The sequence below is a fragment of the Ochotona curzoniae genome, unplaced genomic scaffold, assembly GCF_017591425.1.
Source record: "Ochotona curzoniae isolate NIBS_2020 unplaced genomic scaffold, NIBS_Ocur_1.0 contig_3520, whole genome shotgun sequence".
NCBI classification, from domain to species: Eukaryota; Metazoa; Chordata; class Mammalia; order Lagomorpha; family Ochotonidae; genus Ochotona; species Ochotona curzoniae.
The window spans coordinates 19,438,694-19,510,525 of NW_024465894.1; the positions used below are offsets into that span (position 1 = coordinate 19,438,694).

The 71,832-nt window shown below is 47.8% G+C and overlaps 1 protein-coding gene across 1 annotated transcript; it reads right to left on the bottom strand.

Annotated features, from left to right (window-relative positions):
- Positions 1-13,773: 13,773 nt before the first annotated feature.
- PAX1 (paired box 1) lies at positions 13,774-22,066 on the bottom strand. The gene is made up of 5 exons (XM_040981176.1): positions 21,826-22,066; positions 20,786-21,415; positions 19,167-19,309; positions 18,425-18,668; positions 13,774-13,865 (listed from the first exon to the last, which is right to left on the bottom strand). Exons 1-5 carry the CDS (start codon positions 22,064-22,066, stop codon positions 13,774-13,776), a joined length of 1,350 nt encoding a protein of 449 aa, XP_040837110.1.
- Between the last annotated feature and the right edge of the window lie 49,766 nt (positions 22,067-71,832).

Sequence of the window (71,832 nt, forward strand, 5' to 3'; positions counted from 1 at the left end):
TTTTCCCATGAACTTTTTAAGTGCTTTGTCTGAAAAACTTCCCCTGTGTTCAGTATGCCTCCTACATATAGGTACCAAAATAAAACATCTGTATCTTTTCATATTTCCCCTAGTCCCTCTTGGATACAGACAAGTGGAATGGAAGTTTTCAAAGCTGTTTATTTATTCTTTTTTGATATAATATTAACCCAATGATAGCCAAAGCTCTTTGTAAGAACTCTGAAAGAAGATGCAGAGGTGACCTCCAAACCATTAGAATTGGTGAAGGTGATTTCTGTTCTATTTAGAAATCATTCAATCCTTTTCATAACCAATGATTTCTCTTTACATTAACATCTACTGTGACAACTTGTAAAACTTGACCACCTACACTCCCATCAGGTGTACCGGCCCTTTACAATGTGAATTTGCAGTCTTGCTGCAAAGAGTAGAGCCTATTTCATCATAAAGAGGTAGAATCCACTTTGTCATCTCTTTGGGTTGATCTTGTGACTTGCTTTGGCCCATCGAACGCTGTGGAAGTGACATTATCCAACTTCCAAGCTAGACCTTGAGAGGTCTTGAATTTCCACTTTTGCCCCTCTTCTATGGTTGCCCCAAGGCCCATAGATAGGGAATTTGGTCTGCTTACTGAATGAAGACAAGCCTGCAGAACAGAACTGAGATGCCCTGTCAAGAGTGAGCACCCCAGCTGAAGTAAGCTGTGTGAGTCCAGTCAGCTCACAGAACCATGAGAAATTACAGTTGTTGTTATTTGCAGCCACTAAGTTTTGAGATGGTTTGTTACTCAGCTGTGAGCAGCTGATATATCTACAGTAATTATCAGTACAGATCTATGTACATTGATAACAGCTTTCCCTAGAGCCAAGTGCATGGTTGTGTATTCTCCAAATGTAACACTGTATGCATATCACAAACAGACAGATATCCAAGGTGTCAGACTCTCTCCTTGATAACAAAATAACAGCCGCCCGATATCAACCTCTTTTAACCTTAATATGTATGTTGAATACCTCACACGTATGATGGTATGAGAATTTTACTTTTATCCAAGAGACTCATCCAATTAAAGAATCCATATTCACAGAAACAGTTGAAAGTGAACTGGTTTCAGGCCTGGTACAGTAGCCTAGTGGCTAAAGTCCTCACCTTACATGGCCGGGATCCCATATGGGTGCCAGTTTAGATCCCAGCTGCCCCACTTCCCATCCAGCTCCCTGCTGGTAGGCTGGTATGGCAGTCAAGGATGGCCCAAGGCCTTGGAACCCTGCACCTACGTGGGAGACCCGGAACAAACTCCTGGCTCTTGGCTTCAGATAGGCTCAGCTCCAGACATTGTGGCCACTTGGGGAGTGAATCAGCAGATGAAAGATCTTCCTCTCTGTCTCTCCTCTTCTCTGCATATCTGACTTTCCAATAAATAAAATAAATAAAATCTTATTTAAAAGGTAAACTGGTTTCAGTTAAACTTAACAAAATCATTCTGCAGAATCAGCGTAACTTCCCATAGTGATCAAGAACATTGCAGCTAAGCTAGAATTCACCACAAAAGCACAACACACTCATTCATTTTTATGTAACTACAAAATGAAATTCAATGACCAGAATATCTTCTGATCCCAAGCCCCAGGTAGCCTGAATTCTGTCAGGCTATGTTATCATGACGATTAGAAATAAAAACATTGGCTACAACACTGAGTTGACATGGTAGATGTTTCATTGACTACCAAGACCACTCACCTTTCTTGATGAATGCATTCTATGTGAGCACAAAGATGCTTCCCCTGCACTTTCTTCCTCTCTCAGTCATCTTCTGCCTCAGTGTACCTACTATGAAGTTTCAGCTGTTGAGCTGGATGCTGGTGTTTTCCAAACTTAAAAGACAGGACTGGGCATTTGGCTCAACAGTCAAAACACCTGCATCTCAACTGGGAGTGTCTGGATTCAAGTCCCAGCTCCACTTGTGATTCCAGTTTCCTGCCAATGTGCTTAAGAACCTGAAGTCCTGTTACCCATGTAGAAGATGCAGGTGGAGCCCCAGATACAGAGCTTCAGCCTGAACCAGCCCCAGTGGATGAAAGCTACCTCTCTGTGTTTATTCCACCCCCATCAAAGAAGACTGCAAAGGGGAAATCTGGCTTTAAACAGACAGGATGAAATCATGCCGAGTGAGCATAGCAAGCTGGAAATTTACATAGGAAGAGAAGAGTCTGGCTGCAAACCATGAAATGTACTTAAAAATAGAAAGTCACATTCTGAGTGCCCATCCTGGAGCTTCTGTGAGGAAACATCCTTTTGGGTGATACTAATTATCTTCTGGTGGTGCACAAGACATCACAGACTGGAGCAGGCGGCTCACTTTTGGATGTGTTAGGCACCTTTGATTATTTTCAAAGCCTCAAGGAGAACTAAAAACACATTGTAGCTGGCACATTTTTCTTTTAATTTTTGACTTCATGCATATTGCCAGAGAAATGGAATCCATATGCTTAAAACAATTCATTGACACTTTGCACTTTAGAATGTGCAACTCTCTTTTTATAATAAACCTTTCAATGTCTCTGTTTACTTTGGGAAGGATCTGGTTCGTGAGAATGAACTCCAAATAATTTGGAATCAGAACTAAACTATCATATTCAGTTAATACGCACCCTTCATAAATGACTAATAAGGTTCCATCACTTGAAATTCACTCATGACATCCAGTGGAGCAAAGAAGCTTTGTTCAATGAGAACTAAAGCCCGTAAATAGTACTACAATGCTACATTGACTGCTATCTTCAACACTGTATCACAAATTTGCTGTGTTTTTTAAAGACTTATTTTATTTTTCATTTTAAAAGCAGAGTTACAAAGAAAAGGACAGAACAAAAGATATTCCATCAGCTGGTTCACTCTCCAAATTGCTGCAAAGAACAGAGCTAAGCCAGTCTGAAGCCAGGAGTCGGGAATCTACTCCAGGTCTCCTATGTGCTGTTGAAACCCAAGGACTTGAGCCATGCTTGATTGCTTGTTCAGGCCAAACACTGGGAGCTAGATCATCCAGGGCACAAAGCAGTGCTCATGTGAAATGCTGATGCCACGGGTGGAGCCTTAGCCTAGTATGCTGGCCTCTACTGTGTGTTTTCAAAGCTTCAAGCAGTTGTGGGTTTTCCCTAATGAAACTTCAGTGATGTATGAAGCTCTCATCCAAAACTTTGAACTTTGGAATAGACACCTAAAGGACGTGGAGCATTTCCTCCCCTGAAAATGCTCAAAACATTTTTCAAAATAAGAAAATTTAAACATAACTCTTCTTGTGAACACTGAACTTCAACTTTCATGCTTTCTCAGTGTCCTCTGTGGCAGCCAGCCACAGCAATGGAATCTGGAATACACTGACTTAGTCCTAGCACATCATGTAGCAAGACAAGCTAAAGACCAGGGTGCCTATCAATGATGGTATGCAGAAGTCAGCAGCAGGTGCAGCAGGTTTTCCACCCCCCCCCCCCCGAGGACAAGATCTCTGTTTTCCAGACTCTGGGTCTATTAACCTGACACAAAGCATGGATTCATAAAATTGAGCTAAGTGAGTGCTGTGACAAATCATGTAAAGCTGCCTCTACAGCACCAACATCCCATATGAAAGCTGGTTCAAATCCCAGCTGTCCACTTCTGATCCAGCTCCCTGTTAATGCAGCTGGTTGGAAAGGCAGCAGGAGATGAGTCAAATGTTTGGATACCTGCACCCACATAGAAGACCTGGATGGACCTCCTGGCTCCTGGCTTCAGATTGGCCTACCTCCAGCCATTGGGATCATCTGGGGAATGAACCAGCGAATGAGAGATCTCTGTCTTCCCTCTCCCTATGTGACTCTGCCTTTTAAATGAAGTAAATCCTTTAAAACAATTGCCTTAAATAAGCTTATCAGACTAAGTCTGCTTCAGTGAGGGGATGACAGCTGTTGGTTGGCTGATCAGTCTCACAGATTCCAGGGCTGACAGTGGGTGCAGTAAATGCAGAGACTCACATTAGCAACCGGAGGGTTCTGGACCTTTCACATGCCTAACGGGCAGCAACTAGGGTCTTTAGGGTTACAATATAATTTGATTCACTCTAAACCATAAGTGTGCAAAGAAAATAGTAATAATGATACCAACAAGGACTATGTTTACATAGTTAAGAGGGTTGAACACCCTTGTAGGTCTCTGATTAGAATGGGGAAGGAGGAGGCAGAGAGGGAGGCAGGTGGGACAATTTTTTTCTCCTGTGTCCACAGGGAGGCAAAGGGAGGGGGCCGCTCATTACTGTCCAGCTACATCAGCACCTAGACATAAGGACATGGTTATTTGTTGATGCCTTAGTGACCCTGATGTAACAAACAATGTTTTGAGAGTGTTACTTTAGTGATTTGGGTAGTTCTGAGACGTAAGCATTGTTGCACTAGCACTGAGAAAATCTCTCCAAGATGTCTACTGACTCACCAAGTCCTCTTCAATGAGTTCCCACAGGCCCAGGAGCATGTTGGAAAGCTTGGCCAAGAGAGTGATTCAATGTGTTCTGCTTTCTATCCTCTAATGAGGCAGCCAACATCCTCCACTGCCCCAGATGAGCCACTGTCATTGTGCTCTCTGTGCATCTGGGCATGCTGACCACTGCATGGCATCATCAAACGAGGAGGGCCTGTCCTGACACACGCATTGCAAGATTGGACTACATATTGTGATTTTCCCTGTGGCCAAGGTTTGAGTACAATGGTCTAGTTTGGGAGTCCCCCAAGAAACCTTGCCTGGACTGACCTCACCTTAACTCTTGTATTTGTCAGTCAGCGCAGGATGAGGTTTGATCCATCACGTGCAACAGCCAATGCACACGCCAGTGGATGCAGCTGCCAGACAATTCCACCCGCAGGCCCATCTCTCATGTGAACTGATGGGTGCCGAAACCTAGCCCAGCCCAGTCTACCACAGGCCTGGTCTTCAGGCACACCAGTGGGTGCCATGGCCTAGTCAAGGCAACGTCCAGAAACCCAACCAGGCCAACTCCTCACCCTGGTTTTTGCATGTGCTAACATGTGCCATGAATGCTGCAAGCTTTGCTCATCCAAGCCTGCCACCAGACCCAACCCACACAGATGCTGAGGGCTACTGCCTTCTTGCCCAGTCTAGTGTGCCACCAGTCCTGAAATTGTCATCAATGGGAGTTTCAGCCTAACAGAGTAGTGCCCACAATTTCCCTACCATGCCTGCTCCCAGCCCTGGTTCTTGAGCTTGCCAGGGAGTACTGTGGTCCTGCCTGATATGGCTTACACCTAGTCCCAGCACTTGCTAGCTGGCGCAGTAGCCTAACCTGGCCAGCCTGCAACCATTCTGGCTCTTGTGCACACCAGTAGGTGTGACAGCCTACCTCAGCTCAGCCTGTCTCCAATTCTAGTTTTCACATTCACTAACGGAAACAGCAAGGAAGTCCCCAAGTTCCCCTAGCCTGCTCCCAGTCCCAGGTCTTGTGCATGCTAGCAGGTGCTATCCCAGCTCTTGCTGATGAGTGCAGTAGCCTAGCCAAGCCTGACTCAACCCCAACTCACATGAATTGGCAGGTGTTGTGGTCCAACTCAGCCTCACCTATGCCCCTTGTTTTTGCCCTTGCCAGTATGTGCTATAGACTGATCCAGCCTGGCCTGCCCCCAGACCTGGCTCACACATATGCAAATGGGTGCTAAAACCCAGCCTGGCCTTGCCTGCCCCCAGACCTGGCTCTCATGCTCACCAAGTTCCCCTAGCAGGCCTATTCCCAGCTCCAGATCTCACATGTGCTAGCAGGTGTTGTGGCCCAGCCTGACATGGCTGGCTCACAGTCCCGGCATCCACTTGCAGATACTACTGCCCAGCCCAACTAGCCTACACCCATTCAAGTTCTTACTATAGGTGTTGTAGCCTAGCCCAACCGGGCAAAGCCCCACTCCCTGTCCTGGCTTTCATGCATGCCAGCAGATGCTGTGACCTGGCCCAGCCCAACCTGCCCCCAGACCCAGGCTTTTCAAGTGCTACCACATTGCCTGGCCTACCTCCAACTATTGCACTCCCCATTGAGATCTATGACCTAGCATGAAAGTTCTGTAAGTTCCCCTATCAGAGAACTTCTCCAAGTTCCCCTAACAGGCCCAGGAGCTCATGTATGCCCATAGGTACCATGGTCTGCTTGGCATGGTCTGGCCTTTGCCAGTGGGTACTACAGTTTCGCCCAGCTCAGTTTCCTCCCAGCCTTAACTCCTGAAAGTGTCAAGTGGGTTCCTCTTAGATGAGTTTCATGGTCCAGCCTGGTTCGGGTCATCACTACCCTCAAGTTCTCTGCACAAACTCAGTGTTACAGTCTCACAGAGGCAAACCCATAAGTCTCCTACAGAATCTGCCCCAAGATCTGGTTCTCTCACTTTCTGGTGGGTGCTACAGCCCAGCCTGACATGGCCCACCCCTTGCTATTACACTCACAGGCAAATACTGTGGCCGAGCCTAACCAAGCATGCCCTGTAGCCCCAGTTTTTGCATGTGCCAGTGTATACCAGGTAATGCTATTTAGTCCAGCCCAGGTCTCCTACATTGGCAGGTACCTTGGTCTCACCCAGACATGTTCTCTGGTTTGCCCCTCTAAACGACCCTGTCTCAGCGACCTCCCTACCTGCAAGTGTAGTGGCCCAGTCAGTGGAAGCCTCCAGAAGTCATTCCTCCTGCCAAACATGCCTTCAGCTTTTCCCACTTCAGTAAATCCCCAGACCCCCTTCCCGGGCAATCTGCAGCTCCCGTGCCTGGGGGCCAGGGTAGCATGTCCTGGCCCAGCATTCCCGACCTTCCCCACATATTTTTTTTAAATAATAATAATAAAAGTTAAAAAGAAGTATTTATGCTGGCACACTGGTATAATTGGCACAAATCCAGCATTCGCCAGGTTGAGAATGCCCAACAGCTACTGGCTGCTTTTCTCCCAGCAGTGTAACACTTGCCTAGGTACAAGCAATCTAGGCAGTTGCCTGCAGCTGGGGAACTCTCTGCTGTTACCTAGACTATCAAACTACATTCTCACTCCAACCCAAGAAAGGAAGGAGGCATTGCACCTGTTTTCTCATTTTACGTATAAAAGCCTGACCAATCTTTCCGAATAGCGCAACCCAGCTGGTAAGCTGAGATTCACACACAGGCAGCTCTGCCATCTTGCAGCCATCATATGTCCCATCTCTCCTACACTGCTTCTTGAAGATTTCCCACAGTAGATAATCTGGCTTTTGTACAAAGGGTCTTCAGAAAATATGCCCCCCAAAAAAGTGCCTTATCCATCTTTCCATGAAATGTTCTAGTCCCCTCTAACTATCCAGAGTGGTAAGAGGGGCTCCATTTGATCTAAGAGAGAAATTCTCTTTGCCCTACCTGTAAAAACTTTTCCAAATCTTATCCTAAAGCAAATAGAACAGAAATAACATAACAAACTTGCCTTGCTGCCAGCTACCTCTGTCATTTATAGGCCCTAAGAAAGAGTGGGCTATAAATTCAAACAAGTAAATCTTCCTCCCCCCCACAACAAAAAAAAAAACTTTAAATGGATAAATCGTTTAAAATAGAGAGATTCAAGGTAAATGAAAAGTACCAAAATTTTGCAAATATGTATGAAATTTATTTCATCTTCTAAAAGCACTAGTATAGATTAGATGACTTAAAATTCTTATTTGCTTGTTCTGCAGTCTAGGCTCTGAATACATAAACAGAATCAAGTCCAAGCTAGAAGTGAAAATGTTGCATTTCTAAGCTAGCTGACTTGATAGTTCCCACGTGGACAAGCTTCGATCGTCTATTTTTCACTACATTCACAAGCTTCTGGAAGTAAATGATGACAGTCACAGCGGCGGCAGCACCACCCCTCGCATGAAAGGATGGTCTCCCCTGGAAAGATAACCACTTCCCAGAACCATGAGTTTTTCTGTATTCCCTGTTATCTTTGTCTTGTATCTCCATGGAACACTGTGTGCTCCCCCTGGTGGCTAAAATGAGGCTTTAGCATTAGGGCTGAGGCTAATCCTACTACAACTTAATTGTCCATGGGGTATTCATTTCGCAAGATTCAGGTTCCAGTGCAACTTTTCAAGAAACTTGCTTTCCTTAAGTTCATTAAAACATCTTGCTTAGAGCCCAGCAGAGCGTAGCAGTTAAAGTCCTCACCTTGAACGTGCCGGGATCCCATGTGGGCACCAGTTCTAATCCCGACAGCCCCACTTCCCATCCAGCTCCCTACTTGTGGCCTTGGGATCCTGCACCCACGTGGGAGACCTGGAAGAAACTCCGGGCTCCTGGCGGCTCTTTGGGGAGTGAACCATAGGACAGAAGATCTTCCTCTCTCTGTCTCTCTTCTCCTCCTTTCTGTATATCTGCCTTTGCAATAAAAGGAAATAAATCTTTTTTAAAAAAAATCTTGCTTAGTTGGCATCCAAGAGGTATGTTGTGAAATCAAAACTATATAGTTCAGAAAGTTTTATTATTTGCTGTTTGGGGCAAAATAAGATCTTTCAAAGCTAGAATTACACCCACTATCAACTGAAGGGGCTTCCAAAAGTTAAAATTGTTTGGTTAACTCCAAGACTTTGGAGTTAGTTCATGAAGTCATTGTGCCTCACCAAAGAGAAAGGAAGTAAAAGTTTGAGGGCAGAAGCTCACACTTGGCTTAGAGGTTACGTAGAACTGAGTGAGCAGGACACAGGCCTCCCTTCTCTGCTGCCTCTAGCTGATGCAGACCTTGCGAGGCAAGGGGGGATGGCTCAAATCATTGGCTTCTGCCTGTCGTTGTAGGAGAACCTGATTGAGTCCCAGCTTAGCCCAGCTGCACCCCAACCATTGCAGATACTTGGGAGCGAATCAATGCATGAGAGAGCCCGCACTCCTGTGCTCTCTCTTTCTCCTCCACTGCAACAACTGTTTCTGTTTCTCAAACAAACAAGATAAAGGAGCCAATAAAGTGGCTTTTAAAAGCCCATAAAAAGCTGAAGGGTGGGAATGTCGTGTAATAATGGCATGAACACTTGATGGACTTGTTCATCCTCCAGTGAGAGTGGACGCAGCCCAGGTGGTTACAGGGAATGTAGTTGAAACTCCATCAGCCGTGCAAACCATTCCTGGGATTCCACATTTGGCTTCGGCCATTCCAGAAGCAGATGTGTTGCAATGGGAATCGCAGCTGAGTTCTCTGGAGAACCCTTGAGAGGGAAACCCGAGTTTCACTGGTTTCCACTCCAAAGCAGGGACCAGACTAAATTGAGGGTAATTGTTCCAAGTGTTTAGAATCCCCACGTTGGATCAGGGCTCGATGTGTGGTTCTCATTTTATGAACTTAAGAAGACAGTGTGATTGCTCTTTGCTTTGCACTCAAAAGAGAGACATATCCAAACGCAGAAACAACAACAAACAAAACAAAAACATAGATTTTAAGTTGAGATACAAAGGTTTGGTCAGAAATATTTCAGCCACAGGCCATTACTTTGGTGAGTGAGGCTATAGTTCAGATGGTGAGGTCAAGGTAAAAACCAAAGGCCATTGTATGCATAATTCCTGCCCAGTTTAAGAAAAGGAACCAAATGTTTCTCATTACGTAGCCTGTCTGGATGCATAATCCTTCCGACAGAGCTCCTTGGGCACAATCTGGTAAGATTCTAAATTCACATGATTCAGCATAGTGCACAGCAGGTAGAATTTCTGTTGAAAAAAAAAAAATCCCAGACTGACATCATTCCAGTGAGAGAAACTGATGCCAGGAAATTGACAGCGTGTGTTAACCTGAACCTCAGTTCAGTTACATAAATCCCATCCTCTTTACAGGAGACAAGAAACAAGCAGTCCCCAGTGAGCCGGGCTCACCCAGCGGAGGTTAATTCCTGACGGATTTCCGTGAACTTGGGGACTGTGAAAAGAACACGTGTGCCGGTACTGGATGCTTCAATGGTGTTTGTAGCCAATGTTCCTTCAAACAAGTCTCTTCTCCTGTTCCTTTGCCCTTTTCCACTCCCTGGCCCAGAGAGACTGACTCCCTTCGAAGGACAAGGAGAGTGCTGTCCCCAGGCACTGGGATGTCCTCCACAGACTCAAAGCTCCCAGTCCCACCCCTCTTGATTCCTTGCCTTTAGTTTGCCTTCCTGCTTCCTTGCCAAGAAAGAGCCACCTTTCTCAGGGAAGTGACTACAGCCCGTTCTAAGGACTTCCTCCAACAATGAATACCACCAAATCCTATCTTCATTCATGCAAAGCACGAAACTGGCCCTCTTAGCAAAACCCTGTTTTTATTCAGCCCTTGTTGATATTCATCCATTGAAAAGAACAAAAAACGAATCCAGGGGCACTGAAATTGCTGAATGTAAAGAGTGGACTCCAGACTGTGGGGGTGTGTGCCCACGCTCTTTGACCAAGGTGTGCTTGTGAGTCCTGCAGGGACTCTGCTCTGTGCCTAGGATCCCCACCCCACTCCCCACCCCAGAAAGATTCCTGTAAGAGCTTAAGGGCATCCACCCTAAAGGACAGAGCTGGGGCTGGAGGAAACTTTCACTTTTAATGGTTCTGAACTGCTTTGGTGCTTCAGTGACATGCATATTTACTCTGAAAAACATCAAAGGGCTCTCAGAGTGGCACTACGTCCACTTTTGTTCAATTTTCTGTTGAGTCGATACTTCTTAATTCTATTCATAGATCAAAAAGACAAAACAAGACTGGCACTAGAATAAAATATAGAAGAGGCCACTGGGAGTGGTTCTCAATTTATTCTACCCAACACAGTACTGTGTGATGATGATGATGATGATGATTTATTTGAGAGGCAGAGAAAGATGGACCTGGCTCCCCGACTCCAGTCTACCCCCTAGCCAGGAGCCAGAACTCACTCTTCTATCTCCCATGGAGGTGGCAGGAGCCCAGCCAGTTGAGCCATCCCTACAGCCATCCAGGGTATTCCTTGTTGAGAAACCAGAAGCAGGAAACAAGTATTAAACCCAGGCACTCCGCTGTAAGACATGAGAGCCTGATTCCTTGGATGGAAAACCACTCCTGCTATTGTGTTGGTGTTTGTCTGGTTGGTTGGTTTATCTAGCATATTCACAGATCTACACACACAAACAACGAAAATACCATATCCCAGTGAGACCTTTTGAAACAACCTTTAAGTTCTGGGTCCCCTGTGACCTGAGAAGTGATCCCTATGTGTTGGTCATGCCTAGAGCCAGTATTCTGACAGCAAGGGCATGGTGGGCATGCCTGGCACAGATGGGAACACAGAGAAGTCATGGAGGAGCCAACTCCACAGGGGCTTTCCACAGCCCAGCGTGTGAATAGAGAATGTCTGTCCCTCCGAATCTCACCGGAAAGACCAAAGCTGAGAGACTACCAGAACCCCCGCAGCTCTGCAGGACCCACCTCTCTCCATAGGACAGCGGGAGTAACAGGACACATCTGAAATGCAGGTGGTGCTTCTGAATGTGGGCCAATGGCAGCCGTCCATCCATAGCATCCCCCCAATCCCCTAATGAATCAGGAGAAGGGGAGAATGACAGCTCCTCTGTGGAAGCACTCCTTGTATAGATTTTTCAGAAAGGGGTGAACTGCCTTCCTCTAAGCCTCAGCAAACCAGCTTCTCTCCCAGCAGCGAAGAAGCTGCCTGTCAACCCTGGCCATGACTGTGACAGTACAACGCAGGCTGTGACCACAGCACTTTGGAGACACACTTCTTTCTCACACCTTCCTCCTGCAGGGAGGCCAAGGACCATTCAAAATCCCAGTCCAAAGCCTGGCCCCTGAAGAAGACAATCCACCCCAGCTTCTGCCCTCACGTTCTGTCATGTGGAGCTTGCTACAGTCGGGAGGAAATAAATCCAATCTGAAGCCCTCAACATGCCTGTCTATAAAATGGAAAGTTGGCGAGGGGTGGGAAGGAAGGCACTTTGAAAACCTGAGAAGAAAAAAGTCTGCCTTAAAAAAGTGAATATGTACTATCATTACATATTTTAAATTGGGTCTACTAAGTGTGTTGAATCTGTTCAAAACCAATTTTTTCATTAAAAAAATGAACAAATAAGAAAAAAAAATTAAGCAAAATGAAAGTCTTCTTGTAGAATTCACAGCTTTAGCACCCGCCACTGCAGAAAGAAGAGAGATTCCTCTCCCAGCCGGGCACCACTCAGCAGGCAGCTCTCCTTACAGCTGCAGCTCAAATGCCTCAGCCTTGAGTCTCTGAAAACCAAAAGCACAGAGGAAAAACAAAACACAGCAATCATCCAGAAATGCCTTTGTGGGTTTTCTTTAAAGATTACTTGGTAGCCAGGGATCATTTTCTTTAGCTGTGATGACAGGGATGCCCAGACAGTCCTCTGTGTTGATCACTGCCTCTCTCCTACTTTACTCCCTGCCGAAGCGATTTCATTTCAGAATGGTTTCCGTACGGGGCTCCTTTCCCTCAGTGTCCCAGGCCACACCTGGCAAATCCTGGCTAATGAAGTCCATCTCTTTGGGGGCAACAGCTGCCCATTCCTGGACAAAGGCTTCCCCTCTATCATTTCTCTTGCTTAACTAGGTTGCCAGTGCAGAAACGGAGACATACTTGAACTAAGGACATACATCAATTTTTCTACTAGGATGAGCAGGGGACAGGAAGCTGCTTTCACGCACAGACCAATTCATCCTTCTCGAGTGTGTCTCTGAGACTTTCCTTTATTTACAGGCAGCCACCCTTGCCAGGTGATGTCACAAGCCCGCCGGGACACCTTTAGGACTACAGCATTGCCACGTGTGGAGGGTCCCCCAACACCATCACACCTGCGGGGGGGAAATGGCTAGCCACTGTGTCTGCCTCTGAAAGACAGTGTCTGAGTTTTCCCCATCGCCATCCCTTGCAAACGAGAAGCCCCAAAGGATCCTTCCTGTGTGCCAGAAGCAGTTTGTGGTTTAAATTAATAGGCGCATTGACCCCTGAACTCCAAGCACGGTGCTGGTGCACCTCTGATTCCCGGGCGGGGTGGGAGGGGGAAGATCCTCAACAGGCACCCGGTTTCTCATCTTCAGAAAACAGTCTCAGGGTTCCCCTCATCCATCTCTCAGTCTTCGGGAGCAAATAGAAGCCTGACTATTGGGGCACTGAGAAAAACACACATTTCCAGACAATACACTTCAGAAGTGTAGAAGGGGAGTAGGGGCTAGGTGACAGCTTAGGTTTGGTGTTACAAAACTATAATCTATTGGCTAGGCTGGGGTCTCGCTCCCTGTAGGGCCCCGGAGAGTCAGACTCCCCAGGTGCTGGAGAAGGGGCTGGCAAGGAGCAGGATCTGGAGCCCTCCAGGGATGGACGGAGCGGGACCGGGAAAAGCGCAAAAATGCTGACGGAAAATGGAGCCCTGGACGGACTAGAGAAGGAGGAACGAGGCCTGGAAGAACTGGCGGAAAAGACAGTAGACCTAAGAGAGAGGGCTGGAGTGGAGAGCGGACCGGAGGGAGCCAGGAAAAGATGGAGAAGGGGATGGAAAGAGGAAGGAGCAAGCGAGGCGAACAAGAGGAAACAGGCGAGGGGGCACCACGTCGGAGCTCCGATCACGATGAGGTTGCAACAGTCCCCAACTAAAGTTCTGAGAAGCCCGGCAAATAAAGGGAAGGCGGCCAGTCGGGCCAGACGCAGGACGCAGCCTTGGGACAGCGGGCGGGCGCCGGCTTCCTCCGCGTTTTCTTGCGTCTTGTCCGACTCGCTGAACAATGCATCCCCGGCAATGCCGCTCCTGGCAAGCGCCGCCCCTAGGTAGTGGAAGCCGGGATGGGCAGTCCGTGTAAGCTACTGAGGGTATCCGCTGCCTTGCCGCCGGGGCTCGGGGGCTTCCGATCTGCCACTGTGGGAAGAAGCACAGGGAACCTCGGGTCAAGGCCGAGCCTGGCGCCGGGGCCCCCGCGCTCGGAGACCCCAGAGGCACCCAAGATTCGCGGGCTGACGCACGATGGGGGATGAGGAGGGGGTCCGAGGCGTATCGTGCGAGCTCGACCCTCCCCACGAGGCTTTGGAAAAAGTGAGCACAGACCTGCAACTCCCGGGTTATGCCGCTTCCCTTCCCCCAACCCCCGCCAAAGCAGTCAAAGCAACTAAGTTCCCTTTGCCCCTTGACCCTTCATCTTGCGCTCAAAAAAGTCCAACGCCAGCCTTGAAGGGCGGGGACGGGGCAGTTTTCAGACGAATGGGCAGCAGTTACCACCTCCCCCGCGCCCCTGCTCCAAACCCCCGCACCCACCCCAGAGGTGTGAGAAGCAATCAGAGCGGCGGGGCTGCTGACATCTCCGGCTCCGTCGGGGAGCTCGCCGAGGGCCTGAGACAGCCCGGATCCCCCGGCCCCGGCCCCGAATCCCCTGGAGCCCGTTTAGACGAGGATTCACATGCGCTCACCTCACCGCGCACCTTGGGGCCTCAGAGCCTCAGGATGGAGTGACAGCGGGCTTGCCACGACTGGCAGGATCCTGCCACCTAGCTCTGTGATTGCGCGTTATGAGGGTTCGACTACTGAAAGCCAGATAGTATGAAAGCCAGATAGTAACGCCACCATGGCGGAATCCTGCTTTTCCCTTTCACAACCCTGAGAGGCCAAAGAGCTCCTCCTGCCCGTGCAGGTGCAGCCTGAAGGGGCTCCTTTCCCTATCAATGAGTCCTCCATGAGTCCTCCTTACAGCGTGAGCTTCTAGCGCCTCCACTTAAACTCTGGACTCTCTCTCTCTCTCTCTCTCTCTCTCTCTCTCTCTCTCTCTCTCTCTCTCTCTTCTGATTCCTTGCAGCAACCTGCTGTGTGAAGAAGAGCTACACACACACACACACACACACCGCCGCGCGGATGTTCCCGGAGATTCTGAAGAGGTCTGTAAAGACCCCTTTGCTCGCCCCATCCTCTGCACTCTCCTCCCGCACCCAGTTTCCTCCTCCCAACCAATGAGGCATCCAGACCTATTTCTCTATGCACACTTGAAGGGTTGGCAGTCATATCAGAGAAAGTGACTTTCTTAGCCAAAGACCAGTTACCTTAGAGGCTGGGAAAAAACTGAAAATTGAACTCCTGGGAGCCCAGAGATGGATGCCACCACACCCTATACGGGCGACCCCTGCTGCGTTCTTAACTCTGCGGCGAATTCCCTTCCGCAGTACCACGGTTGTTGAGGGCGATGCGCGGGACGTTCTGGGCCAGAGCCCACTGTGTCGGAGTTCTCTGCATGCTCCTGTCCTCTCAGGAGAAGGGATATGGACGGCTGTAACAGCGATGCCACGGTCCCTGAGTCCAGATGCAGGCGTTGGCAAGGTAGGGTGCCCCGGTTGGTGGGCTGGCTGGCTGCTGGCTGGCGTTCACCCCAACCCTAGTGTATCTGGCTTTGGGCATTTTTCTAGCGCTAAGCCCAGAGCAGAGAGAAATGGAACACATGTTGGTTTTGTGCGAATATGGTGTCTTACTGATCTGATTTCCAAATCTTGAGTCTGTAAAAAAACCCACATAGCCCAGTACCTAGGGTTTCTAAAAATCCATTGTAAGCAGCAGCTGTTTACAGTGGCTCACCACGGGGCTGCCTGAGGCCAGCTCTGAACCAGTGCTCAGAGTGCGAGAATCAGCCATTGCCTGAGAAGGCACGGTGGAGCCTTCCCATTGTCTCTCAGTTCCCAAGAAAATAAGTTCCCTTCTACAGAGTGTGAAATCCAATCTTGCCTTCTTGTCTGCATAGTAAGGAACCCAAACTCGTTCTACCAAGATAAGATTTAAAATGTGACATTTGCTTAATCTTCTCTTACAGTAAACATGAAAATGATACTTTGCAAACAATTTTGAAAACACATAGATGATAGATTGTTAATAGATGGAATTTTATATAAATATATATATATAGTGTTCTGTGTAGGCACTAAATGATGTATTTTTATTGAGTGTTCAAGCTGCTAAATCGATTTCATAAAGAAATGTTTTTCTTACGAAAAAAATTTAGTACCAGCTATTCCTGTTACTCTGGTGAATTTAACAATCATGAATAGTAAACTCTCATGAAACATGCTTCATGCAAGATACTAATGTCATAAGGCATGGTTTGAAAATAAAAATCTGTATTTTAAGAGATTTATGCGGATGCGAGCAGCAAGAAGTCAGAAGTCAGCATTTTTTGCCAAGAAGTAAAAATCTGTAGCCCACGAATGCATGTAACTCCAGAGCCATGAAAATGCAGAGAGCGAGAGGTTATCTTCATGCACCTGCTGAATCAGACACCTGTGTACCAACTGAAGCTGTCCCTGTTAAAAGCAGGTCTGAGATAATTGCTAATCCTCACTGGAAACTTTTAAGAATTGAGAAGATCGGGTAATTGAATTATAAATCTGAAACTTATGTACTTTATTATTGCTGTGAATTCTGAAGGTAGTTGGGATACTTCGTAAGCAGCAGCTAGAAAAAATGGTCAAAGGGACTTCAACATCTGTGTCCTTCGCTGCCTCTGCTGTTTCTGCAAAGGGGAGTATCTTCTAAGAAAATCACTCCCCAGGGAGTCCAACTGTCAAAATCGTTCTCTTGCCAAATTAACGAGAAGTTTAGACTTTGAAACTGTGTGTGTCACCTTCTGTTTGTTGTCTACACTTTGCCTTCAGGACAAAGTGACTCTTGAGGAGAAATGAGTACATCCCTTTAGCAAGTTCTCTTTCCTAAGTCTTCCTTCACCTTAGAACCATCTCAGGAGGAAATCATTTAAATTTGTGAATATGTTTTGTGTTCCAATAGATGTACTTAGCTGTGCAAAAGGCATAATGGATGTAATGAAATAAGTGTCGCATTAATCTCGATGCTTACACATAACTGCCGTTGTGGAGATGTGAATTAAAGACCCTGGACTAAACCCAGAACCAGCGCAGTCCCAGACTCCTCAGCTGTCCAGCTAATAGCAATTCTGTCAGCTTCTAAATTTTTCTCCATTTTAATATTTGCCAGCAGGTTAGCAAAAGATATCTTCTTCCTATAGCTGAGATTTATTTTCAATTTTAAGAAAAGTTCTAAACTCTCAATTTTATAAACTCTCCTTACATGCATTTGTCTATAATTAGGCAGTCAGGTATTATTCTTATATGCCAGGATGTCTGTGCTCTAGGGAAGGTGGAAGATAAAATAACACCACCATTATCCCAATATCTTGTGCTATCTTATCTTACTGGGACTACTTGGAAATAGCACTGATTCCGTAGGTAGCACCAGGAAGGAGGTTGCCCACTTCCCCTGCCTACCTATGGTGCCACCTGCTGCCACCAAAGTCCCCTGTCCCCCCATACTATCCCTCCCCACCTGCTTTAGCAGGTGCCAGGCACTTTTAGGAGCACCCTATACCCCGTGCTGTCCCCCAAGGTGCCATTCCCTCCTCTACTGTGTCTGAGGCTTTCCCCAGGAAACTGCCCTCCATTATCATGGTAATTGGAATCACACCTCTCTGCTGCTCAAACCCCAAACACCAGCAAGTAGGACCTGAGCAAACCCAGGCACTGCTTTCACCAAAGAGGAAAATGGAGACTACAGGGTGGACCTGCGTTTTTAGAGTTCAAAGGAAAAATAGCGGAACCCTTTGCTCTGCTGACCATCAAGCAAATACTTCAAGCCTTTTGGTTGTTCTGTGGGGCAATAGAGCAGTGAAAGAAAGAGGCCGATGAGGAAGAATGCACAGCCACACTTCCCACAAACAAAAAGACCCCTAACCACATGGAGCTTCATGGGAGCTTCTCTGTTCTTCCCCAAGAGGTTCTTTTTAACAAAAAGAATCCAAAAGGGCCTGATTTTGGAGGGGATTAACCGTAAGAGAAGAAGAAAGGGAAGAGGAAGAAAAAAAGAAAAAGAAAGGAAAGAAAGAGAAAAGGAAGAGAGGGAGGGAAGGAAGGAAATAAGGTGGGTAGTGCTTCTGGATGGGACTTGATGGGGACATCAGGTGCTGTCCACCACCACCCACAGGGCTCAGGTGCTAGGATAAGTCCAAGTACAGATGACCACAGTGATGTGAACCTGGAAGGTGCCTTCTAGATCCTTCCACGGATGATCAAACTGAAAGCCAGAGGAGATCCATAGCTTGGCCCTAGAACGCCAGAGGCAAGCGTCTAACAAATGTAGGGACCGCAGCCTCCCTTCCTTGGCAGGTCCTGGCAGCTCTCCGGTCCTCGGCACACTTACTAAGAACACCTGTTAAAAAGAACTTGCTCCACGGAGTTGCAGACTGTAGGTGTAGCTCCAAGGAAAACTGTGCCCACAACCCCATTGCCAAGCCTCCCACCCTCCCTTCCCCGCAACCCCCCAACACACACACACACACACACACACACACACACACACACACACACACACACACACAATTTCCTAACCCCTTCAGTGGCTTGCATGCCGAGCTCCCTGCACCGAAACCACTCACTCACCTTCTCTGCTGGGATGCTTGAAGGTCATCGCCGCGGCCAGTTCCCCGCCACCGCTGTGCACCGCGACGCTGGCCGAGGGGGCTGCCAGCGAGGGGCCCTGCGCCGGAGGCCAAGGAGGACCCGGGGCGAGGTAGCCGCCACCACCACCACCACCACCGGGTGCACCATACACGCTGTGCTGGTTAGAGGCCGGGTAGGCGCAGGCCGGGAGGAAGCCGCTCACCGCCGAAAGCCCGGAGGCGGACTAAGGAGGCAGGCGAAGAGGGGACAAGACGAGAATGAGAGAGGAGAATGAGGGTCCCGTGGGAGGCCACCCACAGCTTTGGACAGCTCAGGCCGCTCCCCCAATCCACCCCGAGGACTCCCCCTGCGGAGCCTGCCAAACCCACCACCGCAACGCAGGGCCTGCCCCCTGATTTTTCTAGTAAGAGCCCTGGGGGACAAGGCCATTGTTAAAACTGCATGGTGCTTAGTAGGAAAAAAAAATTCGCAAGGGTCCAGAGAACCAGGTCCTCCAGCGCTTCTGTGGCAAAAGCGTCTGGATCCAAGACAAGCCGGCGCCCCGAACAGCCAGCCAGCGCTGAAACAAACGCCGCTGGCCCGCACCACACACACACACACACACACACACACACACGCACGCACGCACGGATCCGCCCGCTGGAGCCACCCTCCCCTGGTCTTCCTCCCTACCTCCTGCACCCCTCAGTGCGGTCACCTTCCCGCCCCTGCTTGCGCTTACCTGCGTGTATTTAATGTCCGCCTCTAAGGCGGGTTTCTCCAGCCCGTTCACTGCGGGCGTAGCGGGGAAAGCGGTGCGACTCACACCGGCCCAGTCTTCCATCTTGGGGGAGTAAGCGGCGCCTTCGCTCCCGACCAGGGCCCCTGCAGGGGAAGGGACAGCAGGTTGGAGTCGCCTCCTCCGTGGCGGTGCTGAGCCGACCTGCAGCACTCGAGCCCAGATTCCCACGCACGCGTGCCTATGGTCTCCGATCCCGCACCCACGGTTCAATGGGTGGGAGTAGAGGGTCCCCCACAACTCCTGCAGGTAGTCGGAAGCTAACGGAAGGCCACTAGGGTTTCACTTTCTCTCCTAGTGGAACAGGGGACAGCCAGACTCTTTCTGCTCTGCTCCCAGCCGGTGACCCGCTTCCCACGAAACGAGGACCTCGGCCTGAGAGATGGCGAGAGGGACCGGTGCGCTCAGTCGCAGCTGTAGCCTCCAAAAAGATCCCAGTGCAAATTCACATCTCTGGTACAACGCAGAGGGAAAAACGAGCTGGGAGACGTTTCTATTGCCCCCAGGCCACCCCTAATCACCCCCCAATAGGCGTCAACCCCGAGCCCCTGGCCCTGGGTGGTCTGGGATGCAAGGCTGCTCTTGGCACTGGGGTGTGCGCCACCGGGGATCAAAACAAGCCCCGGATGGGAGCAGACGCAGGTCTGGAAAGACCTCCAGCCGCCGCCGTCTCCCCGAGGAGACTCTGGGCAGCCCAGACTGAACTGGAGCCATCAAGGGAACAAAACCAGAGCCGCAGCCTCAGGAGTGTGCGCCTCTGCCTCTGGGGCTCCAGGATTCCCCCTGCCTTCTCCCCGGCTAGAGTGAATCCTGCTTCCCACCCTCCCATTGAGTGAGCCGGCCTCTGGGCGAGCCCTCTCTTCGGCGAATGATGGTGGGAGAGACTGGCCTTACCCTAGCTGCACCCATGCCTTCTCAACCTCCGTCCTCTTCTCCGGCCCCAGGGGAGAATCATAGTTTGTTAGATTCTAACCTGCCAGCCAGTCCCTGGGACGGTAGCTGCAGACCTGCCGGGCCATCACACTCCCCGCCAGGCGAGCTCCCCGCCACGGCTCTCCAGGCCGCAGCAGGACCGCTGGTGATCTACCTACCGCGGCGCGCCTCATTTACTTTTCCTTAAGAGCCACTGCTGAGTGGTGGAGTGCTGCTGAAACCCTGGGGTGGGGAAGCTACTGCAACAGCAAGGGCTTCAGAAGCGCAGGCGCCAAACTTTCTATGACTTAGATTTGGCGGTAGAGGCTTGCTCGCTTTTTTTTTTTTTCTAAAATACAAAATTCAGGCCTCCGATTTTGTGGCGGGCGATTGCTCTCCTATTTGGGAAATCTTTTCCATATTTGTCATAAGAAAGCATTCAAGTTGCCCAACGACTCCCCCAGAAGTCCCGGGATTTCCCCCGAGTTCATGCAGGCCTGCCTTGGGTCAGACCCAAGACCTCAGCAGCGCAGGCACCACACCGGCGGGTCCCGACGCTGGAGGAAGGGTGACTAGGATGCTCAATTGCCTGCCCTCCCAGCCCACTCTGCCTTAAGACGGAAAACATGAGCCCATCACCCACCACTGACCTGTTTGCTCCATGAACGTGCGGATACCCAGGATATTGCTGACCGAGTGCGCAGATGGCCAGGACCGCGGGATACTGACGTGGCTTGCCGTGCCCGGGACCCCAGGGTGGCTGCCCATCTTGGCACCCGTGGGCGACACGGGGCTAGGGTAAGGGTACTGGTAGATATGGTTGTAGGGCAGCGCGGGCTGCGGTGGCGGCTGCTTGCCGGCCTCGTAGGGCCCGGGCTGCGCCAGGCTGCCAATCTTGTTGCGAAGGATTCGGCTGATGGAACTCACGGAAGGCACGTTATACTTGTCGCAGACGCCGTCGGCCAGCAGCCTGTCGCGAATCTCCCAGGCAAAGATGCCGGGATCTCCCTGCTTGTAGTCCCGGATGTGTTTGACCACGTTGGGTGTGGTGACGCGAGGTTTGCTGCCGCCGATGGCGCCGGGTAGGATGGAACCCGTTTCGTTGTAGCGAGCCAGGATCTTGCTCACGCAGCCGTGGGAGACGCGGAGTTGCCGGCTGATGTCACAGGGTCGGATGCCCAGCTGCGCCAGCTCCACGATGCGCAAGCGGATGGCGTTGGGCAGGGGGCGGCCGTTGACAAACACACCTCCCAGCTGGTTCACCTCCCCATATGTCTGCTCTGCTTCGCGTCCAGCCGGAGAGAGCCAAAGGGGGAAAAATACCGGCGGGTTAGCCAAAGGGGTTCTGACAGAGGATGAGACCGCACCCTGGCGTGCCTCTGGAGGAAACCAACAGGGCTCCATGCAGTTAGGAGCCCTGGGTCCGTCTCCAAGCGCACATACAAGCGTGGGGAAACACAGAGGAGCCACCCCGCGCTTTCTCCCTGCGTGCCCTTTCTCAACCTTAGAGGCATCTGCCCCGCACACCCTCCATTGCCCTCCTTACTCCAGGATTCACAAAACTGCCCCCTGCGAAGATTTGAGGACACGCAGAGAATGCAGGTACCAGATTGCCCAGAGAAACGCGGTCCTGAGGGGAAGGGAGGTGCGCGACCCACCGCATGAGCCCCGTCTGCTTCTCGTCCCTTACCCATAACGCGCGGGGCAGCCAGCAGCCTGGCGCCGGAGCGGCGGGAGCTGGGCCCGGCGCAATCCGGGAGAGCTCGGGCGCCGCTGCCGAGGGAGAGGCATAGAGGGAGCGCGCGAGAGAGCCGAGAGCCGCGGCGGCCCGGCCGCGGGCTGCAGACCCGCTCTATCCCGGGGCCTGCAGCCGCCGTCCGCTCCCAGGACACTCTCCACGCCCGCGACCCCAGGCCCAGAGTGAACTTCATCCGATTGGGAGAAATTCGTCTGACCGGGAAGCTGCGGCTTGCGGGAATCAATTTGACGTGTCCTCCACGTCAATCTCGACAATCACGCCGGAGACGCGCGAGTTGGCAGCTCATTGGTTCCCGTCACTGCGCCCCGGCACCCCGCTCCCCGCCCTGAAACCCTACCCTCTCCTTCTGCCCTCCCCCGCTACACCCCCTCCACCCCCGCCGGAAGCCACCCACCCCCTCCTACACACTCGTGTGCGCACAGGCACAAGTCCTTGCTCCAACTGGGCCTGGGACCTGGCCATAGCTAGGAGTCCCCAACAGTACCCTCCCTCTCCTGCCTTTAGGAATGATGGGGAAGTCGCTTGGAAGAGCTTACGTGCATTAGTCACACTAGTCTTACTTCCGTGCGAGTTTTCCTTGGGGTCTTAGTGTTGCTATCACCTCTCCCCGCCAGTACCAAGCCCGATACCAGAGGGTAAAGGCCAATGTATATGTCTCAATTGCCCAGCAAAAGCATGGAGTGGGCGCAGCCCCAGTGAAAGTCTCACGGCGGGGGAGGCGGAGAGCAGCGGGGCGCCTGGGAGAGGACAGCACGCCCGAGCGGTGTGCGGTAACATCAACTTCTGCGCACCCGGTTTCTGGCGGATTCTCTTGCTCTTCGGGAATCTTTGTAGCAGCAGCGTCTATGATCGCCAAATCTCTTAGAATAATGAGAGTGACAGAGGGGCCCCTTTGAGGATGTGCGTCCTGCAGCAAGGAAGACCCAACAGAAAGGATATGGGACCCTGAGAAAGGGGTTCGGATCTGGTGACTTCTAGGGACTCAGATCCCACCGCACTCGGGAGCGCAGAGAGAGGCCAGCAGTGCGGTTTCTCCCAGAGCCCCCAGCCCCACACCCTTGCACCCTGTGACCTGGCTTCACCTGAAGCCTCTTGGAGCTCTCCGTTAAAGCACAAGCACTCTTTTCTCCTCGAAAGGCGCCTTTGCCCCGTTCTGGATCCTTTGGTCCTGGCCTTGAACGCTAATTCTTTTCCACTTTGCATCACCTGCGTTCCTGGCCAACGGTGGGTGTTGGGGATAGGGGAGGCGGGAGAAAGCAGGTGGAAGGGGGAAAGCTCCTGCCCAGTTTTGCCCTTGAACTGACACCAGGAAGCCACACGGAGTCGGGGGTGGAGGGAGATGGTTCTAAGTGTGACCCAGTAAGACCAGGGGCTGGATGGAGAAAGGGGGGGGGTGTCTAAAAGGAAGCCTGCGATGCGACGGGTTGGGGTCCCCAGGACTGCCTTAAGCTCATATAGCTTCTCAGTAGGTAACACGCAGGCTTCGTCCCACCTGCGCCTACCAACCCCTATCCCACCGCGAAGCTAGGACCCCTTTGCTTCTCGGGAAAACCAGGGTGCAACCTCCTGGCTCCAGTCACCAAGGAGGGTCTCCTGGGCTTTTGAGAAGGGCTCAGGCCGGGCCCTGGCTAAGCCCTGGGGCCTCCCGCAGGAATTTACCTTTAAAAAGCCAACTTCGCGGGTAAAGAAGTGAGCTCTCACCTGCTTCCCGGGGACCTGCATCCCCACTCCTCGGGCAGCCCAGAGACCTCAAGGGCTGTGTTCTAAAAATTTCGGGGGGGAAAGGGACCACCGAAAAGAGGTTAGGGGTGCACACCACGCCTGTCCGCTCCAGCGCTCGGTAGGGAAGTAAGGAATGAGCAAGAGGACTTGTGGGGACTCCAGTGGGCAGGCCAGACCCTGGAGCCCTGCACGGGCACTGAGCAGAAGTGTTCCGAGGCTCTCGCTGGGATTTTTTGGGAGCCATCGGCCTGTAAACCTACAGGTCCAATGCCCACATTTCAGGTCAGACGAGGGACACCACGAAGCATGGATTCCTTGCGCTGCAGAATCTGCCGAGTATGAGAAGCAAAGTCGCCATTCCCAATCCTAATGCATCCGCCATAACCCGAGAGAGCAGCCGAGTCTGTTCTTCACCCCCTGTAGATGAGGAGCCCACGGGCGCGCAAAGAGGATAGTACGTAAGAAGTCGTGCGCCTCCAGCTACCCCTTTCGGAGGAACCCCCGCCTCCCGCCAGCAGGATGTACCCGTGCTTCCCGGGGAAGGCTTCCCGCGGCTAAGGGCCGAGGGAAGGCGGCGGAGTTGCGATGCCCGCCGGGCCTCACCTCTCCCCGGCTCCCCTAGGCCGCTGCGCTGGCTGCTAGCAACCGGGACCACACAGCATCAACTGCGCTGCAGGGCTAGGGGGAAACCTTACAGTTTGTCGCCCCCTGTCGGCCCCGAGCTGGGCTCCACGGGTTCCTGAGCCGGGAGCCAACTCAGTCCAAGAACGCAGAGGGGATGGCAGAAGGAAAAGAAACCTCGCTTCCACCACTTTGCAGGGAAGCGCCGCGGTCTGCACGCTCTGGCTCGGGCTGGGGCAGCTGCGGGTCAGAGAAAGCCTGCCGAGGACGCGCTGTTTTGCTGGGCTGGGATTATTGGCACTCGGGGAGCTGCGAGCCCGCGCTCGGTAAGTAAAGGGGAGGCTTCCCAGCGCGCGGGAGCCACAAAAGCTGCCGGACGCGGGATGCCACTCCTTAGCCCGGGGCTGCAAGCCACTGGCGGGGGCGAGAGCAGATCAATTTGAGAGTGCCCGAGCTCTTGGGCACCTTGTGGCTCAGGTTTCCACGAGAGGGAAAGCAACAGGAGGCCAGCCCCTATTCCCAAATGTCCTAAGTCCACAGGGGGCACCTGCCCTGCGGGGGGCTGGGAGCTAACTGGGCTGGTGGGGGGGCGGGGAGTCTGAAGGGTTGCCATTCGCTGAAGGCTTCGAGGTAGCCCAGGGCTCGGCTACAAGGCCGCCCTGGAAGCAACAGACGCTTTCATTTTGGGTAGGGACTTTCGGAGGACAGAGGCCAATGCGGTTCTTGGGGCCTACCCGGTTCCAGGTCATCTGGAGGAAACTAAACAAGAACATGAAGTCCCCTCCCCCAAGACACACACACAGCAGGTGCGCCTTTGGTTTCCGCAGAGGGTGTAGGGGAGGGAGCGTTGAATCCCAGGCCTGGCGGCTTTCAGAAGCACCCTAAACCCACCGAGGACCTGGCAACACTGGCTGGTGCAGGGCGCGGTTGGTTCTCCTATCCCTTTTGTCTCCCAACTCCGCTGCGGGCCGGCGAGGCCTGGCTTGTTGCGGGCCTTGTGCTTTGAGCAAGAGAGAGAGAGAGAGAGAGAGAGAACGCGAGGTTGTGAGTCCTTGGGTTCGAAACCAAAGTCAAACGAACGAACCGAGTTTGTGGGTTCAATGGCAGACTACAGCCTGGCGTGCCGGTGCCCACACAGACACTGGAAGGGGATTCCGCCCCCACCGCATCAGGATGGTGCATTCTAAGAACTTAAAAGTAGTTGTATGGAAACAAACGGCTGGAGCAGAAAAGCAGAGCCACGGAGAACCCGCTCGCCAGAAACGGGAAAGTGTTTAAAAGGCTGAGACCCGCAGGACCCCCAGCCGGGTTGACCTGGGGAAGGGAAGGATGGAAGATGGAGGGAAGGATGGAAGCGGGATCCAGGCCGAATTAACCCCAGGGAGTTGCTGTTGTATGAGGCCACAGTAAGTGTGAGGCGAACCGCAGGGATCAGATACGGAGAGCACCTGCCTCTTCACTCTGCGTCCCACGGACTTTACGCATGGCTACTTCCGAGGCTTCATCTGGGTGTTCACCGGTCTGCTTCTAGGCATCCATGTCCTTGGAGCTGGTCTTGGAACTGGAACCTGCTGCTGTTATCCTCCAGCAGGGCACAGTTCCGTGGGGAAAGCGTGTCGGATGGAAGCGGGCTAGAACTGGTTGCGGATCGCGGGCGACATTCTTGCAAAGGAAGGGCTGAGAGAAGCACGGGGAAGCCTTTCCATGAAGCTAGGATGAAATCACTAACAGAGAGTAGATGTCTGTTTTCTGCAACAGAGGACGGCTTCAGGAAGGTAGGAGGGAAACATCAGGAAATATTTGCGGGAAAGCCCAGCTAGAAATGAAGAGAGGAAATTGAGCAAAGGAAGGATCCGAGGCACTCTCGAACCTGGCGTGTGCTGTGCTGACTGTGACACTTACGGAGTGCTTTCTTAGAGAAGAGACATTTGTAACACTGCATTTGGGTAACACAATTAAACTATATGGAGCAGATACCGTTTATGGGGGGGGGGAGGGGGAGAGAAGGTTGCTTTTGTTTTGTTGTGCTGTGCTGTGTTTTTTAAGCCTTTATGTACATGTCTTTTGAGCAACAAATTCTAGAGTTCTGTTTACTGTTCTTCCCTCTCCCTCCTTATCTGGCAAAGGACAAGTCCTATCCACATCAGAATCTCTAGGTACGCAGTGTCTTGTTGCTGCGCATTTAGATCAAGCTGCAAGTACTGGCAAAAAAAAAAAATTCCACCTTTGCAGTGAGCAAATGCAAATGTTTTTGTGACAGTGCTAAGATTCCAAACAGCAATATTAAGGTGGAAATCTTTAGGAAACCGAAAGGGTACATGGAGCATATGTCCTGGGAACTTGGAAAGAAAAGAAGGGAGATCTAAGAGTAGGTACAAGTTACCGAGTGTGGAAGACATACTAGCGAAGGTGCATGCATGCAGGAGCTGGTGGCAGCTCCCACAAGGAGCCACGGGGAGGACAGCGTCAGGGGTCTCCTGCTGCTGCGGCTGCAAATATTGACACGTGGGAAGCGTTCACACCGGCACAGCCTAATTGGAACCAGCTCCAAAGGCGCTGCCCTTGATTCGGGGGCAGTTCCTAAGAACTTTCTGCTCTTAGGCAGATGGAGTCAGGAGGACAAATCCCTGGGGAGGCTTTAGGATGCGATGAGGGCTTGTGGATGCGGGTTTGTGTAGTGTCTTACTCCAGACACATCCTCTCCAACCTTCAACATGATCAACGTAATTCAAACCCTGGCAATGGGGTAGTCCAGACACTTGCAGAAGGATTGTTGTTATAACACACTCACCAAAGAAGAACGGAAAAGCTAGCAGGTGAAAAGTTCTAAATATCGTGCCCCCAACACACACACACACACACACACACACACACACACACACACTGCTGACGGTCCAGCTCCCAGGTCAGCCTTCGCTTACTCAATTCTTTCATGATGAAGATTGTGACTCAGTATTAGATGATAATGACTTTATTGCACACACCCAGTGGACTTTGTGGAAACACTATATTTGCAGAGGATGGTGCTTGTTCAAGGGCAGCGGGTTTGTTTTAGTGCAAGCACAAAAAGTCTCCATGCTTCCTGCAATTGCCATCTCTCATTAAAGCGGACTCTCCTTCATGTGTGTGCACCTGACTGCCTATATCTGTGCAATTTCACCTCGTCCTGGGTTTTAATCAAGTGTCTTCTAGGATATACTTTCTTTAAAGACACAAATAGAATTTTACGTGTGGGAAACTTCTTATCACCTACCTAATCATCTGTAACTTTTTGGGGGGAGATGTTTTTCTAATTACGGCCTCATTCCAATGCCTGCTACACATATGTATGCACACACACATACGTATACTTATATTACATACATACATATATACGGTATGTCCACAGCTCAGTGATGGTTTTAATTTTCTTCTCCCTGCCCCCCCCCCAAGTATGGGTTACGGCATTTTATTGAAGACCTATAATGCCTCCGGTTTTGATTTAGTGTTTTGTAGTTTGTGATCTCATTGCCCGGTATGGAAGACATTAGACAGGGTCTGCAGATCGTGTGCAGGGCGGGGAATGCTCGTCCCCAGGCATGCCTTGCACTGAAGACCGTGCAGCCGTCCCGGTCCTGAGCCTACGCAGATTGCAGCGCTTTTTGTGTTAAAACGATAAAGAGAGATCTCCCATCACTGGTTCGTGCTGCCAGTGTAAGCATTATCTGGGGTTGGGCCAGGCTGACGCCAGAAGCCCAGAATAACCCTCAGGATCTCCCACTTGGGTGGCAAGGACTTGAATACTAGAGCCATCAGCAACTGCCTCCAAACATGTGCGTCATCAAGAAACTGAATGAAAAACAGAGTTGAGAAGGGACTTGAACCCAAGCACTCTGACATCACGAATAGCACCCCGACAGCCCTTCCCCGTGGTCAGCTCTCTAGGCCGTGTGTTTAATGCCATCAAATGTGAACCACCCAAGCCAGACATGCTTTTGCAAATAGTTCTTCCACAAAATGGTATGTGCACACTGGCATCTCCAGCAGGCCTCAGAACATGCCAATACCCCAGAGATTCTCCTTGACTTGCCAGGGCTGCAAGCCTGGACATTCAGGGCTCTAAGAAACCACCCAACAACTTCTAACTGCAATAACTGATGGAGACTCTCTGCTTTAGCAGCCACACTCAAAGCAAGATGTAATGTGACGTTTGTTGCTTTGCAGTAATCCTCTGGGATGCAGCAGAAAGGCTGCGGTGATCTGGTCTCACCTCTGAGGACACTGCCATGACACCTGAAAACATATTTAAATCCATCCCTACAACAGCCTCCCAATGCACTTTCTCATTTTCACTCTGCATAGTCTGAGTTCCTCTTGCTAAAAAGCTGGAAAGGAAAAACACAGCCTTGTTCAGTCTCATTTAGCTATTTTACTGAGCCTCCATCTTCTTGCCCGTGTTCTGCAGCCTCCTGGTTAAGTGTTACCACCTGTCCAGTGAAATAGGGGCAGCTGGAGTCAGCCACTGCCTTAGCCACATGTGCCGGCAAAGATTGCCTTCTTCCAAGAGGTGTCAGTGGATCGTAAACACTATCCAAAGGGAAATGTGGGATAATTGCATGATCCAGGGAGGTGGGATTTGCACTTGACTTTCAACCTTGCTTAATAATACTGCTGAAAAATAAGGTTCCCTCAGCAGGTGAAATAGCCAGGCTTCAAATGGTATCTCAGAAATGCCGAATCCTTTTTCAGGGCACAGCGCGATATAGTATTTCGTGACTGCTACTGTGGTTAACACTATTGAATTGCCATTCCCCTTGTCACAGTTTTCCACACTGGCTGTGGCAGCGCTGCCACATAGAGAGATGCATGAGCATGGCAGACTTGTTACAAGGATGTGCCAGGATCTTGGTAGAAAGGAAGGAGGAAGCGAGAGAAAGAGAAACTCAATACTTTCCTTGTTCAAGCCTCTGAAGTCGGTCAGAACAAAAACGTGTTTCGTCTTCATCAGCCTCAGCTTGGTAGTAAATCGCCCCTGCTTTCTCTGGTTTCCTCTGCTTATGCCTATTTCTATAAAGGAAACTCACTCCGTTTTGCACTAATTCCAAGAAAAGCTGGTTTGGAGGTGGTTCTGCAGCCACGAGACTATTGTATCCTGGATTTTCCAAGTGTCTTAATCCATGCAGTGACATCCGAGGTCTTTCTTGGCTAGAAAACAGTGTGACCGAGTCACCTCTAAGGCACAGGGAATGAATACGGGCTTTCTTGTCAGTTTCCTTAAAGTTTTCACATGGCTGCTTGAGGAGCTCTTGAAACATGTAGCTTATGTTTAGAAATGCCTATTTAAACATATATATCTAGGGCCCACCACAGTAGCCTAGTAGCTAAAGTCCTGGCCTTGCAAGTGCTGGGATCCCATATAGGTATTAGTTCATGTCCTGGCGGCCCTGCTTCCCTTCCAACTCCCTGCTTGTGGCCTGGGAAAGCAGCTGAGGACAGCCCAAAGCCTTGGGACCCTGCACCTGCATGGGAGACCTGGAAGAAGCTCCTGACTCCTGGTTTTGGATCGACTCAGCTCTGGCTGTTGCGGCCACTTGGGGAGTGAATCAATGGACAGAAGATCTTCCTCCCTGTCTCTCCTCCTCTCTATAAATCTGCCTTTCCAATAAAAATAATAAATCTTTTTAAAAAATTATTGTAAACAAATTCTTTAGGAATTTTAGTAACATTACACACTCCATCATAACTTAATGTTAAAATAGTGTAAAGGTACATGAAAATGAACAATGAAAACATCCTTAACATGATTGAATATTTCTTAGCCACAACCGGAAGCTTAAGGGTTATAGGGCTGAATTTATGCACTAGCAAATGCTGAACACAACCAAGGAACTGCACAGTTTACAGACTTGCTGTGAAAATGAGACTTGACAGGATTTCTAAATGTTTAGCTGTTGACCAAGTTCATCAATGAACTGATCTCTGCCAGCCTGAGAAATGCACTTGGCGCTGGGGATGCCAATGTGAATGGCCCACAGGCATCAGTGCTGTACTTCCTTAGCTGCTATCCATTTTATACCATGGGGACACCGCTTGCTGAACCCAGACGCTGAGCAGCCTAATCTCTCAGTGCACAATCACGTTACACAAAATAGAACGCAGGTCACTGGTGTGCACATGCACAGCATGTATTTGTGTTTGCAATGCCAGACTACTGATTTGGTCAGGACAAAATCTGCCATATTCATTTTGGTTTCCTTTTAGTAAGGGGTACTCTGGAAGTGGAGCCATGGAATTAGCCAGGCCTTGGCATGTCATGGCAGTTTCCTTTGGATACATATAGCCCTGGGTATGAGGTGTGATCACATTTCATACAACTCCAGACTTCAGGTCATCCTGCCTTGTCATGCTGTTTTGGGGTTCCTCTACATTTCACACAGGGAGCAGGGACGTCATTGGATAGCCCTCTGTTCTAGTGATGTTTTGAGAGCTTTGCTTTGTGTCTCACATTTAAGTTCCTGGAAAAATTGGAGAAGTCTGTGGCCAGATACAGCGAGAACCACCACAAGTGATGAGAACTGTGTGCATGTTATGTTTCAAACATCATCTTTAAGGATCTGTAGCTATAGGTCCAAAAATATACATGCTCCTTATGCTCAGAATACTCAGATCATATATCTGGTTTCAGAAAAGTACAATATTGACATGTGTATGTGTGTTTGCGTGTGTGTGTATGTGTGTGTGTGAGAGAGAGAGTGGTGGGAGGGAGAGAAAGTGTGCCATGGTCTGAATTTGGAATCCATGCTCTAAGACTTACCAAGACCTCATCTGTGTGAGAATCCACGTCTTCCCCTACAAAACAAGAGTGGAGGACCTAACCACGGGGCAGGCTCCATTGAAAACATTGTGAACAAACAAGAGAGGTAGTGAATCCAGGGGGCCATTGGCCTCACTACTTTTCTGCTTCTTAAAACTATGAATGTGTTTTTAAATTTTTTGCTTCTTTTAGAAGACATCTGTTAGCCATGCAGTGCTGACTTGCTAATAGAAATATTTATAACTCAAGCTATATCACATTGTATCTGAAGAAGACAGCAGATTTCAAGTACAGTCTTGAGTTGTCATTCTTTTGTTGCTGCTGTTGAATCGTTTCATGGTGCTGAGACGTATCCCAGACTGGGCTAGGGTCTCTGCTGTGACCTGGCTGGGGAGACAAGATTAGCAGCGTTCCCTGAAAGGGCGTATCCCGGGTGCTGAGTTGACAGCTCTATGGTTGGCTGTGGGAGGAAGAAAAAACATAGCCAGCCCAGCTTTTCCTGCTAAGCCCAGAGCAGTCTGATTGCTTTGGGGGATGTGCCTTCTCTGAAGGCTGGGTCCCTGCCTGTGACAGGAATCCCAGATCTGTCCTGGCTTGGCCCCTAGCAACATGAAGCTCTTCTTTGTTTGAGATATGAAGATCTTTTACTTCTGTGTTTACTTTCTTGATTTTTCCCCCCCAAACCAAGTGGGAACATGTTCTTCCATGGAATAGCGCAGCCCCTGGTGAACCAGGCTTGGATTTGGGGCTCAGGCACTGTCTCCAGGCAGATCTCCGGATGTCAACAGGATGCTCCTGACCATGACAAGGCTAATGACCATCCCCTCATGTGTGTGCCCCACCCCAGTTTTAAAATTTTTGCTCAATCCCTGAAGAGCTTCAAGACCAAGATTTTAATTGAAGTGACATCTTCTGTGATTAAAATGGTGATTAGAATGGCAGAGTGTCCCCAGCCATTCAAATGCCAGTGTCCTACACCATGGAACCATGGATCAGGTCTCAGATCTGGCTCTGGACTCCAGCTTCCTGCTATTGTACACCCTGGAAGGCAACAATGGTGGTTCGAGTCACTAAGTTCTTACCACCCCTGTGTGAAATGTGAACAGAGTTCCCAATTCCAGTCTTCTGCCCTATCCCAACCCTGACCACTGTGGGCATTTGGGATATAAACCAGGGGATAAAAGGGTGATCTATCTCTCTTTCCACATTCAAACAAATAATTTGATAACAATAGCAGTGTCATACACTTGGAGAGGCAGGATAGCAGGCTCTTGATTCCTTGTTCATTACATGAGGGTACTGTGATAATCTGCTGACCTTCATTTGGTATCGAGCCAGCCACCAGTGGACACTGTGAGGACTCCCCATCAGGACCCAGAGGCTCTGTCCCCGAGGCTAGGAGTTGCTGTTGATGCTGATAACTTGGAGCCAAGCCTCCCTCTCTTGGCTCCAGGCTAACAGGAACGCAGTCACTCAACTGTGCTGAGGACTCACAGCATGGGCCATCCCAGCTCTGAGCTCTACCAAAGTCTCTGTTCTGACTGGATCACAGTTCCACTCTTCCTGGCTCCATGTGTCCTTACTTCCTTCCACACAGGGATCAATCCCAACAGCACTTTCCAGGGAATAATCACCTTCCCACAAATCCACCCCCACAAGACGACCATCTTCTCAGGAGCCCAGCCCACACCACACAGTGCCTTGGCCAACCATGTGTGTTGCTTGTTGCAGTTTCCTTGCTGCCAAGATGAAACCATGGGGTTAAGCCATTGCCCTCTTCCTCCCTACTTCCAGTCCTCCTGGGAGCTGCTCTAGGCTCGGGGGAGTAAGAAATGATTCAGCCTAACCTATCTACTCCCGCCCCTAAGAGTAAGACGACAGGGCTGGAAGTTTCATCAGGTTAGCTTCAGGGCTCCTAGACTCTGAGATGCAAAGGAAAGGCAGCCAGTGTAAAGATGGGAGGGTGCCAAGTCAAAAGTGGCCATTTAAAATTGTGGTCTGGGATCTTTACTCTGTTAGACCTATCTTCAGACCATAGAAGGTCTCCCCAAGAGGCCACTGAACTTATCTGGACAATAAGACGCTGAACTTTATGCTAGGCATGTGTTTGCAAGCAATGAATCTCAACTGAACTTGAACTATGGTTATGCAACAAGGTGGAGGAATCCACCATGGGGGGAGGGGTATGGGAGGGGTGGGGGGAATCCCTAGCGCCTATAAAACTGTACTACATAATACAATGTAAGCAACAATAAAAAAAAAAATTACTAAGAGCACTAGCAAACTTTAGGCATTGTTAGTCATGTTCATCATCTGTGCTAAAGTGTTCACTTCCTGGGTGTCTATGAATGTTAAAACTTAAATCATTCATTTTAAATATCTCTGGTTTAGTGCATGTCAATCACACCTCAATAAAGCTGTTTTACCAAATGAAAAAAAAAATTGTGGTCTGGCTGTGTCTCCAACATGTGAGTTTCAGAAATGGAACTTCATGGGAGTTTCACAGATCAGAATATAGGGATGGGAACCGTGCTAGTAGTCTCATCCCAGCTCAGAAAATAGCATCACTGAGCAAATGAATCAAGCTGACTGGATGACCAGGAAAGCTCGCATCAACCAAGAGACCAACAGCTCTTAGACCTTCACAGACCAAAATGCAGACGACGGCTTCATTACCAGCACAGGGCTGGTGAAAGAGCTGGGTGAACAAGATGCAACAATGTCCTCTGCGACATTGTGCTTGGATCACCTGCTTCTTCCTTGCATCTGGAACTTCTCTTGTTGCTCAGCCTTGGACAAAGCACATCTTCCTGGTGTGTCTGTGGGGAGGGTTGCTATGGCAGAACACTCAGGCCACACTCTCAGCAGAGCAAATCAAAGATTAAAAACATGAGCTGGATTGTCCCGAATAACCAGGACTGTGGGGTGCCTTGGAAAAAAAGGCTGGTATCAAGGAGACCCACAGTGTGTGCGCATGTCAACAGGTCAGAGGGCAAAGGGCAGGCAGGAAGGGCATGTCCAGGAAGACAGCACAGCAAACAGGGGCTGCAGTGTCCAGGAGGGCACTGGGTATGAAATCAGGGCCATGTGTGGAAAAGGGAGCAGGAAAATCCTGTGCTGTGGTTGAAGCCATGTAGCATGAGCCAGCAGAGCAGGACAGAAGTGGCTACTGATTACAGCAGTGCAGAGGGGCCACTTAGGAGAGTTCTAGTCCTGGGGTATGCTTGTACTCTGGCTTATAAACACAGACTACATAAACTGAAGGTAATGCCTTCAAGAACCCCGTTCTTCCTGAAGCCTGGGTAACTCATCTTGTCTCTGAACATCCATGTTTCGATCTAGAAAATGGTGCCACAACAGAACCCATCTCCTGAGAACATCTGAGAATTCAGTGAGACAAGAGCAATAAAGACACTTAGCCCAGGGCAAACTTCTTGGTGGGCACTCAACAAATGGTTGCTGTTATAGTCATGTTGTGAGATAAGTATAATGCAGAAGTTCAGTAAATGATATAATGATGAGTATAGTTCTAGGGAATGACTCTTGAAATAGCAAGAAATCAAGAGGGTGCCAGCAAAGTGGGGAGCAGGGGAGGACTCCCCACCAAGCCAGGTATTTCCTTCCACCGATTGTAAAGCAAGCTTAGTTATTCACTGTGGCAGAATTTCAGCAAGCCACAGCCTGTACTTTTTGAGTGTATTTACCCTGGAAAACAGCAGAACCTTCTTTTCAACAGTTCTTCTATGCTGTGTTGTCCTTTTGCTCTTCTTTCTCTCCCTACTCCTGCTCCCCCCCCCCATCACACTTAGTCTTGGGAGCAGCCAGGGGAAGGTGGAGCACCAGAGACCCTTCCAGAAGGGCCAGGGGCTGCCCAGAAGAACAATTCCCCAACTACTAGCATGTAATTGTCCTCACTGCCTTTTGTCTGTCACTGTTTTTTCCTCCAGAGACCTGTTTCAAGTCCTGTCTACCTTGACCCCAACTTCATGCCCCCACCCACACCCTCTTCTGAGAGCCTTGACTCTGCTTGGCCAGGTACCTGCTGTACCCTACCCACCACATGCATGTTCACTGGGCTGGTCAGGGATGACTACCTGTTCTTCCTTCCAGCTCTGCCCATTTCATGACTGTCACTCTCCTACTGTTTTTGCCTCCTCTCTCCACCTTTGTGACCTCATCTCACCACCAATATCCCCAATCCTGTCTGTCCTGTTTGCACAGATAACTTTCCTAGAACTGGAACCACCATCTGTCCAGCTCGAAATAGGTGTCCTGACGTCTCAGTTTACCTGCTGAGTCACCTGGATTCCTGCCTCCAGCATTTTTTCCTCTCCCAAAACTCTCCAGCACCAACTCACTACTGCATGATCCTTTTGACCTTGTATCTGACACCTCAATTGCCCTCAACTTCCCATGCCTAGATCTGCACTGAAAGAATCAAGCTTGCTCCCCGCTTACCTGTTTCAGACTTCTTGTTCAGCTCTTGTTCCTTCATTCTTTACCTAAAAATTTATCTGCCCAGGAGAATGCCAACTCCCTGGGGTGCTGTCTGGTGGTCCTGAGTGCCACTCATCTCCACATTCAGCAGCTGGTTTGGTACCTGCTATCCTAGGCACACATGCAACACTTGAACAGATCAATGGAACTGCAACTTGGATGGTCTCAGCTGTGAACTCAGAACTCTGAGAAGTTTCCTATTGCCTATGGAAGGGAGTGAAGGCACCTCTTCAGCAGCTGGGAGTTCCTACAAGCTGAGTACAAAAATCTCCCTGTCTCTAGCCAAAGATGTCAAATGCTATCCCACTCCTCCTGGGGTGTGACTTTTTCCTTCGCTGAAATGCCAATTTCCAGTTGCCTCTATGAACACCTAATGAACCAAGACTAAGCCCAAGTGCTCGCCTCTGGAGAAACTTCATAAAGTCTCCCCAAGTGCTTTAGCCATGGTGTCCCTGCTCACACCCGTGTCACCACACTCACTCCCTGATGCTTTAGCCATGGTACCCCTATTCACACCTGTGTCACCATTGCTTCCTCTTACTGCCTCCTCCTTAAGGAAGTGATACTCCATTGACACTAAGCACCACTCATGTGTTAAGACCTAACAGACTAAGCTACCTCCCATGACACTGGCATCCCACGTTGGTGCTGATGTGTGTCCCTGGTGCTCTGTTTCCGATCCAACTCCTTGCTGATACACTTGGGAAACCAGTAGAGGATGGCCCAGATTCTTAGGCTCCTGAATTCACACAACTAACAGATGGAAATCTTTGTCTCTCTCCGCTTTGTAACTCCGCTTTTCAAATAAGTAAACAAATAGATCTTTCCAAAAAAAAAATCATCCATTTTTTCCCTAAGTAGATAATGCATTCACTGACTTCATGTGCCCAATAGATATTTAAAATGTCCACTCTGGGAAGTCTTGCTCTTATCCATAATCCTCACTTCCTCCCTGAAACAGAGAGACATCCACTGTTTCCCATTTTCTTTGTTTTCTTGTTTGCAGATTGGCTGAGTGGTAATCTGTGGATGCTCAGGTGCAGCGTTCAGCCATACCCTAAACACACCCGCTGTATGCCTGGAACCATCTCTGGGTTCTTCATAATGCCTAATACAGCGTGCATGGTTGCTGCACCGCACTGGTTAGGGAAAAATGGCAAGAACAAATCTGCCCATGCTTATAACAGACACAGCCAAATTCTCTGCCTAGCTTCAATCCCTGGCTGATAGAATCTGTGGATGCAGAACCCATGGGAATGGAAGCAGACTGTACATGCAAATAAGAACATATGTTCTGTTTTTATTTTCTTCCTTTCCTTTCACACCCACAAGGCAGCACGCCAGGCACTATGTTCCCTTACTCTGATGATCTTTCCGTATCGGCCTGTCGAGAGTCTCATTGTTTTACTAATTGATTGCCTAGAGTTCCACAGCCTGACGACCCCGAGTTCATCCAGCCTTTGAATGGAGTCCAATCTTCGGCAATGTTGTGGACACACAGCAATGTATGTGTGGGATAAGCTCCAGAAGTGGGCTTCCTACGCCAGGGAGTACACGTGTTTGTAACGTGGTCCTCTACAGGATTTGTTCCACTTTGTACTCACAACAATGTCTTTTTCGGGCCGATCTGATAGGAGGCAGATGGTGTATTGTTACAGTTAGGGTTTGCATTGCCATCTGAGGAGTGATACTGAACAGCTTTTCACGATTTAAGGCCTTGTGTAGTTCTTGGCCTGTGACATGTCTCTGTTCACTTTTATACTGGGCTGTCGGCTCTGGGCTTAGCTTCTAGCAAATGCTCACATGTTACTGAGACTTACACTTCATCTGCAACACAAAATTCAAATATTTTCACCAGCTTCCCAGCTATCTTTTGACTTCATTTATGGTGATTTTTTTTTCAGGTGCAGATTCTTGACTTTGGGAAATCACATTCATCATTTTTTAGGGCAGAGTTAAAAAAAAAAAAGAGAGAGAGGGAAAAAAAGAGATCCTCCATCCGCTGGTTCATTCTCTCTAAATGGCTGCAATGTCGGGAACTTGGGTCTCCCATGTGGGTGCAGTGGCCCAAGCACCTGAGCCCTCTTCCACTGTTCTTCTCAGGCATATTAGGAGGGAGGTGAGTTGAAAGAGGAGCAGCCAGGTCTCAGGCCAGCGCCCTATGAGATGCTGGCACTGCCAGAGGAGGCTTAACTCACTACACCACAACACCAGCTCCTTCATTTTTTTTTCCCTATTATTATTTTATGGGTTCTAAGTTGATGTCACATCTAGAAAAATCTTTCCTTCCTCCGTGGTAGCAAGAATTCTCCCATGCTTCCATTTAGTACTTTCACAACTTTTAGCATGAGGACATGGTGTGAGGCATGGATCTCCATGGGGTCATCTGGAACCGCTGCCAGAGCCTCCTGACCTGTCCTCTCAGCCGTTGACCCTGCCACCCATGCTGAGCGTGCTACATACAAGAGTTGCCTGGTGTTTCCAGGGAAAGCCTCTCTATGCTGTTCTTCAGCCAGAATCTGGGCTCTCCCACCTCTACTCTGCAAGCAAAAATGCCAGAGCACATTCTTACATCCAGTATGCATAGCCCATGAACAATGCAGGCGCAGCATCACTGGAGACGCAGATAGCTCCCATTTCCTAGTTCTAACTGACCAAGTCGTTCTGCCCACAGAGAAATCCCCCTTCCCTGGACTAGCCACCTACCCTAGGCAGGTAATAAAGTGATTCAAACCAACAGTGCTATGCACCAGACACTTCTCTAAGGATTTATATCTATGCAAGCCATTTAGAGTACTTCAAAATATCATGGGAATAGCATTCTTTTTTTAATTATTTATGTGTTTTATTTAAAAGAATTTAAAAGAATGACAGGATGGCACAATGGCACAACTGGCTAATCCTCCATCTTTGAGGACCAGCATTCCATTTGGACTCTAGTTTGTTTCCTTGCTGCTTCACTTCCCTTCCAGCTCCATGCTTATGGCCTGGAAAAGTAGTGGAGGATGACCCAAATCTTTGACAGCCTGCAGCCATGTTGGAGACCCAGAAGGTGCTCTTGGCTCCTGGATTCAAACTGGTTCAGCTCTGATGACTGCAACCATTTAAGGAATGAAAGAGTGGATGGAAGATCTGTCTCTCCTTCTCTCTCTTTGTAAATCTGTCTTTCCAATAACAATTTTTTTAAAAAAACTTAAAGTGACAGAAATAGGAAGATATCACACACACACACATACACACACACAGAGTGGGGGAGGTGTGTCTTCCATCCACTGGTTCACTCTCCAAATGCCTGCAAATGCAAAAGCCAGAGCTGAGCCAGGCCAAAGTCAGGTCTCCCACGAGTGTGGTGGGGCCGGGTACTTGGACAATCATTTATTACCTTCCCAGGTACATTAGCAAAAAGCTGGATTGGAAGCAAAATAGCAAGGACTTAAGCCAGCACTCTGACAAGGGATAGAGGCACAGCAAGAGACTGCTTAACCAGTTGCAATACAACCCTAGCCCAAGAAAATAGAACTGTAAATGAGTTCACTTACAGATCTGTCCATCTCATCTCAATTTGCCTCGCTGCTCTGCATGAAGCCTGTATTTCTGATCCCTAGTCTCCATGCTTTACCTTGAACATTTTGGAGTTCAAAATTTGTCTTCAGGCTCTGGTGAAATTCTGTCCATCAGTAAAACCGTCAACGCCTAACACCAAAGATCAATTTAACCACCTCAGAGAGAACAGCCTAGACCTTGTGTTCTCTGAAGGTGGTCTCCGAGTTCCAATAATCAGCTGTCAGGACGCACAGATAAGAGTATTTTTTAAAAATATGTATTTTCATTGGAAAAGCAGATTTACTGAGAGAAGGAGAGACAGAGAGAAAGGTCTTCCATCTGTCAGTTCACCCTCCAAATAGCCACAATGGCCGCAGCTGAGCTGATTTGAAGTCTGGAGTCAGGAGCCCCTTCCAGATCTCCCACATGGGTGCAGAGTCCCAAGGCTTTGAGCCATCCTCCGCTGCTTTCCCAAACCACAAACAGAGAGCTGGAAGGGAGATGGAGCAGTTGGGACATGGACCAGTACTCTTACAGGATGTCAGCACTTAGAGGTAGAGAATTAGCCAATTGAGCCCTTACACTGGCCCCAAAGCTAAAAGTTGCTCTTCAATGATATCATGCATTATCAGTCAGACCCAGAGAGTTTCATGGTGGCTTTCAGAGGCTGAGGAAGAAGGGAGGAGAAATAGGCTGGGGAAGACTGTTTAGTAAGGTTTAGCTGATACCTAGAAAGGAGACAATATTTAATCAATAAATATATGACAATGGAAAATGGGAGGTATATACTATGTAAAGTACAATTGAAAAATGTACAGGAGTGAGCATATAGCCTAGTCGTGTGGCTACCTGCATGCCAAAAGAAAGTGCCAGGGTTCAATTCCAAGCTCTGGCTCCTACCTTGAGCTCCTTGCCAGGGCAGACTCCAGGAAGCAGCAGTGATGGCTCCAAGTCCCTGGGTTCCTGCCAATGGAGACCTGGATTGAGTTCCTGGCTCCTACCTTCACCTTGTCACACCTCTGGCTGTTGTGGCCACTTAGGGAATGTAGCAATCATTGTGAGCTCTCTTTGTCAGTCTCCCTGATGTCTTCACAGGAGAAAAAATCAAATAAAAGAAGCCCAAGCAATGGAAGCAACCTAAGTGTCCAATGATGTGTGCATGGATAAAGAAAACGTGGTGCCTATATACCATGGAATATCACTGGGCCATAGCCAAGGATAAAATCTTCTCCTTTTGCAAGGGTTAAAACATTTTTTAAATATATGTTTGCTTGTTTGTATTTGAAAGGCAGATTTTACACAGAGAAGGAGAAACAAAAAGAGCAAATTCTTCCCTCCACTGGTTTACTCCCCCAAATGGCCACCACAGCTACAGCCAGGTGCTTCCTCTGGGTCTCCCACATGGGTGCATGGGCCTAAGCACTTGAGCCATCCTCTGCTGCTTCCCCAGGCCACAAGCAGGGAGCTGGACAGGAAGTGGATCAGCTGGAACACGAACCAGCACACATATGAGATCCCAGAGCACACAAAGGAAAAATTCAGCCTCTAGGCCACCGTGCTGGACCAATTTAGACAATTTTGACAGGTCTATAAAAATTGCACTCGCTGGTCAGCACCATGTGATGTTTTAGGACATGTTCCCATCAGGTAATGTCCAATCAGGGTGAATTCCTCAAACATTTAACTTTTCTTTATGGTGAAAGCATCTGAAGTCTGTTTACTTTTTTAATTGGAGAAATACACGGTGCAGGAGCATGGTCTATAGGCATCCTCCTGTATGGAGAGACAAAAGTCTGGGGACTCTAACATACTTGTGATGTTCCGCCAGCTCTGCCCTCTCCCTTCCCTCTCCAGTCTGTTAATCATCTTCTTAACTTGGACTCTGACATCACTGTTTCAGTCTCCACATGTGAGTGGAGCCAGGTAATCCTTGTCATGGGCTCAGGATACTATGTTAGCACAATGGTCTCCAATTCCATCTCTGTTATCATGAATGACAAGATTTCATCCTTGGGGCTGGCACAGTGACTTAACAAAACGTTCGTATGCCTGTGACTTTATCATTCCATATGGGTACCAGTTCATGTCCTGGCTGCTTCACTTCTGATTCAGCTCATGATTCAGCTGCAGAAAGCCTTGGGAGCCTGCATAGGAGACCTGGAAGAAGCCTTGGCTCCTGGCTTCGGATCGGGGAATACCAGCCATTACGGTCACTTGGGGAGTGAATCAGCGGACGGAAGATCTTTCTCTCTGTCTCTCCTCCTCTCTATTTATCTGCCTTTCCAATAAAAATAAATAAATCTTAAAAAAAAGAATGCTTTTATTCACTACACCGCAGTACTGTTTTTCTTTTTCTAAAAACCATAATTTCTTAGCAATACTGAGATGCTTTCTGATTAAGTGGCACCTTGGTGACTTTGAAATCACCCAACTCACATACAAGGTAAATGTCAGTGCATCCCTCCTCTTTTTCCTCCTACCCCAGAAGTGTCTTAAGGTCAGGAAACAAGTCCTGTGTCCCTTCCCTAGGCCTGAAGCAGAGAGGACCTGGAAAACCCACACTTCTCTCCCTGAATATAGAGTCCCCTTGGTGCAGGCACACAGCTTGTTTGCCAACATCTCTTATTTATTAGGTTCCTGTTAGCATGAACATGGCGAGACAATAGCAACACAGAATCAAGGGCAGCACTGTTAGTTTTCCATTGCAAGGGTTGTCATGTCTGTCTCCAGCACCTCGTCTATCACCCCAGAGGGAACCCACAGAAGGGCAGGAGGGAGAATTTTGTTGTTATACCTACCAACAGAATTGTATGTACTCCCTTTGAGTGGGACACAGGCAGATAAAACACTGTCAATCAACTTCAAGATATCTTCAAGGGTTTTATCATTTTTTGCCCAAAGATGTGAACTCCAGTGGCTTCCCAAGGACAGACTGGAGTCAGTTATTCTATTTCCCTAGATGTTGACTTTATGGCCACCTACAATTCCTGCTCACTAATGATACATGATGCATGGATCTAATGCTGAGGAGCAAGTCCAGGCGTAAAACATGAAGCAGCGTTTCATGGTTTTGATTTCATCATCCAGTCAGCCATCCTTTGCTGCTTTCCCAGGCCATTGGCAGGAAGCTAGATTGAAATTGGAAAAGCCAGATTTCAAGCTGGCACCCTTATGGGATGGTGGTGCTACAGGCACCCATGAGCCAGTTCTACTCTTGTGTTTAAAAAATAACATGTTGGCGATCAGAAATAAAAGATCATGTGTTGTTTAAGTCAGAAACTGCCAAGAGGAAACATTTGTTCTATTCATAAGTATAGAAGCTGTCACAGGTGCTTGCTGAACTTTCAAGGTGAGGTTAGTTTTAGAACCAGGCACTAAAGCCAGAGGAGCAGCAATTGAAATACTGAGCACTCCAGCCTCAGACACAGCCAGGAATCAATTAAAGGAGTTGGAGGAGATAGCACAGGCTGCTGTCAAAGGAAGCAGGCTCTGTGTTAGTAATGCTTTTGGCACCTGTTTGGTGACGTGGGGACACATTATCTAAGATTGGGAAAATGCCAGTGGGATGTTGAGCCACCACCCCACACCAGAACTACAGAACAAGCAGCATGAACCTCCAAGGCAGGGCCAACCTGGTCACTGCAGTAATGATGGCAATTGCCTCACTGTCACAATCAGTCCCAGCCTGCCCTCGGAGTGATCAAGGATCGGCAGCCTTGAGACTGAGATCTGAGGCTCACATAGACTTTCTAAGTGCCAGGTACCATGGTATGCATTTGCACATATTTCTCACTGGAGAGCTTCAGCAGTCCTTAGAGGCCAGACTGCTTCTGAATTACACTTGCCATACAGCTGTGGAAATTGAGGCACATAGATGACAACACATATCACTACCCAGGAAGTGCCTGAATCTAACATCTGGCCCCTGAGTGTATCTGTATGCCCTCTGCAAGTAAGGAAATGGGGCATAATCTGTTCTCAGCTCAGAAGCTTTCAGACTTTTAAGGTTTAAGGCACAGCTCACAGAATTTGTTAGAACTACTTTCTGGCCAGCAGGGTATCTAATACTGAAAGACTCCCACAGAACTTTCTAAATGCCCACCTAGGAGTGCTTTGAGAGTGCACCAGTGCCTCCACCAGATGGTGGCTAGTATCAGGGCAGGTGACAACAACTGGGAATATGGCTACACCTCTTTTCAAAAATACCAGATAAAGTGAGATCTGGTATCATTTTAAGATTTCAGTTATCTACCTGTTACATTTTATTGGAAGCCTCTGGGCCCATGGATGGTCTGTGAGCCCACAGATCCTGTAAAACTGAGGGAATTGCTGTTATTTTCTACCCAGAGTTTCCTCTATCTTGTGTCATGTTTTTGCCTCGCTTGGCATTCAAACTTGTGAATAGATGAAAGCCTAGATGAAGTAGGTTGCTCAGTGCTAGACACAAACCAATTGAAGGTGACGCAATAAGTATTAACCTGTTTTCCTCTAGGAATCAATTCCAAATGGTAGGAAACATGCTGAACTTGAAATCAAATACCTTGGTATTTATTGCGGAACTTGGCCCTTTACCAGTCTTGAGTTTTTAAGGTTTCTGTAGGGTTATCTTGAAGACAGAGCATCACTAGATTTGGCCTGTCAGCTAATTGTGATGATTCAGTTGTGGGTTTGAAGAGTAGAACTGGCTCATGGGTGCCTACATGGTGTCTCAACAGGCTAATCCTTATCCTTGTGGCACCAGATTCCCACACAGATACTGTTTCATGTCCTGGCTGCTGTACTTGCTATCCAACTTCCTGCTTCCGGCCTGGGAAAACAGTGGAGGATGGTCCAAAGCCTTGGGATCCTGCACCCACGTTGAAGACCCGCAGGTTAGATCAGCTCAGCTCTGTCCATTATGGTCATTATAGAATAACACACTATATGGAAAATCTTCTCTCTTTCTCCTTCTCCCTGTAAATCTGTCTTTCCAAAGGAAATAAATAAATCTTTAAAGACAAAAAAAAAAAGACTGGCTCATGAAAGTATCAGGGAACTTATGTACAATATTTTCCTAAGCTTTGGACAGGTGTCTGAGGTACAGGGGTCTGTGAAAAGTGAACTGGAAAATTCAAACAAAGGCATGCCTTTGTCCTGGCTCATGTTGGAAGCTGGGAAACACTGCTTTCTCAGGTTGCAAGACCCTCCCAGTGTACGACTATGGCAAGAGGAAGCCCTGGCTGCTGATGCAGCAACTTCAGTCTCCTTTGTTTTTCCACATGATCGATTGGCTTGGGCACAGCTCTCTTTCGGGCAGCAAGTCACACCAACTTGTCAAGATGGGGTAGAAATCCCAGAATAAAGGAGTTTCAACAGGCTCCTGGAAAATGGAATTGATGAAACTCAGGCCAATGAATAGGCTTCAAAAAATGTGTGGGAAATATGTAATGAAAAAAAGAAAAACTGGGCCTGGCATAATGGCTCAATGGCTAAATCCTTACCTTGTAAGTGCCAGGATGCCATATGGACACTAGTTCGTATCCTAGCTGCTCTACCTCCTATCTAGATCCCTGCTTGTAGCTTCAGAAAGTAGAAGAGAATGGCCCAAAACCTTGGGACCCTGAACCCAGTCCGGAAGAAGCTTCTGGCTCCTGGTTTCAGATTGGCTCAGGACCAGCCATGTGGACATTTGTGGAGTGAGCCAGCAGATGGAAGATCTTTCTCTCTGTCTCTCCTCTCCATAAATCTAATCTGCCTCTCCAATAAAAATAAATAAACCTTTAAAAATAAAAAAAAGCTGCACATGGATGTCAGAATGTTTTGCACCAAAATAAATTTGGTTTTTAATTCCATTTTCTGTGATCTTGTCCAGATGTTTGTGGCCAAACGCAGTACCCACCAACAGACTTGAGTGACCCAGATTAACTGTGTGGGTTGATTCCTTCTGCCAGTCCTAAAAGCAATAGTTGCTTAAACCTCTGTAGAAGTAACCCCCTTTCAGGCCCCATAATGCTCATCGGGGGCCTCTATTTGAAATAATTTATATTCTTTGGTCTGGTGGCTTTGTATCGTGGAGCCTAATGACTGTTTCTATTTAATTTCAGATGCTTAATTACAGTGGAACACTTCAACACCATTAAATTAAAACAAGCTACTAGCTTGTTCTTGATTGTGGCCTGGCACACTGCCAAATGACGTTGACAGTAATATCAGACATTTAATCCATACGACACAGTATGCTGACTTCAGGACAAAATATGGAAAGGCCTTTCCTAAATCCACTGCTGTGAACTAGGGACAGGTTAACGAAGGAAAAGAGCTGAGGCAACTTGGCTCATCTGTTATGAGTTCTTAGGGTTTTGCTGACACCAGAACCCCTCTTTTTGGCCTAGAATAATTTTCCAGTTTGGTTTTCGTAAGGACCACATCTATTAGATTTTGCAAAAACTAATGAAATTATGTATTTCTTGTAATTATGGTCCTATTTGCACTGCCACATGACTGAGCCTATTATCTGGAGTTGACAGATGAGCAGACATGCCATTTAACCCCAGCCTTTGTATGTGTGTGTAGAGCAAGCATTGGAGGTGCTAGAAAATCCTGCAACATAGGTACATGTGTTGGAAGCACTGCAGAGGTCCCTGTAAGCTTCTGTTCTTTGGGAATGGATGTTAAAAGTTAGTTGGTGTCTTTGCAGCATCAGTCATATGGGTATTGTTTGCATCTGACAGTTTTTCTTTTAAGATTAATGTGCTTATGAAAACCTTGTGCATTACCCTCTGAGGCCAGCTTGAAATCCATCAGCATTACCATCGGAATGACACAAAGCTGGGAGAGCAAACCAAATGACAAACAGGATCTGGTTTTCAGAGGCCAGTGTGTGTTGGAGGGAAATGATCTGAAGCCAAATCTGGCCTCCTTCCAGAAATTCCTCCCACTGCACTACTGGCACAGCCCACAAGAGGGCGGGGGCTGGGTGAAAGAGATGCAAGGGGGGCAGGTGGACAGGGAAGGGGAGACGGTGCCCATAGGGAAAGGGGAGTCGGAAAGCAAGTGTGATTGATGGAGCAACTTAATCATTGTAGCCAACAATGGTCATGGGCAAAACCACGATGTGGGGAAGAAAAAGGAAAAAAAAAAAAACGAAAAACTTCATGAAAAATGGGGCTTTTTCTGGATCATTAGGGCAAGTGGTTTATAACATAGCTGTTGGACAACCAGCTGGTGATGTCCAGTTGAAATACGCAGTGGGAAAGTTCAACATCTGGTTGGATTTGAGATGTAAAAGCAGAAAGGGGCTAGAAGGGGGAGCAGTGAATGGAGGAGAGGAAGACTGCCAGAAGAACCTCAACTGCACCACAAGCCTGGGATTTCTGCAAAAGAGATGCTGGTGAGGACAGAAAGAGAAGACCAAGAGGTCAAATGGGCACTCTGCTGAAGAAGTCAGGCTGGGGCACCTAGGGGAGTTGGTAGAACTTACAGAGCTTAGGATGAGCAATCTGGTCAAGACGAGAAATGGATGCCAGGCCTGGAAGACAGACCAGCAGGAGGGATTGCAGGGACCAACCCAGACATCTGAGTTGACTTGACGGCCTTTTACGCTAAGAATGAACAACACCCTCCCCTGGTCACCTCCCTTTGTAATGATCTCGGACCATTTTGCTTTATCTTGGTTGAGCTAGATCTCCCTTTTTCAGATGAGAATGCCAAACAGAGAAGGGAACAACATTCCAGAGTTTCCTCAATCAAGACCCAAATCATTTCCAAGTGCAACAGCTCCAGCCAATGCCAGGAGATCATGCTACCTGCAGGCACCTGTGTTACAGGTGGGATGAGTCGGGTCAGGATGGCGGAGGCAGGTGGGAGAACTCCAAGGCAGCCTACAGAGCTGGCCAAAAAGCTGTCACTGTCTGTGGGAGCTGGGAAATGGTGGAGGAAGATGCTGAGAGCGCACGCCAGCCTAGCCCAAACAGACGCTCCACTGCACAGATAGCATCAGGCAGGTGCTGCTTCCTGTTTGGCTTGGGGAAGCTGCATCAACAGCAGATGCAGAAGTGAGGGAAGCGGAAGTGGTCTGAGAGTGACCAGAGAACCAATCGCTACAGTGGCCTGAAATCTCCTCCTGCACACCTACAGCCCTTTTGAAGCTCCAAGTGAAAACTCAGACTGGCTGACACGAGACAGCCAGATGTGTGCATACATGCCACTGAAGCCATCAGCAGAGGCAGGCCCAGTGGCAGAGGCTGCTGTGAACCACGAACCTCCATGAAGGCTCATACCTCCTCTCCCTACATCAGGTGTCTCATATGCAGGACAGGTGAAAATCTGTCAGGGGCTCCCTCTGGGTTCCCCCAAGAATCCAGGGGCAGCTTTCTCCAATGATGGCTCTGTCAACGCCATGGCCACCTTCAAAGCCAACACCACAGAGAGACGGTGTGCACTGGTACAGGCTTACTTGTGACGTTCACCGCAAGCTGTCCCTGAGCAACCCATTAGTAACCTGATACCTTCAACCCCTCATCTATAAATTAGAAGCAATACAGTGACTGCCTATGGGTGAGATGCTGGCAATCAGAAAGTTGCAGGTTCTTGGGTTTTAAAATCATCACCATGGACTTAGTCTAATGACAATACAGAGTTTTCTCTTTTTTTAAAGAAGATTTGTTTTATTTAATTGAAAGACGGATGCACTGAAACAATAGTTAATTACAAGGATGGAGCATACATCAGGAGACAATGTCATTGTCATGCAAACACCCCAAAGTGTATGCACACAAACCAAGATGACTCCAATAACCCTGATAATGTAGTCTTAAGGGACCACCACTACCTATATGGTCCACAGCTGGTCAAAGTGCTATTATGCAACCAAGAACTACATATCCATTTCATTCTGGTAAACTAAAAGTTTTCCATTTTCAAAAAATAAATCTTGCTTTCTTTCTCCTCCCCATAATCCTGCACCATAAAACAGGCACTTCTTCTGAGCCACAGCAGGGTCCAGAGAGATATTATGCCACTCAGGTGTCATTTTTTCCCCCTGTTTGAATAGTGCACTAGAAGACAGAGGCAGTATTTACAATGCACAGAAATGGATCAGTCACCCTTTCCTTGCAGTAGCCTAACTCTCAGGGAGTCACTTGCATGTTCTCTATGCACCTTGCAAAACCAACTGTGACTCAGCAAAAAGATGCTCAAACATGGCTTGTTGGGGAGAAGGCTGATCAGGGAAGCCTTTGAGAGAGCAATCAGGCAAGGCACCAGAGATAATGAGAATTGGAATCTTCTTTGCCCCAAAACTTTTCCTAAAAGGACTTTGTCACCATCCCCAGTAAGTGTAAGGATCCCCTGGGCTACTCGTAAGGCATGGTTTGTAGCAGTGAAAAAGATGGAGACAACTTTAACACAGAGAAAATTGTTTAAATCACGGTCAGTCTGTGCAATGGAAAAATATGCAACCAAAATAAAAATAATGGTGAAAGAAATCAAAGCAGTACTGGCTTGAGAGAAGAAGGAGAGGAAGACCTGTAAGAGAGATGTGAGAGAACATTCAGGTGGCTGGGAACGCCCACGACCTCAACGGGGTTTGTGTTATACAGATGTATGCGCTTGTCAAAACTCTGATCAAGGATTGTGTATTTCACTGCTTGTAAATTTTTCTCAAAGAGCCATAAACAAATACTGAGCTCTAGCTAATCATTTGCATACTCAAGTACTGAGGTGTGCAGAGTGGTACCCACAACGTTAGCAATGTGTCAGAATGATGGTGTCCCCTGAAAGTTTCTGAGTTGAAGCTAGTCCCTGTTAGCACCAGGGAAGGACTTCTGTCCTCAGAGGTGGGATCAGCACCGGCCCTTCCGCTGTGTTAACATGCTGCAACATGTCCCACCTGGGGACCAGAAAGTGAGATACCAAATCCACTTGCATCTTGCTCCTAACCTAGACTTTCCAACATCTAGAGCCATAAGAAGTGAACTTCTGTTGCTAATAAGCCACCCATATTGTGGTCTGCTGTTACAGCAGCACAAACAGCCCAAGACCTTTGAAATCTCACTTGCAAAAATAATAGATCAAACAAATGGGTACAACAAGGGAAAATAGAAGAGATGTTTCACAAAACAGATGTAAGACTAATTACATAAGATAGTGGATGCATTTTTTCAATTTCTCTGAGTTTGAAAAATTTAACAAAAATATAGGGAGAAAGATGAATGTTTATTGACACCCATAATGTTATGGAAATGGGTTCTGTTGTCATAAAAATGTTAAAAGAAATTTTCATGGGGGGCAGCATTGTGGTGTAGCCTGTGATGCTGCCACCTGCAATGCTGGCATCCCATATGACTACAAATTCATGGCCTTTGTGCCTAGGGAAGTATAATTTATTTCAAATTTGTTTAGAATCAACTGGAGTACAGTTTGGAAATAACATCATGAATGTTTTGAGCTAAAAGAACCTTCAGAAATTGTTCAGTTCTGGTAGGTGGGCTATAGCACCTGCCACCAAATGCCGAGGTGAGATGAGCCATGCCAGACTGGACCACAGCACCCACCAGCACACAGGTGTGTGATGTTGATAGTTCCGGGCAGGATATGGGGGAGTGTGGCAAGCCAGGTAGGGGGGAAATGCAGGGGGCACCCCTGCTGGGCCACTGCTCTTACTGGTGAGCTTAAGAATTGGAACTAGGGTAGACCAGTCTAGGCAGGGTTACAAAACCTGTTGGCCTGCATGTGAGCTGGCTTAGGAGAAGAGTGAAGCTGAGCTAAGCGACTGTATCCACTGTACATGCATGAGTCAGAGTAAATCCAGTCTGGCTGGATTTTGCTGCAGCATCAGCTGGAAAGTACTGGGAATGAGGACAAATCCTGCCAAGCTAGGCTGTAGAACCACCTGGAAAGTGCAAGATCCAGGGCTGGGAGTGGGCTTATTAATTGATTGGGATTTTACTCTGTTGGCTCTACCTTCAGACCAGAGAAGGTCTCCCCAAGAAGCCATTGAACTTATCTGGACAATAGGATGCTGGACTCTATGCTTGGTATATGCTTGCAATGAAGGAATCTCAACTGAACTTGAACTGTGGTTACACAACAAGGGGGAGGAATCCACCATGGGGGGAGGGTTAGGGGAGGGGTGGAGGGAATCCCAGCACCTATAAGTCTGTGTCATATAATATAATGTAATTATTTTTTAAAAGAAAAGAAAAGAAAAAAGAAAACTATGGGCACTCTTTGATGGGCTGAAGTTCTTACCGGTGAGTGTGAGAACCAGGGCCGGGGTGGACCTGGCTACACAGGTGGTAGCACCCATCAGCATAAGTGTGGACTGGATAGTGGGATCGGTTGGGTTGAGCTAGGCTGCAGACCCGTTGGTGTGTACAAAAGCTGAATGGGATGCGGGAAAGACCAGACCAGTCTGCTGCACATACCCCCTTGCTCAGGAATCAGGGCTGGAAGCGGGCCTGGTGGGGGTTACTGGGGATTTCTCTGACTGGGCTGTAGATCCTGCTGGTGTATGTGAGGCCCAAGTGTGTGGTGGGCATGGTTGGACTGGGCCACAGCATCCATTGGTTTGCATAAGAGACAGAATTGACCTAGCAACTACAATCACCAGTGTGTTTGCAGGCCGATGCAGGTGATGGACTGAGCCAGACCCTGCAGCAGCTAGCACACATGAGTTATGTCTGGAATCACCACAGAAAAAGTTTCTTTGGATCTCCGTACCCCCACCACCACCACCAATTAAACCACTGGACTCAGAGCTCCAGCCATGGAGAGAATCGCAGATTCTGTGATCTGACCGTGGAGTGCATGTGTCAGGACTGGGCATCCTCAGTTGCCGAATCAGTGCAGTGAACAGAATGCCCAGATGTACACAGGGAAGATGGGAATCCATTGGGGCCTGCAGATGACATCTAGTCTCACAGCACAGGATGGAGGGCAGAACCAATTCAACAACTCTCCCAGTCAAGCTTTAACAGATTGTATCTGGGTGAATGGCTCTTGTGGCCATTTGAGGAATAAACCAGATGGAGGATGTCTGTCTCCCTCTCTGTCTACTTCACTTTGCCTTTCAATCAATCAATTGATCAATCAACTGCATTTTTTCAGAAAGTTATCTCAAGTTTACTAGTGATACTTAATACAGTATTGATGCCTTGTAGCTTGTTAGACTATATTGCTTAGGGAATAATGACAAAAAAGAAAGTTTGGACATCTCCAATACAGAGGCAGTTTTGCCTGTATTTTTCAGTCCTCAGTTGGTTGAGACCCAAGACACAGAACCTGGGGATACACAGAGCCCCCCACCCACCCCTGTCTGTGCTATTCCCAGGCATCATGGAGAACAGCACCAGAGTCCAACCCCTCTTAGGTCAAGGAAAATCTCTTTTAGGTCTTTTCCTCTCACATCTTTCCCCTTTGTCTCCACTTCCCATTTTGCCTCCCAGGACACAAGAACTAGTTTCTTTTTTATTTTACCTTGTCCACCCTACTCCCACCCCTGGGCCTCCATGGGCTGAGTGACAGGGTGCCTTCAACCATCCTGCACAAGAAGCTGAAATTTAAATCCCTTCCCAGCGCTTCCCCAAGCTCCTCTGGAATACCTGTCCTTGCACGCTCCTGGCAGATGAGAAGCTGTTGGTTTTGGCTGACACGCACATATGCACAGACAACACTGAAAGACAAAGCACGCAATGTGACGTGACAGGTTCAATGCCCGAGGTTCAAGGTCAGTACAAAGCTGGGCTAGAGAGCACAAGCAAAAAGTAAAAACCGGGATTCTTAAAACTCTCGGGAAGGGAGTGGCATGTTCTTATATGGCTAGCAATAGCATGGTCACACTGAAGCACTTACTAGGAGACAAAGTGTCCCATCTGGGAAAGTGAAAGTGCAATTGATAATGTTGTTTGCCATAAACATCCATAGCTAACCATGAATCACTGGTTGAGCCTGTCTTTCCCTTTGAATCGTACATTGTTTCTTTGTCCAAGCTATTTCTGTGTAGTTTTGGTCAAGTGATGACTAGCAAATGATAGTTTGGTCTCTATACCCTGATCAATACCATTCTAACAAAATTTTCATTGTGATACATTAAGATACTTCAAAAACTGGAAATTGGAATTAAACAATAGGGTTTGGGAGTACAAGCCCATATTTCTTTTACAGATTTATTTATTTGGGGGCCCAGCATGGTAGCTTAGTGACTAAGTCCTTATATTGCATTCACCAGGATTCCATATGAGTGCCAGTTCCTGTCCCAACTTCCCCACTTCCCATCCAGCTTCCTGCTTGTGGCCTGGAAAAGCAGTCAAGGACAGCACAAAGCCTTGGGACCCTGTACCCATATGAGAGACTAGGAGAAGGATCCTGGCTCCTGGCTTCAGATCAACTCAACTTCGGCCATGTGGCCACTTGGGCAGTGAATCAGCAGATGGAAAATCTTTCTCTCTGTCTCTCCTTTTCTCTGTAAATCTACCTTTCCAATAAAAATAAAATAACAAACAGGGAGCTGGAAAAGAAGTAGAGCAGCCTGGATATGAACCAGCTCCCAACTAAGATCCAGGAGCATGCAAGGTGAGGACTTTAGTCACTAGGCTATTGCACTGTGGTCCCCGCCAAAGAAATCTTTAAAAACAAGATTTATTTATTTTCATAGAAAAAGCACATCAGACTTACTGAGAGAAGGAGAGACAGAAAGATTTTCCATCTGCTGGTTCATTCCCCAAATGGCTTTGCATGGCTAGAGCTGACCCAATCTGAAGCCAAGAGCCAGAAGCTTATTCCAGGTCTCATGCGGGCACAGGGTCCCAAGGCTTTGAGCCATCCTCTACTGCTCTGCCAGACCATAATCAGGGATTTGGATGGGAAGTAGAGTAGCCAGACCACAAACCAGCACCCATATGAAATCCCAGTGCTTGCAAGGTGATGATTTAATTACTGAGCCATCACACTACCAGGAAGAGTTCCCTACGCTCTGAGAGCCACCATTCGCAACCCACCTTTCCAAGAACTTGACCTCAGTAAAACTTTATCCATGAGACATCAACTACGTTGTCTTATCCAGGATCCAGTGTCCACCTCTTAACAAAGCAAAAGGATATCTAGATCCTTTATGATGTCTCAACCAATCATTTCTCTTCACTTTGTGTCAGCTTAAGGATGGCCTCCAAAGTAGACTCTCTGCTAACCAAGGCATTCTCAGAAAACCTAAGTAACTTCCCAAAGGAAAATTATAGGAAGACAACTTGACATGGCTCCTGGATGTGACCTCCAACTGACTCTTCAGGCGATCACGCCAGGCATCTCAGTCCCTAAGGATGGAAGGTATTCTCTTTCCCTTTTTTCTGTCTCTTTCTCTTTCTCTGTGATTACAACTTTCAAATCAATAAACCTTTAAAAACATACAAGCAAAAATAAATTTCTCAAATATTAACATCTGTGATGAGTCAGTTGTGTGTTAGAATGACCTAAGTGCATGTATCATAATTAACACGATTTTTGAAGTCACAATGGGCAGAAACCCTATTGAGAGGTCATCTGTCAAACTGTAAGCTAATATGAAAACAGCTGTAGATTTCATTGATAAGAAAAATCCCAAGTTCTGCTGTCAGTTGTTGCCTACATAACTGAAAGAGATGCTAAACTGTGAATATAGAAAATACAGGTGTAGTTTTAGTATTACATATCCTTCAAGTCCTACTGTCAGGTTCCTTGGGAGCTGTCTGGATAGCAGGCTTAGCACCCCTGACATTCTGCAGTGTCTGATACAATAACATCCACACGTAGTTGTCAACAGCCACCATCTCGGTAGGTCTCATCTTATCACCTCATCTTCAGCAAAGATGGAGGAAGGTAAAGGTTAAGCAATAGGTTGACACAGCAGACAGGAGACCCAGATCCAGAGTCCAGGATCTCCCTGCTGCCTGCAACACCATAGTAGGAAGTTCTCCTTGCATCCAGACACCCTCATGTGGCTACAATCTGTTTCTCATGCTTGGTCTCCCACAAAAGGAGAACGGAAAGGTGAACCCTTGACCTAGGTGCTGGAGACACAACAAGAAATCCTGTAGCTCTCTCTCCTCCTCCCTACTTCCCCCATGAACCCATGGGAGGGGGGAATCAACATGTGGAAGTTTGCTTAACAAAGTCTGCAGCTAAATTGTGCCATCTAGTGTGGAAAGCTGAGACCCCCAAGAAGGCCAGCTCACAGGGCTGGCAATGTCGGAGCAGAAGGGGGGGCAGGTGCCAATGCTGAACTCTCTCAGGAGATAAGAGACCTAGTCTGTCACCTGAGCAGCTGTGAGGGTTCCTGGAGGCTGGGAAAGGACTAGGCAGGCTCAGGTCTCTGCCCTCGACCTCCCCCACAGTTTTGAAGGCGTAAAGGAATGAAACTGCAGCCTCTTGGCCAAGCCCCAAAGCAGGAAATTGCTTTTTTGCCTACTGGGACTCTGCATGCCTCTCCACTTAGCTGGCTCCTGTCCCGGCAGGCGCCGCAGAGAGCATTTGCCAGCCAATGGGTATATGTCTGTGGCACCTGGATCTCGTCTGGACAGAGCCCTTGGATAGCATGATGTAGAGCAGAGCTATGGGTGGGAAGGTGCCCTGCAGAGCGGAATGGAAATGAAGACCCAACTAAGGCTGCAGCAGGGTAGTCTGGGACCCGCAGGCAGCTCAGCCCAAGTGTTAGACAGCCAGTTCAGCTCCCAGCCTTACCCAGCTTAAGCACAAATCTATTCCAGAGATGGACTTAGGCATACATGCTCAATCCCCCATGCAATAAAGTCCCTGGTGTCGAAACAAATTGAGAGCAGGTTTCATTCAGTTTGAAGGCTTTAAAGGGGCTGTAAAAGCTGGAGTTTTCTTATTAATCTGAACTCACTCATGAGGAAACAATCAGACAAATCCAAAGTGAGGGACATTCTTAAAGCAATGGGCTAGGACTTTGCAAAATGTTCAATGTCACAGGGAAAGGAAAAGGCTAAGGGACTATTCTAGAACAGAGGAGGGTCAAGAGGTGGGACAACAAGACGCAGTGTGTGAACCTGTAGCTACCAACAGGGAAACAGATGTGGAAGGCATTACTGGGACAAATGGAAGAATTTGAATAGTCACTAGAAAATTAATATTGTACCAAGGCTAAATTTTTTTTTTTATTTCAGTGTAGACAAGCATCCTTGGTGCTGGGGAATAAACAGAGCACTTACAGGTAACGTGTTATATGTGTAACTTTGTCAAATAGATTTAATGAAAACCATTAGATCAATAAACTACAGATAGGTGACGATGCTGATGGACGATTGAGAGGAAGATAAAGATAGAAATTAGACCCAATGGAGAAATAGGTTGACAATTGAAAGGTGAAAGGTAAATGAATTTTTATTATAATATTTGGATACACTTTTATCAGCTTTAAATTTCTCTAAGCAAAAATGTGGGTTAGAAACTAAGAGGAAGAAGAAAGAGAATGAGAAATGTTGGACTCACAAAAACATCAAGGCAGTTTTGACCTTAGAGGCAATGCAAGCTGCATCTACTCTCGGGACAATGACCACAGCTCATCTGGACAGTTGCAAATGTCTACTTCTCGGGCTGGGGGCCAGGCCAGTGCTTCCTAAATTAGACAGATAGCAGTCTTCCCTCTGTATCAAGCATCACACAGAAATACATATCTTGCAGAATAACTGTTTTTCAAAAAATGGATGCTTGCTTTCCAAATTAGTGTTTCTTTCTTTGAAAAAAAATTTATTTATTTAGTTAGTTAGTTAGTTAGTTAGTTATATTACTGAAAATTCAGATATACAGAGAGGAAGAGAGACAGAGAGCAAGATCCGTCCACTGATTCACTTCCCAAGTGGCTACAATGGCTGAGGCTGAGCCAATCCGAAGCCAGGAGCCAGGAGCTTCTTCCAGGTCCTCTCATGCAGGTGCAGTGACTCAAGGCTTTCAGCCATCCTTGCATTCCTAGGCCACAAGCAGGGAGCTGGATGGGAAGCAGGGCCACTGGGACACGAACTAGCATCCATATGGGATCCTGGCACATGCAAGGCAAGAACTTTAGCCACTAGGTTACCATGCCAGGCCCTATTTCTTTCTTTATGTTCCTTATCGATGTACTCTCAGACATGAGTCAGGAAAGTCTTTTGATGGGGGTTCCTGAAGTTTTGCGTGTCTGTTAGAGCTGGGGGCATCCACGGCACCAGCAGGAGCAGGGAGTGGCACAGCTACTGGGTGTTGGGTCTTGCATTTAGCTGGTGCTTGAAGACTGAGATTCTTGGGGATCTTCGTGGTCAGCCATACATCTGTTATTTGAGTTTCAATACAAATGTCACCTCTGGGATCCAACGCAATACTCAGTGGCTAAATCCTCACCTTGCATGCACCAGGATCCCATACAATACCAGTTCATATCCCAGCTGCTTCACTTCCCTTCTAACTCTCTGCTTGTGGCCTGGGAAAGCAGTTGAGGATGGCCCAAAGCCTTGGGACCCTGCACCTGCCTGAGAGACCCAGAAGAAGCTCCTAACTCCTGGCTTCAGATTGGCTAAGTACTGGCTGTTGTAGCCACTGGAGGAGTGAACCAGGGGATGGAAGATCTGTCTCTCCTCTGTAAATCTGCCTTTCCAACAAAAATAAATCTTTTATAAAACAAATGTCACCTCTGCAGGGACCCCAACCAGATCCTTCAGCTAGAAATGACCCTATCTCACAGGTACCCCAGGACACGCAGCTTCCTCATTCATGGCACTTTTCTGCAATTGCCTCACTTGCCAACCTCTTGATGCTGCATTTCCCACCAGTGTAATGCTATCCCTTGTTCATTGCCGAATCCCAGGCAGTTAGCATGGGACTTCGCCAGCTGTTTTCTATCCTACTTTTAGTTCATTGTTCCATAGAAAAAGTCATAACACCTCCACCAGCGTGTTGATCAGAAGAAAAAAATCATACTGGACAGTTGTCTGTGTAAGGCAACTGCCATGACAGCCATGCGTGCTTGATACTGGGTAGCTGCTCTACGTATTACTTACTCTCCTTCATTCCCCTGAGTGTGAACTATTATTAAGTGCAGTTTTCTGGTTTTGAATTGTTATACCTGTGTAGTTCACACTTGCTGCAGATGCTAGGGGTTCTTTAAAGACACACAAAGATACAAAGGAGAGATGTAGTCTCCTAGGTTCATAGCCAGGATTCTGGCTGTTAGAAGCATTTGGGGAGCAAACCACATGAACGCTCTCCGTGTGTCTGTCTGCCTTTTGAATAAAAGGAAAATAGATAGTCCACACATTTTAAATGTGCAGTCTTTATCTCCCGATTCAAGAACTCCTAGCACTCAAGCTCTGCATTTGGGGCCTCTGGGAGGAAAGAGACTTCCTAAAAACTGACACATCTCCAAAGGGGGAGAGAGTAGCCTCCTCCCGAACCCAGCCTTGTGTGGATGCCAAGTCCAGCCAATGTTTGTGTCAGTGCAGCTTTTCAAGTGTCCTTTGACTCCAAGAAGATGACTTCAGACATCAAGTCTCCCACAGCTGTCCCTGCCATGCCAATGTGAGTCCTGAACAACGACACTGTCCATGTACTTCAAATCAACCAGGGTGACTGTTGGCTTGGCCCAGCAAGCAGGTCCGCAGCTGAGCACGCAGGTGCAAACAAGCTGGTTGTATTCTTGCAAGCATGGCGCATATCTGCTTTGGTTCTGGGCAGGCCATTCTGCAGCTACAGCAAAGTTACCCGTGAGGGCTGCAAGATGCCTTCTTTAAGTGTTCTGCAGATCCATGCACATCTGGGACAGTGTGGGAAAAGAGGCAGTGCCAGGAGTGGAAGTGATGCAGGGCTCTGCTCAGGCTTCTATCTCCTCCCTTCCTGAGCCAGGGATACATGGACTCAGGAACTTCCCTACATGGCTTCCCTAACACCATGGAATCTTTGGCCCTGGTCTGGACTCCCTCCCACCTTGTCTCCACCACATGAAACCTTCTTGAAAACAGAAACTGGCTGGGTTTTTATCAGGATCAGTGTCTTGGAGCACAACCTTCTTCTGGATTTCCCAGGCAGCGTAGGCTCAAGCTGAGCTTTTGTTGTTTTTGCTGAGCAGAAATGAACTGAGTATGACAAGTCCCAGAGGAAATTTTGAATACCAGGTAGGAACACAACCTATGTACTGATGACAATAAAGGACTATATCTTTTATTTCCAGAAAAATCTAGAAGAAAAGGTTATGAATTTTTTTCTCCACAAAGAAATTGCATTTGAGGAGACAGAAATATTAATCCAGAATTGAGCATTACACAATATATGTTTGCATCAAAACATCATATCATAATTGTACTATAAAAGAGAGAAAAAAGAAGAAAAAAGATCATATCAAACTCCCAAATATGTACAACTTATTTTTAATTTTTAAAAAGATTTATATATCTTTATTGGAAACTCAGATATACAGAGACGAGGAGAGACCGAAAGGAAGATCTTCCATCCACTGATTTACTTCCCAAGTGGTTGCAACAGTCAGAACTGCACCAATCCAAAGCCAGGAGCCAGGAGCTCTTCTGGGTCTCCCACAGGGGTGCAGGGTCCCAAGGCTTTAGGCCATCTTCAACTGCTTTCTCAGGCCACAAACAGGGAGCTGGAAGGGAAGCAGGGCTGCCGGGATTAGAATCAGTGCTCGTATGAGATGCTCATGCATGCAAGGCAAGGACTTTAACCACTAGGCTGCTGCACCAAACAGGGCCAAAGGTTAACAGCTGGAGCACCCATAATGCATGGCATATTCACTACCTAACCATCTGTTAGAAGGCTGCTTTTCAAAATAAACAGGAGAGAAAAAGAAAGAAGACGCACATGATGAGGAAGCAGAATTGCTGGCTGTTTTCCCATGCACATCAGCAAGAAGCTGGATCAGAAGTGGAGTAATCATATGGGATTCCTGTACCTCAAGCAGAAGCTTAACCCTCTATCTTATGATGCCAACTCCTAATTTTTTTAACTGTATTTTTAAGAGTTGGCATAGTTAAAACACAATGTGGGGCTGGCACAATGGCTCAATTGGCTAGTCCTCTGCCTATAAGTGCCAACATTCCATTTGGGCATAAGTTTGTGTTCTAGCAGCTCCACTTTGCATCCAACTCCCTGCTCGTGGCCTGGGAAAACAGTGGAAGATGGCCCAAAGCCTTGGGACCCTGCACTTGCCTGGGAGATCTGGAAGAAGCTCCTGGCTCCTAGTTTTTGATTATCTCAGCTGTGTACATTGTAGCCATTTGGAGAGTGAACCTTTGAATGGAAGATCTTCCTCTCTCTCGTTCTCTCTCTGTAACTCTGCCCTTCAAATAAAAAAACAAATAAGTCTTCAAGAAAGAGAGAGAGAGAGGCACCACTTGGGACATCCACATCTCATATATGGTGGGTTAGAGTCGCAGTTCTGTCCCAATTTCAACTTCCTGCTCTTGTGTACCCTAGGTAGCAGTGGGGGGTGGCTTGAGTATTTGGGTCATTGCCACTCACGTGGTAGCCCTGATTGAGTTCTGGGCTCCTAACTTTAGCCTGGCCTCAGCTGGAGCATGCAGGTACTTGTGGACTGATCCAACAGATGGAAAACCTCTCTCTCTCTCTCTCTATTCCTCCCTTCAAATAAAATGAAGATTGTGAGGCATTCTCTGTAGCTCAGTGTACTTAGACTTAGGAAGTGTGAGACCTCTGCTTGTCCCAGCAAGGCTGGGCACTTTTTCCTCCCAGGGTTACCCTTGGTAACCTTATTGAATACATGGGAATTCCCAAGCTCAAGATGGGCAACTGCCAGAGAAAGTCGGTGGTAAACGGATGGGAGCCCTGGCGTTTTGGCCAGGCTGTCAGAGTAACCTCTGTAGGTGATCAAGCACTAATCTGAGGATAAGGGGAAGGTCAACCATGTGCAACCGAACTGCACAGAACCGAGAGGAGAAACAGGGAGACCCTGTTAATGATGGCACTGTGTCTCGATCTGCCAATTTACAAGACCTTCAGATCTTTGTCACAATGTATTGGAAGAAACTGAAAAAAAAAAATCGGTGTCTGGAAGGGACTCGCTGGTTCTCCTGAGAGCACATCGAATGCCCTGGTAGCCAATGTTCATCTTCAATCCTGTATTTCTAAATCTGTCAGCTTCCATCCTTCAGCCTTGGTTCTGGAAAGATTGTTGTATGCTGGCACGTGGCAGAAAGTTTATTTTTTAGAAAGTATATTTTTATTCACATTTGGTTATACTCATAGCAAGATATCAAAAGATTAGTCAGCTAAATGTTAACAGCAGGTGGGTGGGTGTCCTGGCTGAAGTTCCTGACTCCTGGCTTCCTTCTGGCCCCGTCCTCTGGGAGGTAACTTCACAGCGGAAACAAACCAGCCGATGGGAGATCTCTCTCTCCCCGTCGTCTCTCTTTCTGTAACACTGTGCTTCAAAGAAACGAATAAACATCTTAATATTTTAATATTTATTTTAAAAATTCTTGGCGCTGAGACACAAATATATTCTGCTTCTGTTTCCAAAACTTCATGAAGAACCTCATAAGCGTTGCTTGCTCTAACCACGGGGTCCTGCTTCCCCCTTACTGCCTGCGTGTGTGTGACCCTGGCTCAGCTCACCCACTGACGACGTCTGCGGGACAGCCTTCCTCGGCGGACACCCCGGCTGTCCGCAGGCTCGAGCGCACCACAGCCTGGACGCGCGCCGCCCTGCGTTGCTCTGCCTGGCGCACAGGAATCACCACGAGATGGCAGTCCTCCCTCGCCCTTGGCAGCTGGCACATCCATCCGCGGCGCTTCCCGGGTCCGTCCGCGCGTGGCCGCGAGCAACCGGCAGCAGCAAGCAATAGAGATTAAATCCTCTGGCACCAAAGAACCGGGAGAAGCAAAGTCAACTCCCCCATGCCACGTGCTCGCCCGCTGTGCAACAGAAGTGGCCACAGGGTCGCGACCATGTGCAGCTTGGGGGTTGCCTCCCAACCACCAGGCGGCCCATGATGATGTGGAGGTCTCCGAAGGTGCCTTCTTTGGCCCCTGTGTGCCACTCCAAGCCCGGAGGCGAGGGACGGAGGTCTCATGATTGCAGGGACTTTTCCTGAAACGAGACCTTCTTAAAACTCAGCAAGGTAGGGGACGTGCCATCATTCCAAATCAGGGTGAACAGAAATGAGCAATGCCTCGCAGCCAGCTCCACGGCGACACCTGCCAACAAAGAGCGACATTCACCATTGGTCGCCTTCCCAGGCGCCAAAAACACAACACAGGCCTGTTTTCTCTCGGCGCAGCTGAAGCCAAGCTTTGCTCCCCCTCCGCGTCCCTCCCACACCCACCCCCAGTCCGCCTGCCTTCCCAGAATTCAAGTTACCCACATTCGCAGCCTGTTTAGACGGAGGCATCTTTCCAGCAACGATGAACAAGCCCCAAGATGAATATGGAGTTACTGTTTTTCTTCTTTGTAGGTCAATATTGAGTTGGAGTGGCTGGCCTGTCGTGGAGGGGAGGGAGGTTTCCTGCGAGGCTCCGTTTCTGCACCTGCTTCCCTGCCTCCAGCAGGTACCTGCACGTTCCACCCTGTGGCCTTCTAAAGCTGGCACCTGCTGAGTCTACAACATTCCCAACAACTGGAATTCAGGACTTGCTAGGACAGAAAGATGCAACCCCGGGGACTGCCGACAGATAGGGAGGGGGGTCTGGCGCTGTGCTGGTGGCAGAGCAGCCGGATGGCACTGTGGACCTCACACCCGCATTATTTGGGCTTCTGTCTTTGCATATCCTATCTGGAGCTTGCCATTGATGGTGGACAGCTCAGAGCTTTATTGTGGCTTATTTTCTAAAGTACTCTAACACTGCCATGCCTCACAGTTTTGCCTTGCCCGCCTTGATGACCAAGTGTCAGGTTTGTGAAGAAACAGGACAGCAGGTGGATTGTGTTCAGATGAGGCCTGTGGCCTGAGAAGAGGCACCGTGGATGCTTAGAGTGTTTTTGTTAGGGATGTGATTTCTTCCCACAAAGAGATTGTGCTTGTTTGAGGAAGGCTTCGGAGTGTGGCCCAGGTCTCTCAAGTCTTGGCACTGTCCTTAATGGCCAAAGATGATCCAACTTTTCCTTGAACCCATGCTCCAGTTTTCTGTCACTCAGAAGCCAATAGCCACACAGCTTAGGGACCTAAGCCAATAGTAACTGTTGTTTGTTTCCCCCAAATTTGCCAGTTGGGTAGCAAGGAAAGCACATCTCAGCTTCAATGCTCCACTTGGCATGAGCTGGGCAGGCTGGGCCAAATCATCGTGGCTGGTGTCTGGGCTTGAGCCAGTCTCTATCCTGCTGTGTTCTTCTGGAGTTCTCCTGTGGGAGTACCAGGCTCCCAAGGCACTTGTCCCAAAGAAAGGGCACGTGTTTTGCTTTTCAAAGTAGTCACCCTCCACATCATGGCAGAACTGAAGCGTCTTCACCTGCTGGCATGGGGGAGGCACGATTCTGGAAAAGTGTATGGGAGCAGACATATCATTGTAATTGGGTGGGGTGGGAGGATGCAGTGACTGTGTCATCACAAATAGATGGCCATGGGGGGCAAATGTGCAAATATTTGCTGAGAGAGTAGAGCAAGCCTGGAGGAAAAGGCGCCCAGGCAAGGGGTAGCTCTGACTCCCCAGCTCTGATGCCCTGCCGAGGCCCAGCCTGAGCTGAGAGCCTTCTGCCCACTGGCAGTTATGACTGGAGTTCTTCAGTCCTACAAAAACACCTGAAGAAATGCTTCAAGAAAAGCTCAGTCCCATTGACATCTATGGATGGGGAGAAAAAAACAACTTGAAAATCACTGGGCCATTCTTAGAGGTCTTATTCCTCACCAGTGCTAACTCAGTGGGGTCATCTACACCAACAGCTCCTCCTCCAGACAGTCCTTCTTGATCTTCATCCTGGGCAGTCTGTGCAACGCAATCCTTTGTGCCACAGCTGAAATCACTGCCCTTCCCCCAACCAGAGCATGTTAGCTCACTATTTCTCCGAGATGTTAGCTTCTGTTGTGTTTCCTGAAGACCCTGCAAGTCCCTCGACTTCTGTCACATCCCTAAGGCTGTCACCTTTCTTTGATTTATATTTGTTTCATTGGACACCCATTCACATACACACCTGGTGCGCAGCCTGTGTTCTAAGCATGCTTCATGAGTGAGCCTGTAAGCTTCTGTGTTTATTTCTGAGTGAAAACTAAGTCAGCGAATATATGTATTTGTACATAAATACATGCAATTTGATTTTTTAAAAAAGATTTATTTTGAAAGACATAGTTACAGAGAGAAGGAGAAACAGACAAAGAGGAATCTTCCTTCTGCTGCTTCACTCCCCACATGGTCTCAACAGCCAGAATTGGGCTGATCCAAAGCTGGGAAGCAGGAGCTTATCTCGGGACTCCCATGGGGGTGTAGGGCCCAAGGACTTCTGTGTCATCTTCCACTGCTTTTCTAAGTATGCTAGCAGGGAGCTGGATCAGAGCTGGAGTCGAACTGGCCATAATGGGATGCCATCACCACAGGCAGAACCTTAACGTGCAGTGTCATGATGCCAGCTCCTATGTAGTGATACTGACACCTGTTGAGTATCCGATGCTTATCCTGTGTGGGCTGCCTGCTTCCACGTGGCTGTTTGCCTTTATGAGCTTCTGTGCTGTATGTGATTGGGTATGTCTAGGAGCATATGCATGTTTGTGTTTGTAGGTAGATATGTGTCCATGTGTGCTTGCACATGTGTTTATGCATGTGTGTTTGTGTGCAAGATCATGCACAACTACCCCTCCTAAAAGCTGGCAAGAGATTTGCCTGGCTGGTTGCTGAGGCATCCTCCCCTCATTGGCCATTCCTCCAGCATCCTCTGAAAAGCCATCCTGACTTCCTCTGTGGGCGGGGGCAGTGCTAAGCAGAGGTCAAGTGACTTGCTCCAGACCCCACAGCAAGTCTGTGGCAACTCGGCAAGGGTCTGATTGCCAGGCTCACACTCCCTCTGCGTGGCCAAGCTGCCTCTCTGTGGCATGTTGGCACCTGGCCCAGGCCTCGCCGCCGGGCTCTGAGAGCTTCCATTGTGAGCCAGAAGTGGCTGCGAGCCATGGCCCCAGGCCTGCAGGTGACAGCTCGGTTCTAAGAGGCTGAGAGAGGAGCAAGTCCCGAAGGGACAAGAAAAAAAAAAAGGACCCCCTCATATTTTGTGTGGCTAAAGGGTTGGACATCACAGGAGCGAAAAGGAGGAGAGGGGAAAGCCAAGCCGATGAGTAATAATGAAGATGTCAAGAAGGACGCACAGAGAGAGCAACGGGCGTGATGGATCAGCGGCGGAAGCACACACACAAACAGCGACAGGAAGCAGAGGGAGCTGGAGGCCACATGGGCTCAGGAAACTTTTTGTCTCCTTCTTTAATTGGTGACCCTGCTCTGAGTTGCTGGAAATGGGCACAGCTCAAGAGACTGGAGTGCCTGGGGTGGACACAATGGGCGACTGAATAGCATGGAAAGACAGCCAAGAACCAAGAGTGGTTTTCAGTCCCAGTCCCTGTAGATTTTAGCTTTGAGGTTCAGCTCTGCTGGAGGCTTCAGAGCCTTTCCAGACTGCTGCCCAGGGGCCCCCTCCTTGGAAATCCACCTGCGCACAGGTGCCCATGGATTAGAGAGAGGCTGGGTGCTCAGCACTTAGGGGTTTCAGTGTCTTTAGAAATGGAGTCACAGGGGAAAAAAAATGTATTTGCCAGAGCTTGTCTCATTGAGCGTGACCCAAAGGAATCTTTTTAAATGCTATTTGGGGTAGGCAGTCAAGGTCAAAAGGGCCAGGCTTAAACCACAGTAGATGGGCAGTGATCTCCACACAGGATGAACCCTGCTAATCAAGGGCAGATTTGTGTTTTGTGGGGTGAGACAGGTGAGTTTGGATTCAGTTCTGGCTTCCTGCTAATGCAGACCTGGTAGGTGGCGGTGGCAAATCAAGTAATCAAGTTACTATCATTCACTTTGGGGACATGAACTAAGTTTCCAGCGCCTGGCTCTGGTCCCAGCCCAGCCTTGTCTGATGCAGGAGTTTAGGAAATAAATCTAGGGCCCGGCGCGGTGGCGCAAGTGGTTAAAGGTCCTCGCCTTGCACGCCCGGGATCCCATATGGGCGCCGGTTCTAATCCCGGCAGCCCCGCTTCCCTTCCAGCTCTCTGCCAGTGGCCTGGGAAAGCAGTCGAGGACAGCCCAAAGCTTTGGGAACCTGCACCCGCGTGGGAGACCCGGAAGAGACTCCTGGCTTCGGATCGGCATAGTATCGGCCCGTTGCGCTCACTTGGGGAGTGAATCATCGGACGGAAGATCTTCCTCTCTGTCTCTCCTCTCTGTATATCTGCCTTTCCAATAAAAAAAAATAATGAAAATAAATCTTTAAAAAAAAAGGAAATAAATCTAATAACAATAATAAGAAATAAAATAAACAAATGGGAGTCTCTGTCTCTCTCTATCTCTCTCCCTTATTTTTCACTTCCTCCCTTTCTTTAAAATAGAAAAAAACACATTAAATGGAAGAGTTGAGAAATAATGTCAGTACAGTTCTCTGGAGTAGAGACTGTAGTGCAGATATTCAATGTCCAAACACAGAAAATTGATGCATTAATGAAGTCATGAAAGAAGGAAATAAAGGATACCAGAAAATTTAATCTGACTCTTCATTTAAACAGCCCACTTGGTGCCAGCCAGAGGAATGAAAAATCACTCAGCCCTGTGTACATACTTCTGAATAATCAGAATACCAAGGGCATCAAGAAAACATGCAATGACTGCAGATGGAAAAAAATAGGTCATATACAATGGATGAAGACTCATGCTAACATCAACAATATGGGGTATTATTATTAGGCAATGCAGAAAAGCCTGCAGTTCCTATCAGAAAATTAATTTCCTAAATCATTTTATACTCACATGAATACAAGCAAGACTTTTGTATTTAACTTTCCCATCTATATATCTGAGGTGAAGTCAAAACATTTATAATCAAACAGGGACTCAGGAAGTAGACCTCTCACTGTCTTTCCTATAGAGATGAGCATGGCTGTGCTATAACCCAAGGACAAAACTAAGACAAGCGATAGACCAAAAATCAAGGAAGTGGTAGAATCTGCTCTGAAATAGAGTGAAAGGAAGCAGTGGGGGGAAACCACAGTGTAAGTCCAGAAAGCAACTATCAAATTAGAACAGGAAACTATCCAAATTAGAGAGCAACTATCTAATCTAGAACAGGAAATGGGTCAGGTGTAAGAATGTGTTCAAGAGAGATGAGTGGACCCAACCAACACAATCAGGAAGAAAGTAGGATGTACGTGTGACATGGTGACACGCTTTGACAAGAAAAGGTTTAAAATTAGAAACAAAACTATACAAGAGAATCAAATTCCTGCTGTGAGACACACAAAAATATTAACATTGATTTCCTTGATGCTGGAAATCTGTGTGTGTGTGTGTGTGTGTGTGTGTGTGTGTGTGTGTGTGTGTGTTGATTTGCACCTTCATAGAGCAAGGTGGTTCTAATCCTGGCTGCTTCACTTCTGATCCAGCTGCTTACTAATGTGCTTGGGAAAGCAATGGAAGATGACCCAAGTGCTTGCGCTCTGGAACCAACATGAGAAACCCAGAAGAAGCTCTGGCCTCCAGCTTTAGACTGGCTCAGCCATTTGGATAGTGACTTGCAGGTGGAAAGTCTATCTCTTTCTGTCTCTGCCTCTTTCTGTGTAACTCTGCCTTTCAAATAGTAAATAAATAAGTCTTTTAAAAGGAGAAAGAAAACTATTATCATTCAAATAAATCAATTAATAACCCAGACCTCACTACTACAGGTGTTTGAAGAAGGACAGACATTGACAAAAAAATTCTCTCTCTATTTAATAAACAAATAAATAATGCATTTCCACCAAAATAAATGAAAATAGATACATAGCCAGGGTTACTATTTGGTAATTTAAATTTTGTTTATTATATTAATTTTAATATATAAATATATATGAATTTCAAACACAATAAAGATCCTTTTAAAAATAAAATATCAAAATGGATAGAAATAGATACATAGCAAAGCTTACTGTCTGACAATTTTATACCATAGATGACAAAATGATTAAGAATCAAAATGGTTTTGGATTTCTCAATGGCAAGAGTGGTCCTGATGCACGTATTTCCCATTCACTTAGATAGGACCACAGCTCAATGCCAGGGGGCAGTCCTACATAGGAAAATAGTTCCTTTAAATACATTTTTTTTGTAGCGACAACCTACACAGCACATGATGCCCCAGGCACATGAATCCCTGCTGCCCACATGGGACACTCGATGGCGTTCTGGCCTTCCAGCTTAGGCTGGTCTAGCCCCAGCTGTTTGGCCACTTGTGGAGTGAACAAATGGATGGAAGCTCTTCTGTATCTCTCATCTGTCACTCTTTCAAATGAATATAGAAAAAATAAATTTCTAAAGAAGAATGAATGCACCCATTTGATCACTTTGTAAACTCCCTCCTGTTCTGCTTACAGCTCTCAGCCTGCCAACCCCCTCAACTATTGTTTTGAAACAATCACATACTTCTAGAAGGCTGGGAATAACACTGTAGGGTCCCATCCTGTTAATATGTGTGGCCAAGCTCCAACGCATGGCTGCAAAGATAGCATTAATGCTTGCTGCGCAGGGCTGTGCTGGGATGAAAATGCTCATGAGACACAGAGTGTGGAATCACTATGTAAATTACAAAGCAAGATAAGTGGTGTTGGTTACAGCTATAATTATAGTTAAAAATATAGAAAATTTGATCTGAAGCCAAAGTGCTTGATTAGATGGTGGACTCCACCATCAGCAGCTATGCTCCCTCCCACTCCTGGAGACCACGGGAAATCACAGCGGAGAAGCCAGGCTTCCAGAGGCACACCTGAAGGGGAGCACAGCCACACTCTGGGAGACAGCCTAACAGATGTCGCCTACGAGAGCTGCTCATCACGGATATTATCCTCTTTGGGAACATGCACTCATGTCTCTAGAAGTCCCTCTTGGGGGAGGGGGTCCTCCTGCTGCAAAATGGCGGAAATCTATCTTGAATATGCAGCTGCTGGCATCCATATTTCCCAGCTGAAATCCTGAAGTGCCCAAAACACAGCTTTGGGCTGAGAAGCCAACTGGTCAACCTGATGGATGTGGGCCTCAAAGGTCATTCCCTGTTAGTTTCTCCTAACAATCCTGTAATTCCTGGCTTCCTGTTCTTAAAATGAGACCAAGAAGACTTTCCTTCCAAATTCATTATGCAGATAAGAGATAACTTGTAGCTGTCCCCAAAATATTGAAGGCATTTAAGTTAAATTGAGTATTTCTCTGGCTGTGTTTATGCAGAAGCAACCAGCTTCATTTGCTTTATTTTTCTTGTTTCCCATGAAGACATTTTATTTCAGCTAAGGGGTTAAAAAAAATTAATTCTGAGACCCTTCAAATTTAATCTGATTTCATCCAATATTAAATTCAACTTTGCATAGCTGTTAAAAACAAAAATGCATAGCAAACAGGGCACATAAAGTGATGTCCCACCTAAATCTGAACCCAGCCTCTGCAAACTTAAAAACAAGAGGATTGGGGCTGGTGTCAGAGAACAGCAGGTCGAGCTGTCACCTGTAACAGCAGCATCCAAAATGGGCACCAGTTCCTGATAATGGCTTGGGAAAAGCAGTGGAGAATGGTTCCAGTGTTGGGGGTCCTTGTCATCTGTGTAGGAGACCCAGATGAAGCCCCTGAATCCTAGCTTTGGCCCAGCTCAGCCTTGGCTACTACAGCCATCTGAAGAACGGGCCAGCAGATGCAAACTCTCTGTCCCTGCCTCTCCCTCTCTGTAATTCTGACTTTCAAACAAATAAATCTTTAGAAATAAAAGCAAAACAAGAAGGCTTGGAAAAGTTTCTCCATATCCTCAAGTTTAGTTTTGTCATTTAGAATGAGGATACTAACATACACCTCAGAGATTTTTTTAAGCTTTTTTTTAACCTTTTAAAGTTTTGTTTGTTTATTATTTGGAGGACAGAGAGAGAATTATTTTCTGTTTCACACCTTCAATGCACCAAAGCTGGGGGTGAGCCAGGAGCTCCATGCTGCCATTCCCACCTGAGTGGCAGTGAAGCCAGCACTTGGCTGTCCAACAGGAAGCTGCATCACAAGCAGAGGCGGACTAGATGCCAGGCATAGCAATACCGGGTGGGGTGTCCCAGACAGCAGCTTCACCCACCGAGCCAGACACCCCCTACAGTAGTGTTCTTCTAAAGATGGATCAGGAACACACTTGTGAAGCGTACAGTGCTACACCTGCTTCATTCTTAGGGATGCGTCAAACATAACCATCTTTATTATAGAACCAGCAACTTCGTAATGCCTCTCACTAATACAAAAACATTATGGCATGGACTTCCCTACTGGAAACAGACTCACAGACTAGTAGACATTAGGGCAGCAGTGGCTTCAGGCCAGTGTCCACATTCTGAGGCATCATATTCCACTGGTACAAAAGACTGCATGTACTGGACCCCGGCACAGTGACTCAGCGGCTAAGTCCTCACGTTGCATGTGCTTGGTTTCCATCTGGCACCATTCATGTCCTAGCCACTCCACTTCTCATCCAGCTCCCCACTTATAGACTGGGAAAGCAGTAAAGGATGGCCTATATCACTATCACTCTTCAGTATCTGGTTGGAAATCCCTGTCCATGACACAGGATGAGGAAAAGAAGCTAAAGACACAAACACATTAAACCACAGCTCGATATTTTGACTGTCTTCAGACAACGGGATTATGTGTAGATTATTAGATCTAATGAAAGAGTTTACCAAGATCTTTAAGTAAGACAAACACCAAAAAATGACAATGTTTCTTTATACCAACAGTAAACATTTAGAGATTGGAACTAGGGGGAAAAGAATCAGCCCACAGAGAACAGAGCACACAGCTGGAAGGCTGGGGAGGAGGGCTCTGGGTGACGGTATTCTCTTCTTAAGGAATGTTACAAGTCATGCCTACAGGATTCCCCAGAATGGAGAAATGTGTGCGTTCTCCTGAGCCATAACTAATGAACAGTAACACAATTATGCACTGCATAAACTGAATGCCTTAAAACAGTAGCATTCAATCTGGTAGCCACTAGCCCCCTGAAGTTTAAAATTTTAGTTGATTAAAATTCAATGACATGTACGATGCCTTCCACAGTTCCACTGGCTACATGTCGAGTGCTCTACTGGCACCTGTGCTGATTCCCACCTTACAGAATAAGTGATGATCTAAACGCCATCTGGGAGAAAGATCGCATCTTACTTCTATACCTATGTACAAATAAATAATTTGCATTCTCAAAGAATGAGTAGGCAGGATGACGAGGAGATGGAAGACAGGGAGCATCCTCTACAATCCACGAAATAAATCCTGTGTCCCTGTGTAATATTCCTTCACCTTTCCATTTTTGAAAAAAAAAACAATATTTTAGAGTCCAGTGCTTTAGTTAAGCTGTCACTTGTTAATGTCAGCATCCCATATTGGAGCGTCAGTTCAGATTCTGGCCACTCCACTTCTGATTCGGCTCCCTGCTAATGCCTTTGGACACTCGACTCTGCCGTCCACATTAGAGACCCAGGTATGTGACCCAACTCTGTTTGTTGGAGCCATTTGCGAAATTAGACAGCTGATGGAAGATTTCTTTTTCTGTCTCTATCTCTTTCTCTCGGTCACTCTGCCTTTCCAATAAATCAGTACATTTTTATATAAAGTAAAAAAAATATTTTGGAGGCTAGTGTTGTGGTGTTGTGGGTTAAGCCATTGCCTGTGACATAGCTTCCCCTATGATTACTGTTCATGTTCCAGCTGTTCTACTTCTGATCCATTGTCCTGTTACCACACCTGAGAAAGCAGCAGAATTGAGCCTAAATATTTGGGCCCCTGCACTCAGACAAAGCTCTTAGATCCCGAGTTCACCCTGGCCCAACCTTGGCCTTTTCAGCCCTTTGAGGAGGGAGTGAATCAGAGGATGGAAGATCTTTCTCTGTCTTTGTCTCTATGTGTGTGTAAACCTACATTTCAAATAAATAAGTCTTTAAAAAACATTGTATTTATATTTTTTCAATTCATCTCTATGAAGAAAAAAATCCAGCTGCAAGCATGATGATAACTCAGCATTAAAATGCCATGATCAGTGCCAAATGTGACCCATCCAAGACAGCCAGGGCTTGGCTATTTGCACATGAATGCCCTGCTCTGTGATCATGACAAACCCGGTGCATGTGTGCCTCAGTAAGATGTGCCTACTTAGTGTTTCTATCACTGTTATCATGATGGATCAAAACACACAGATGCATTGACTGGTTTCGCTCCACGATAACCAAAAGAATCAGTCCATACAATCAGATTATATGAAAAATTGCCTAATGATAATAATTTATAAGCTCATTGTGGAATAATGATGTCTTCAAGAGTTGTCGTCGTAGGATGAAAGAAAGGTAATATGAAAGATTCTCTGTGTGAAGAATGACGACAGATGAATTGCACTGAGATACAATTCCCTGATATGGGACAATGAGATCCTCTACAACACTTAATAACAGACTACTCAGGGTGAACTGAGGATTGCAATGAAAGCCCATAAATTAAAAAATTGCCATGTGATTTCTGATAAAAGACATGCCAAGGTGAAATAACGAATCACTGGAATGAACCGGTATTCTGCCTACAGCCAGGAGGTCACAAAGGGGAAATTTCGTGGGAGCCCAATAAAGCACGCTCTTAAGCTTGGA

Bases quoted from the DNA above. Each gene is read 5' to 3' on its own strand.
- PAX1 (XM_040981176.1), bottom strand. From the start codon at position 22,066: ATGAAGTTCACTCTGGGCCTGGGGTCGCGGGCGTGGAGAGTGTCCTGG. The intron at 21,416-21,825 runs GTAAGGGACGAG...GACGCGAAGCAG, and splicing joins GGCTGCCCCGCGCGTTATGG to AGCAGACATATGGGGAGGTG. The intron at 13,866-18,424 runs GTGAGTGAGTGG...TTCTTCCCACAG, and splicing joins CAAGCATCCCAGCAGAGAAG to TGGCAGATCGGAAGCCCCCG.